The 72,089-nt window shown below is 44.4% G+C and overlaps 1 protein-coding gene across 3 annotated transcripts; it reads right to left on the reverse strand.

The window, feature by feature from the left end:
* Positions 1 to 24,175: 24,175 nt before the first annotated feature.
* On the reverse strand, positions 24,176 to 29,537 carry LOC123087514 (F-box/FBD/LRR-repeat protein At1g13570). Of its 3 annotated transcripts, XM_044509545.1 has the most exons (7): positions 29,295 to 29,496; positions 28,567 to 28,921; positions 27,587 to 28,447; positions 27,358 to 27,501; positions 26,026 to 26,949; positions 24,484 to 25,568; positions 24,176 to 24,343 (listed from the first exon to the last, which is right to left on the reverse strand). In XM_044509545.1, exons 2-5 carry the CDS (start codon positions 28,918 to 28,920, stop codon positions 26,635 to 26,637), a joined length of 1,674 nt encoding a protein of 557 aa, XP_044365480.1. In that variant the 5' UTR covers position 28,921; positions 29,295 to 29,496; the 3' UTR covers positions 24,176 to 24,343; positions 24,484 to 25,568; positions 26,026 to 26,634. The 3 variants fall into 3 exon arrangements, with proteins under 3 accessions (XP_044365480.1, XP_044365479.1, XP_044365478.1); XM_044509544.1 differs by lacking the exon at positions 24,176 to 24,343 and having other exon boundaries at positions 24,377 to 25,568; XM_044509543.1 differs by lacking the exon at positions 24,176 to 24,343 and having other exon boundaries at positions 24,378 to 25,568; positions 28,567 to 28,926; positions 29,295 to 29,537.
* Between the last annotated feature and the right edge of the window lie 42,552 nt (positions 29,538 to 72,089).

A 72,089-nucleotide genomic window follows, 5' to 3' on the forward strand; every position in this document is an offset into this window, starting at 1 on the left:
CTGTCCTGCTCGAGACAGAGCATCTCCAACAGAGTTCTCTGAACCTATGTGATATTTGAATTGAAACTGCAGTCCAACCATCTTTGCCATAGCCTTGTGTTGCAACTCTGATGTTAGATGTTGATCTTGTAGGTGACAAAAGATGTTTTGATCAGTGATGATAGCAAAAGGTCCTGCGTAAATACTGCTTCCACTTATGAACATCATACACTGGAAGTTTCTGACTGGCTATTCCCAGGGATAGGCAAGAGGATGGTTGTGTGAGATAGAAAAGCATCAGTTTCAGTTTCAGTTGCCAATAGCTGGCCCAAGTGAGGAAGAGCAAAGACTTGACTCGTACTGGGCTGAACTATTGGCTCTGTTGAGATAGCTAATAGGATGATTGTGTGAGATAGAATAGCACCAATACTAGTATCCTGCATCAGTTTCAGTTGCCAGTGGCTGGCTGAAGTCAGGAAGAGCCAAGACTGGACTCATACTAGGCTGAACTATACCTGCGGCGACCATCTCCGCGACTTGCCGCTCAATTTCATCCTTTTGCTGAGTCGAGTGGTGGTAAGGTCTGTAATTGGGTGGTTTATGTCCTATTTATAGAGAAAGTCACATGATCATACGTGTGATGAGGCGACAGTCCTGCAAGTGTACCGAAAGCATCCTGAAACTCTGTTAGAAGTGCAGAGAGGTCGGCTGGTGTTGATGTGGGGGCGAACAAAGTAATGCTAGATGCAAGATCAACGAAAGCCAGACATCGTTACAAGTAGTGTCTTCTCTAATTGCTCCGTTGAAATGGCCTGCAGAAATAGTTTGATGGTTGGTGTCTGGGCTCCTTTCAGAGTAATTATTGTCTTATTGTCATGCAGAAATCATGTCAACTTCCCGAGGCAGTCACAAGTCATTTGGACTATGTTGCTCAAGCCAATCCATCCCGAGCACAACATCATAAGCTCCCAACTAGTACAATACTACACGCCTGGCTGTATTACAACTTTACAAGTGTGGCCCACCACTGCAGGCTCTGAACTCGGAACTGAGATTGCATGCATTGCCCATATGATGCGGCAGTCCAGTCACCTGAACAGGAGGACCGGCAGGCAGAGAAAGTTTAGCACGATGAACAAAATATTTCATCTACGAAGTTGTGGCTACTGCCTAAGTCAACTAGAGCCATCATCACTTGGTTTGCAACTAGTAGTGCGCATATGTGAGTGAATGGTTCATGGTTGGATTATTTGCAGCTCCAGAGACTGCATTCGTTCAGAGAAATTAGACAAACACTCCAGCCGTGCAGGTTTCAGTTAATGCTTCCAGAGCTTGGACGTCGTCTTGAGTTAGAAGACTTTCACCATGCATTGCTGCCCCAGTTGAATGGTCAGCGGTTGCGAATCACTGTGAATTCAGACAAGGATCCGGCGCTGTCTCAAATGCAGACTAGTGTAGTACTCTGTCACTGTGACATGTTGTTTCAGCTGCACAAGAGTTGACCCAAGATCAACAGACTCCGCCGCGGCCAGGCCGAGCACGGCCAGCGCCCGGCCGTTCTCGCGCGAGTAGGAGGCGTGCGTCATCGCGCGGCGGAGCAGGTCCGGGGACCGGAACGCGTAGCCCATCCGGCCCTGCAGCGCCGCCGCGTCGAACGGCGAGGAGGAGGAGGCCGCGCCCAAGCCCCAAGGGGGAGGACAGCTTTTTTTTTTTTTTTTTTTTTTTTGAGGATTAGGCGATTCTCTAGTTGGCGAGGTGGAGTCGGTCAGAGCCCTCGGGCTGTCTATGGACCAGGTTGGGCTCAGTACTCTGGCGCCTGTGGGCTCCATGACCCATTGACACAAAAGCATGGCGAAATAGATGTGGAGCTCCTCCGCCTAAGAGCATCTACAGCCGAGCTCTCGGCCATACCCTACTACTAGGGTTTACTTCCTCTCGGCGGCGGCGATCTTGATCGCACCACCGTTGAGACCGATCTCCCCTCGCCTCTTCCCTCGCCGACGTCGCTCGGCGGGTAGAGGAGGCCAGCTAGGGTTACCCCGCCCGCGGATCATCTGTTTCACGGGCAAGAGGTCAATGGACGAGACTGCTTCAGGGTCGGGCACGACGGCCTCCGACCTAGAAGCCATGATGGAGGAGCTTGGACTGAAAGAGGACGAGCTTGAGGATGTAGTGGTGGAAGATGACGAGTTGCCAGCGGAGGCGACGCGATGGATGACCATTGCTAGGGTTCACACCGAGAAAAGCTACAGCCAGTACTGGTTCTATCGAGGTATGAGGGTTGCTTGGGATCTAGCGAAGGAAGTCAAGATCAAACCGCTTGAAGAGAATCTGTACACCATGCAATTTGGTTGCTTGGGTGACTGGGAACGGGTCATGGAGGAGGGACCCTAGGCGTACAAAGGTAAAGCGGTGGTGTTGGCACATTATGATGGTTTCACTAAGCCGTCCACGATAGAGCTAAACAAAATTGACATATGGATCCAGATCCATGATTTTCCATAAGGCTATTTCCCCAAGATCAAGGCTCTGTCATCGACAGTCGGCGAATTTATCTACGCTGAACCAAAATCACAGGATTTTGAAGGCAATTTTGTTCGTGTCAGGGTAAGGATTGATGTTACCAAACCGCTAAAGAACGCTGTATCGCTAGTGATCAAAAAGAAGGATGCTGTCCAGCGAGTAATTTTCAAAGTGAAGTACGAGCGGCTTCCTGATTGGTGTGCGGTCTACGGATATTTGGGGCATCTCTTCAAGGAGTGTGGGGACGGAGTTTGAAGGAAATATGCCCTAGAGGCAATAATAAAGTTATTATTTATTTCCTTATTTCATGATAAATGTTTATTATTCATGCTAGAATTGTATTAACCGGAAACATAATACATGTGTGAATACATAGACAAACATAGTGTCACTAGTATGCCTCTACTTGACTAGCTCGTTTATCAAAGATGGTTATGTTTCCTAGCCATGGACAAAAAGAGGTGTCATTTGATTAATGGGATCACATCATTAGGAGAATGATGTGATTGACATGACCGATTCCGTTAGCCTAGCACTTGATCGTTTAGTATGTTGCTATTGCTTTCTTCATGACTTATACATGTTCCTGTAACTATGAGAATTATGCAACTCCCATTTACCGGAGGAACACTTTGGGTACTACCAAACGTCACAACGTAACTGGGTGATTATAAAGGAGTACTACAGGTGTCTCCGAAGGTACATGTTGAGTTGGCGTATTTCGAGATTAGGTTTTGTCACTCCGATTGTCGGAGAGGTATCTCTGGGCCCTCTCGGTAATGCACATCACTATAAGCCTTGCAAGCATTGCAACTAATGAGTTAGTTGTGAGATGATGTATTACGTAACGAGTAAAGAGACTTGCCGGTAACGAGATTGAACTAGGTATTGGATACCGACGATCGAATCTCGGGCAAGTAGCATACCGATGACAAAGGGAACAACGTATGTTGTTATGCGGTTTGACCGATAAAGATCTTCGTAGAATATGTAGGAACCAATATGGGCATCCAGGTTCCGCTATTGGTTATTGACCAAGAATAGTTCTAGGTCATGTCTACATAGTTCTCGAACCCGTAGGGTCCGCACGCTTAAGGTTTCGATGACAGTTATATTATGAGTTTATGGGTTTTGATGTACCGAAGGAGTTCGGAGTCCCGAATGAGATCGGGGACATGACGAGGAGTCTCGAAATGGTCGAGACGTAAAGATCGATATATTGGACGACTATATTCGGAGTTCGGAAAGGTTCCGAGTGATTCGGGTATTTATCGGAGTACCGGAGAGTTACGGGAATTCGCCGGGGAGAAGTATTGGGCCTTATTGGGCCATACGGGAAAGAGAGAGGGGCTGCCTAGGGCAGGCCGCGCGCCCCCCAAGGCCTAGTCCGAATTGGACTAGGGGGAGGGGCCGCACCCCCTCCTTCCTTCCTTCTCTCTTCCCCTTCCTTCTCTCCTACTCCTACTAGGAAAGGAGGAGTCCTACTCACGGTGGGAGTAGGACTCCCCCCTTGGGCGCGCCTCCTCCTCCTTGGCCGGCCCTCCCCTTGCTCCTTTATATACGGGGGCAGGGGGGCACCCCATGACACACAAGTTGATCTACGGATCGTTCTTAGCCGTGTGCGGTGCCCCCTTCCACCATATTCCACCTCGGTCATATCGTCGCGGAGTTTAGGCGAAGCCCTGCGCCGGTAGAGCATCATCATCGTCACCACGCCGTCGTGCTGACGGAACTCATCCCCGAAGCTTTGCTGGATCGGAGCCCGGGGATCGTCATCGAGCTGAACGTGTGCTGAACTCGGAGGTGCCGTACGTTCGGTGCTTGGATCGGTCGGATCGTGAAGACGTACGACTACATCAACCGCGTTGTCATAACGCTTCCGCTTACGGTCTACGAGGGTACGTGGACGAACACTCTCCCCTCTTGTTGCTATGCCATCACCATGATCTTGCGTGTACGTAGGAATTTTTTTGAAATTACTACGTTCCCCAACAGTGGCATCCGAGCCTAGGTTTTATGCGTTGATGTTATATGCACGAGTAGAACACAAGTGAGTTGTGGGCGATATAAGTCATACTGCTTACCAGCATGTCATACTTTGGTTCAGCGGTATTGTGAGATGAAGCGGCCCGGACCGACATTACGCGTACGCTTACGCGAGACTGGTTTCACCGCTACGAGCACTCGTTGCTTAAAGGTGACCGGCGGGTGTCTGTCTCTCTCACTTTAGTTGAACCGAGTGTGGCTACGCCCGGTCCTTGCGAAGGTTAAAACAGCACCAACTTGACAAACTATCGTTGTGGTTTTGATGCGTAGGTAAGAACGGTTCTTGCTAAGCCCGTAGCAGCCACGTAAAATTTGCAACAACAAAGTAGAGGACGTCTAACTTGTTTTTGCAGGGCATGTTGTGATGTGATATGGTCAAGACGTGATGCTATATTTTATTGTATGAGATGATCATGTTTTGTAACCGAAGTTATCGGCAACTGGCAGGAGCCATATGGTTGTCGCTTTATTGTATGAAATGCAAACGCCCTGTAATTGCTTTACTTTATCACTAAGCGGTAGCGATAGTCGTAGAAGCAATAGATGGCGTAACGACAACGATGCTACGATGGAGATCAAGGTGTCGCGCCGGTGACGATGGTGATCACGACGGTGCTTCGAAGATGGAGATCACAAGCACAAGATGATGATGGCCATATCATATCACTTATATTGATTGCATGTGATGTTTATCCTTTATGCATCTTATCTTGCTTTGATTGACGGTAGCATTTTAAGATGATCTCTCACTAATTATCAAGAAGTGTTCTCCCTGAGTATGCACCGTTGCGAAAGTTCTTCGTGCTGAGACACCACGTGATGATCGGGTGTGATAGGCTCTACGTTCAAATACAACGGGTGCAAAACAGTTGCACACGCGGAATACTCAGGTTAAACTTGACGAGCCTAGCATATACAGATATGGCCTCGGAACACGGAGACCGAAAGGTCGAGCGTGAATCATATAGTAGATATGATCAACATATGATGTTCACCATTGAAACTACTCCATCTCACGTGATGATCGGACATGGTTTAGTTGATTTGGATCACGTGATCACTTAGATGACTAGAGAGATGTCTATCTAAGTGGGAGTTCTTAAGTAATATGATTAATTGAACTTAAATTTATCATGAACTTAGTCCTGGTAGTATTTTGCAAATTATGTTGTAGATCAATAGCTTGCGTTGTTGCTTTCATATGTTTATTTTGATATGTTCCTAGAGAAAATTGTGTTGAAAGATGTTAGTAGCAATGATGCGGATTGGATCCGTGATCTGAGGTTTATCCTCATTGCTGCACAGAAGAATTATGTCCTTAATGCACCGCTAGGTGATAGACCTATTGCAGGAGCAGATACATACGTTATGAACGTTTGGCTAGCTCAATATGATGACTACTTAATAGTTTAGTGCACCATGCTTAACGGCTTAGAATCGGGACTTCAAAGACGTTTTGAACGTCATGGACCATATGAGATGTTCCAGGAGTTGAAGCTAATATTTCAAGAAAATACCCGAGTTGAGAGATATGAAGTCTCCAACAAGTTCTATGGCTAAAAGATGGAGGAGAATCGCTCAACTAGTGAGCATGTGCTCAGATTGTCTGGGTACTTCAATCACTTGAATCAAGTGGGAGTTAATCTTCCAGATAAGATAGTGATTGACAGAATTCTCTAGTCACCACCACCAAGTTAGTAGAACTTCGTGATGAACTATAATGCAAGGGATGACGAAAACGATTCCTGAGCTCTTCGTGATACTGAAATCGACGAAGGTAGAAATCAAGAAAGAGCATCAAGTGTTGATGATTGACAAGACCACTAGTTTCAAGAAAAGGGCAAAGGGAAAGAAAGGGAACTTCAAGTAGAATGACAAGCAAGTTGTCAGTCCCGCGAAGAAGCCCAAAGCTGGACCAAAGCCTGAAACTGAGTGATTATACTGCAAAGGAAATGGTCACTAGAAGCGGAAATGCCTTGAATATTTGGTGGATAAGAAGGATGGCAAAGTGAACAAGGGTATATTTGATATACATGTTATTGATGTGTACCTTACTAGTGTTTATAGTAACCCCTGAGTATTTGATACTTGTTCGGTTGCTAAGATTAGTAACTCGAAACAGGAGTTACAGAATAAACAGAAACTAGTTGAGGGTGAAGTGACGATGTGTGTTGGAAGTGGTTCCAAGATTGATATGATCATCATCGCACACTCCCTATACTTTCGGGATTAGTGTTGAACCTAAATAAATGTTATTTGGTGTTTGCGTTGAGCATGAATATGATTTGATCATGTTTATTGCAATACGGTTATTCATTTAAAGTCAGAGAATAATTGTTGTTCTGTTTACATGAATAAGACCTTCGATGGTCATACACCCAATGAAAATAGTTTGTTGGATCTCGATCGTAGTGATACACATATTCATAATATTGATGCCAAAAGATGCAAAGTTAATAATGATAGTGCAACTTATTTGTGGCACTGCCGTTTGGGTCATATCGGTGTAAAGCGCATGAAGAAACTCCATAAAGATGGATTTTCGGAATCACTTGGTTATGAATCATTTGATGCTTGCGAACCGTGCCTTTTGGGCAAGATGACTAAAAACTCCGTTCTCCGGAACAATGGAACAAGCTACTGACTTATTGGAAATAATACATACCGATGTATGCGATCCAATGAGTGTTGATGCTCGTGGCAAGTATCGTTATTTTCTGACCTTCACAAAATGATTTGAGCAGATATGGGTATATCTACTTGATGAAACATAAGTCTGAAATAATTGAAAGGTTCAAAGAATTTCAGAGTGAAGTGGAAAAATCATCGTAACAAGAAAATAAAGTTTCTACGATCTGATCGCGGAGACGAATATTTGAGTTACGAGTTTGGTCTTCAGTTAAAACAATGTGGAATAGTTTCACAGCTCACGCCACCTGGAACACCACAACGTTATGGTGTGTCCGAACGTCGTAACACACTTTATTGGATATGGTGCAATCTATGATGTCTCTTATCGGTTTTACCACTATCGTTTTGGGGTTGTGCATTAGAGACAGCTGCATTCACGTTTAAAAGGGCACCATCTAAATTCGTTGAGATGACACCGTATGAACTATGGTTTAGCAGTAAACCTAAGCTGTCATTTCTTAAAGTTTGGAGTTGCGATGCTTATATGAAAAAGGTTTTCAACTTGATAAGCTCGAACCCAAATCGGAGAAGTGCGTCTTCATAGAATACCCAAAGGAAACTGTTGGGTACACCTTCTATCACAGATCCGAAGGCAAAACATTCGTTGCCAAGAATGGATCCTTTCTAGAGAAGAAGTTTCTCTCGAAAGAAGTGAGTGGGAGGAAAGTAGAACTTGATGAGGTAACTGTACCTGCTCCCTTATTGGAAAGTAGTTCATCACAAAAATCTGTTCCTGTGACTACTACACCAATTAGTGAGGAAGTTAATGATGATGATCATGAAACTTCAGATTAAGTTACTACAGAACCTCGTAGGTCTTCCAGAGTAAGATCCGCACCAGAGTGGTACGGTAATCCTGTTCTGGAAGTCATGTTACTAGACCATGATGAACCTACGAACTATGAGGAAGCGATGATGAGCCCAGATTCCACGAAATGGCTTGAGGCCATAAAATCTGAGATATGATCCATGTATGAGAACAAAGTATGGACTTTGATTGACTTGCTCGATGATCAGCAAGCCATGTTAAATAAATGGATCTTCAAGAGGAAGACGAACATTGATAGTAGTGTTACTATCTACTAAGCTCGACTTGTTGCGAAATGTTTTCAACAAGTTCAAGGTGTTGAATACGATGAGATTTTCTCACTCGTATCGAAGCTTAAGTCTGTCTGAATCATGTTAGCAATTGCCACATTTTATGAAATCTGGCAAATGGATGTCAAAAAAACTGCATTCCTTAATGATTTATTAAAGAAGAGTTGTATATGATGCAACCAGAAAGATTTTGTCAATCCTAAAGGTGCTAACAAAATGTGCAAGCTCCGGCGATCCATCAATGGACTGGTGCAAGCATCTCGGAGTTGGAATATATGCTTTGATGAGTTGATCAAAGCATATGGTTTTATACAGACTTTTGAAGAAGCCTGTATTTACAAGAAAGTGAGTGGGAGCTCTGTAGCATTTCTAATATTATATGTGGATGACATATTGTTAATTGGAAATGATATGGAAATTTTGGATAGCATGAAAGGATACTTGAATAAGAGTTTTTCAAAAAAAGACCTCGGTGAAGCTGCTTACACATTGAGCATCAAGATCTATATAGATAGATCAAGACGCTTGATAAGATTTTTCAATGAGTACATACTTTGATAAATTTTTGAAATAGTTCAAAATGGAACAGTCAAAGAAGGAGTTCTTGCCTGTGTTACAAGGTGTGAAGTTGAGTAAGACTCAAGACCCGACCATTGCAGAAAATAGAAAGAGAATGAAAAGTCATTCCCTATGCCTCAGTCATAGGTTCTATAAAGTATGCTATGCTGTGAACCAGACCTATTGTATACCTTGCTCTGTGTTTGGCAAAGGAATACAATTTTGATCTAATAAGTAGATCACTGGACATGGGTCAAGAATATCCTTAGTGAGGACTAAGGAGATGTTTCTCGATTATGGAGGTGATAAAAGAGCCCGTCGTAAAAGTTACAACGATGCAAGCTTTTACACCAATCCAGATGACTCTAAGTCTCAATCTGGATACATATTGAAAGTGGGAGCAATTAGCTAGAGTAGCTCCGTGCAGAGCATTGTGGACATAGAATATTTGTGAAATACATACGACTCTGAATATGACAGACCCGTTGACTAAGCTTCTCTCACGAGCAAAACATGATCATACCTTAGTACTCTTTTGGGTGTTAATCACATAGCGATGTGAACTAGATTATTAACTCTAGTAAACCCTTTGGGTGTTGATCACATGATGATGTGAACTATGGGTATTAATCACATGCAGATGTGAATATTGGTGTTAAATCACATAGCGATGTGAACTAGATTATTGACTCTAGTGCAAGTGGGAGACTGAAGGAAATATGCCCTAGAGGCAATAATAAAGTTATTATTTATTTCCTTATTTCATGATAAATGTTTATTATTCATGCTAGAATTGTATTAACCGGAAACATAATACATGTGTGAATACATAGACAAACATAGTGTCACTAGTATGCCTCTACTTGACTAGCTCGTTTATCAAAGATGGTTATGTTTCCTAGCCATGGACAAAAAGAGTTGTCATTTGATTAATGGGATCACATCATTAGGAGAATGATGTGATTGACATGACCCATTCCGTTAGCCTAGCACTTGATCGTTTAGTATGTTGCTATTGCTTTCTTCATGACTTATACATGTTCCTGTAACTATGAGAATTATGCAACTCCCGTTTACCGGAGGAACACTTTGGGTACTACCAAACGTCACAACGTAACTGGGTGATTATAAAGGAGTACTACAGGTGTCTCCAAGGTACATGTTGAGTTGGCGTATTTCGAGATTAGGTTTTGTCACTCCGATTGTCGGAGAGGTATCTCTGGGCCCTCTCGGTAATGCACATCACTATAAGCCTTGCAAGCATTGCAACTAATGAGTTAGTTGTGAGATGATGTATTACGTAACGAGTAAAGAGACTTGCCGGTAATGAGATTGAACTAGGTATTAGATACCGACGATCGAATCTCGGGCAAGTAACATACCGATGACAAAGGGAACAACGTATGTTGTTATGTGGTTTGACCGATAAAGATCTTCGTAGAATATGTAGGAACCAATATGGGCATCCAGGTTCCGCTATTGGTTATTGACCAAGAATAGTTCTAGGTCATGTCTACATAGTTCTCGAACCCGTAGGGTCTGCACGCTTAAGGTTTTGATGACAGTTATATTATGAGTTTATGGGTTTTGATGTACCAAAGGAGTTCGGAGTCCCGGATGTGATCGGGGACATGACGAGGAGTCTCGAAATGGTAGAGACGTAAAGATCGATATATTGGACGACTATATTCGGAGTTCGGAAAGGTTCCGAGTGATTCGGGTATTTATCGGAGTACCAGAGAGTTACGGGAATTCGCCGGGGAGAAGTACTGGGCCTTATTGGGCCATACGGGAAAGAGAGAGGGGCTGCCTAGGGCAGGCCGCGCCCCCCTCAAGGCCTAGTCCGAATTGGACTAGGGGGAGGGGCCGCAACCCCTCCTTCCTTCCCTTCTCTCTTCCCCTTCCTTCTCTCCTACTCCTACTAGGAAAGGAGGAGTCCTACTCCCGGTGGGAGTAGGACTCCCCCCTTGGGCGCGCCTCCTCCTCCTTGGCCAGCCCTCCTCTTGCTCCTTTATATACGGGGGCAGGGGGGCACCCCATGACACACAAGTTGATCTACGGATTGTTCCTTAGCCGTGTGCGGTGCCCCCTCCACCATATTCCACCTCGGTCATATCGTCGCGGAGTTTAGGCGAAGCCCTGCGCCGGTAGAGCATCATCATCGTCACCATGCCGTCGTGTTGACGGAACTCATCCCCGAAGCTTTGCTGGATTGGAGCCCGGGGATCGTCATCGAGCTGAACGTGTGCTGAACTCGGAGGTGTCGTACGTTCGGTGCTTGGATCGGTCAGATCGTAAAGACGTACGACTACATCAACCGCGTTGTCATAACGCTTCCGCTTACGGTCTACGAGGGTACATGGACGGACACTCTCCCCTCTCGTTACTATGCCATCACCATGATCTTGCGTGTACGTAGGAATTTTTTTGAAATTACTACGTTCCCCAACAGAGTTCATCCTCCCAAAGCACTAGTTTTCAAAGAACTGCGGGCAACATGGTTCAGGGGTCCTAGAAGAGGCCCGGGTGAAGGTAAATCTCAAGCGGGAGGCAGCAATACAAGGGGAGGCCGAGGGAGAGGCCGCAATGCAGGGGGCCGGGGCCAAGGACAATCAGACCAGAGTAACCATGACGATGAGGAAGAGCATGACACTGTCCCCAACGGTGTGGAAATCACTATGCAGGAGGCGGATGGAAACAGAAAGAGAGGGGCACTAGCTGAAGCTTACTTGACGCAAGTGGCGCCCAAAGAGAAGACAGACAAATTGTTGTTGTTGCCAGGTCCAGTTGTTCCTCCAAGCCCTTCTTCAGTACAGGAGCCTAAAAGGAACAAACTCAATTCGACACCCCATGATAGCAACGAAGGGAAGAGTACACTCTCAACCAAAAATCTTGATGCGCGTTTGGCGGGCCTCCCTGGGGGGTCGCGCCGAGCGCAATGAGTCTTCTTTGTTGGAACTGTCGTGGTGCTGGCAAACCTGCGACAGTTCGAGAGCTTCGTGATCTAACGAGGCAGTTTGCCCCCTCTGTGTTATGCATCCTTGAAACTCAAATAGAGGGTTCAAGAGTTGAGAGTATGGCTGGTTCTTTAGGCTATAATAAAAGTTTTGCTGTCAGTCGTTCGGGAAGAAGTGGTGGATTATGTATTTTCTGGAACAATGAAATAAAGCTTGAAGTTGTTGGTTACTCCCGTTATCATATTGATGCTGTGATAGATGAACTTGTTGATGTCCGAACAAGAGTGACCTTTATCTATGGAGAAGCTCAGGTAAACGAGCGATATAAAACATGGGATACGCTAAGAGGAATAGTTGGGGAAAATGACATACCCTGGTTAGTTCTTGGAGATTTTAACGAGGTGATTCAAGCACATGAACACGACGGTGTGGGGAATAGGAGCCAGGCTCAGATGGAGGCTTTCAGAGATGCGCTTGATACATGGGCAACAACTGGACCTTTGATAAAAAGGTTGCCGGAGGCACATACACCAGAGTAAGGCTGGATAGGGCGGTAGCGAATCCAGCGTGGATGATAGCATTCCCAGCAGCGAGTCTAGAGCATAAAACAGCGGCCACCAGCGATCACGTACCAATCTTTCTCAGGTACGTGCATGGGGCTGCATGCAGGCGGCCCCACGCTCTTTTAAGTACGAAGTTGCTTGGGAGAGGGACTCGGGACTTGTGCCGGTGGTGGAACATGCATGGGCGCGGAGCGGAGGAGAAACTGTCGTTGAGATACGCGACAAGCTAACGTCGCTGTCTTCTGATCTATCTGCTTGGGACCGAACGCACTTTGGCAATGTGAGACAAGAGATTCAGAGGTTGCAGCGACAGCTACAGGAGATGCGCGCGATCCAAAACAGATCTGGACCGATTCATACAGAAATAAAAATAGTCGAGAGACTAACAGAACTTTACCACAGGGAAGAGATTTTGTGGAGACAACGTGCAAGACTTGAGTGGCTCATGCATGGTGATAAAAACACATATTTTTTCCATCTCAGGGCCAGCCACCGGAGGAGGAAGAATCAAATTAAGGCACTGCAAAAGTTGAATGGCGAATTGACAGATAACGTTTTGTAGATGGAAAACATGGCCACCTCTTTCTAGCAAGAGCTATACACGTCAGAGGGAGTTCATAATATGGAGCACGTAATTGATACGGTTCCAACCAAAGTGACTCAGGCTATGAACGATATGCTGAACGCCCCCATACAGCCAAAAAGAGGTGAAAACAGCCCTCTTCCAGATGTTCCCGATTAAGGCCCCGGGGCCCGATGGTTACCCAACACATTTCTTCCAACATCACTGGGAAACTTGTGGCGATGATGTTACAAGAGTGGTTTTAAAAATAGTTGAAGGAACCGAATCAGCAGAGTGCATCAACTCAACAATTCTGGTTCTAATACCCAAGGTAAAAAAACCCACGCTACTCAGCCAATTCCGGCCAATCAGCCTCTGTAACATTCTATACAAGATTGCTTCGAAAGTTATTTCTAACAGATTAAAGCTAGTCTTACCTGATATTATCTCAGAGGAGCAATCAGCTTTTGTTCCAGGAAGGTTGATCACGGATAACATCATCACAGCATATGAGTGCTTGCACTTTATGAAGAGGAACAAGGCAAAGAAAAATCAATCATGTGCCCTCAAGATCGACATGATGAAGGCATATGACAGGGTTGAATGGTGTTATCTAAAGGCTATAATGCTTAAGTTGGGGTTTACAGAGAAGTGGGTTGACATTGTTATGGGGCTTGTTACCACAGTTGAGTTCTCAGTTCTCTTTAACGGGAAAAAGTTACATAGTTTCAAACCTTCACGAGGAATCAGACAAGGGGACCCGATATCTCCATACTTGTTCTTGCTAGCAGCAGAGGGCCTGTCGTGCCTTTTAAAATCAAAGAGTGAGTCATCCAATCTGCATGGTCTACAGGTAGCACCTACGGCGCCGCCAGTGAACCATCTTCTTTTTGCTGATGACAGCCTGCTGTTTTTCAAGGCAAATGGTGTGGGAGCTAACGAGGTGTACCATGTGCTGGATACTTATTGTCAGGTGACGGGGCAGCGCATCAACTACTCAAAATCTTCAATTTATTTCAGTAAGGGGGTGCCGGACACTGTGAGACAGGATATAAAGGACATTTTAAATGTCCCGAATGAAACGTTAAACAAAAAGTACTTGGGTATGCCATCAGACATTGGTAGCTCGAAGAATGGTGCTTTCAAGTACTTGAAGGACCGGCTATGGAGCAAGGTCCAAGGATGGATAGAGAGTACCCTATCATCGGCGGGCAAGGAGGTGTTAGTGAAATCAGTCGCTCAAGCTGTGCCAGTTTTCTCTATGTCGTGCTTCAAGTTGCCAAGAGGGTTGTGTGAACACTTGAATATGCTTATCAGAAAGTTCTGGTGGGGGAGCAAGGAGGGTAAACGAAAACCACACTGGGTGTCTTGGAAATCCATGACACAACCAAAGGGATTGGGGGGACTCGGTTTCAAAGATTTTGAGTTGTTCAACTTGGCCATGCTGGCCAGGCAGGCCTGGCGCATACTACAGAACCCAGGGACTTTAAGTGCTCGCTTGTTGTAAAGCATCTACTTCCCAGCCATTGATTTCCTTTCAATAGAATTGGGGAATCACCCTAGCCAAGTATGGAGAGCAATCATTGAAGGACGTGACACTCTTAAGCAAGGATTGATCAAACGAATTGGCAACGGGACATCTACAAACATATGGGAACACAATTGTCTACCACGTGATGCAATGCTTCGACCATACGGTTGCTTAACAACCCATCGCCCCATCATGGTCTCGGAACTTATAGAACCCACAACAGCAGCTTGGAACAAGGAACTTGTCACGGCGACGTTTATGCCAATGGATGCACAAGTAATACTTGGAATCCCGCTATGCACACGTAATATGCCAGATTTTTGGGCCTGGCACTATGACAAAAAAGGGAACTTCTCTGTTAAATCTGCTTACAACATGCTGGTAGCAACAAGACAGAGGCGGGAGGCTTGGTTAGAAGGAACGGCAGGTCCGTCAAGTTCTAGAGCAGCGGAGGGGTCATGGAAATCTCTTTGGAAAACTAACGTCCCGGGTAAGATTCGCATGTTTTTATGGAGACTCTCCAAACAGTCTTTGCCAACGAACGATGTCCGTGCACATCGGCACATGACAGATTCGGGACAGTGTGGACTGTGTGGAAGTCAAGATTCGTGGCGCCACTCGCTGTTGGAGTGCTCATCCTCACGGAGTATATGGGCTTTGACAGATGAAGAGTAACACATAAAATCACAGCTACAACAGAGCCCAATGCGAAGAATTGGTTATTCACCTTGATGGACTTACTCTCCCACGACGAGTTCATACTCATGACGGTCACTTTATGGTCAATATGGCATGCTCGCCGAAAGGCTATTCATGAAGGAATTTTCCAAAGCCCCCAAGCGACACACATGTTCGTCCACCGCTTTATCGATGAGCTAGGAGTACTAAGCAACAAGCAACAAAGGCCCAGGATAGCCACCGGAACCCCGGCGGGGCAACAACAAAGACCAAAACGGCCACCACCAGGATTTTGCAAAATCCACGTCGATGCTGCAGTTCGATCACGTGGGGGTTCGGCGGCGGCGGTCTGCAGGGATGAGAATGGTAAGTATGTTGGAGGCTCGGCTCTGGTCATCGAAGGAACCCTCGATCCAGCCACTCTGGAAACGATCGCATGTCGCGAGGCAATGGCGCTAGCGGAGGACCTCAATATCAGAGAGTTTGTTATCGCATCAGACTGCCGACGGGTAATCCAGGACATCAACATGGGTACACGAGGAGGATATGCGTCAATTATAAACGAGATAAACCATAGAGCTACTACCTTTCATTGTATTTTTACTTTCGAGAGTCGTGCTGCAAACTATGAAGCACATAACTTAGCTAAGTTTGCTTTGTCAAAAGGTCTGGGACGCCATGTGTGGTTTGGCCAGCCCTATGACCAGAGACGTATCCCACTGCATGTGGATTTTGATGAATAAAGTGTGTTTTACCCCTCAAAAAAAAATCTACAGCCGAGTTCCCCTAAAAAAATCTACAGCCGGGCCTGCGAACGACTCCATCACTGCCCGATCAAAAAACCCGACCCAGACGGACACCTCAAACGCATGGGCTGACCGACACCCTTCTCATATCTGGGTGGATATGAGGAGGCCCGGACGTGACCAGGTGCGTCCGCCATGTCGGATTGACGTGAGGGTCCCCCCGGAAAAAACTCCGAAACACGATGGTCCGAAGCTCGTCTTCTTCAACGGATCGATGGCGCCCGGCCCCTAGCCGGGCTATTTAAGACGGACGCCGGCACCGAAACCTTACCCGTCCACATTTCCTCCTCTCTCGTTCACAACCGCCACTTTCCAATCGCCGTCCACCTCCACATTTCAATTCGAGTTCAAAGTTTTCCATCTCTTATGAAACTTTTGTGTGGTGGCTCATTGCTATCTTTGGCAAAAATGCAGAATTTTCGTGGAATTTGTTCTTGAGACAGTTGGGAAGCTCAACAGTTATAACTCTGTGTTAACTATGAGAGAAACAACTTTAGAAATAACTGTTGTGATGTTATTTTGTAACTGAACCAAAGACCTCGGAAACACATTTTTTGGCGAGAACATCACGGCTTTCACATTGGAGCATCACAAGCATGCACATGAACTGTACAACAACTACTCCTCTGAAGTACAAAAAAATCGCATACCATTTTTTGGCAAGTGTACATTATTGCTTACATGGTGCCAAAAACCCCAGAGCTTGAGACAATCTGGACCGGCACATGGGAGAAGACAGGGCAGGATAGGACAGCAATTCCGCTGCACTTCAAGGTCCGTTTTGCAAAAAGTACCAGCAGCTCCCCTTGCGCCTCGTCATGTCTGTCTTTTTCATAGAAGGGTTGTTGTTCCATCTGAGCATCTGGTGCTCGAGTCGCTCGGTTACACGGAATACATTCTCCTGGTGGCTGGTGGATGGAGGCATGGCTCCGGTCCTACGGATCGGTTTTTGGGGTCCTTCTACATGGATCTGGCCTCCTGTGATGGTGGTGGTGAGGAGCATGGTGACGTGATACTATGGGCATGTTCGGTAATCCATCTGCTCCGTGAAATTCGAGGATCAACGAAGCACCTGTTCCCCCGCTCCGCAATTTTTAATTTCAACTCCGCCAGCTTCGGGGCCGAGAGTGTGGAGCGGTGGGATGCCGAACATGCCTTAAATACAGTAGATGAATCTCAAGCTGAGTTTAATTGCAATCATTTAGAAGAATAAAGAAAATTACTGCATTTTATAACTGATTTTTATCTCTCTTTTTGTTTTGTTTCTTTTTTATTTATACCTTTCTTTATCTTTAGTTTTATCTAATTAATTGATAGTATCTACCGGCTTGAACTTGAATTTGATTGCCTTCCATACTTCACAAGTTGCGGCTAGTTCAAAACTCCATTTGAGCATGATCGCGCCCTTCTTACGAGCGTGTACACAGGCTTTTAAAGCCACTCGATTAGCTGTTGCACCAGGTGCATTTCCTCCCAGTAGGATGGAGCACGTGTTCAGAAGTTCCGTAAGGGATCACACACGGGGAATTTATTCAAGTTGGGGCTCTCGACATGAAGGTAATACCCTTCTCTTGCTTTTCCTTTGATTGATTATGGGAAAACGCCTCACGTGATTCATGGGGATGTTGCTACCGAGAGTATGACTAGATGTTAGATGCCTCAAACTACTGTGTGGCCTCACCTTATAAAGGGGGACGAGACCTAGGGTTACACATCTTACTAACCGACTTGGAGTTTTAATCTGATGAGGAGCCCCTGACTTGTACACCAAAGTAAATTCCTTCTAGAAGGAGAGCTCCCTACGCGGCTAAAGGCCTTGGGAACACCTAGGGCTATTGGGCCCTGAGGCCAACCTATAATCTAGATTCCTGACCAACGCCCCCCCCCCCCCCCCCCAGTGCTATACACCATTTGTAGCCGAACAATGAAATCTTGATGAGCTCCCTTTCTATCTTTTGTACCTAGTTGTAGCACCCAAACATTTCTCCCGTAGTCCATTGAATGATCTGGCCTCTGTAACTCTGATTCAAATGAGTCGGACACTTTTTTTCTTGAGAAACTAAACAAGCCGAACACTGATAAGGGTTCCGATGATCAAGTTACCCAGCCGTCTGGGCCATGTCATAGTCTTGTCCTAACTAGGCATCTGTACTCAAGAATATCTAGTCCCACCAAAGGCATTGTTCTGTCGCTATCGCTGGGCCTCGCTTCATGTGCCCATGATCCGCGCAATAGCTTGCAGTATACCCAAGTATCCTTCCTGTCTGCCTTAGGAGGTGTGAAAGCACCATAGCAAGACCCTAAAGATCCCATGCTAGAGGCTGAAGGAGAGCGAACCAGACATGGGTCATATTCATCTCCTCCGGGTGAGTCCATCCTTGCATATGATCTGTCACTACGATTAGGGTAGCGGCGAGAGAGGGGGCATCAGTTATGACGGCGGAAGATTGGGCGGAGATTTTGAATTTTCGGGATTCTGTGTGGGGTTTGAGGGGTTAATATAGTAATTAGATTAGAGTGAAATGAGGTGGTTGCTTTCCCAAATACAACTCCATTTGTTCAAGACTCATCCCAAATTCATCCAAAAAATTCATTGTTCTGTCTAAAATTCAGAATTCAAAACCAGGGAGACAAGTTTAATTCCAACATTTATTAAGCAACGCCTACCGCTGCTCTACATTTTCCCCTAATTTCCTTTCGCCGACACACCCATGTCCGTGATCCTCAAACCACTTTCTTCGCTCCGACACGGCCAACTTGCCGCTAAACCGTGTCAAGCTACGATGCCTCTCTCTCAGAGCTAGTCAGGCGTGTGCTTCTGCAATGTTGTCCTCATCAAGTCCTAGATCTGGAAGGACGCTGCCAGGCTCCTCTCTATGCAGATGAAGCATTCGTCCTCTGCATGCAAAAATCAAAATGGTCAAGAACTGAATAGCAGATAGTTTCTTTTTTCTTTTTTTGCAAGTGAATGGCAGATCGTTTCTAGAAGAACAATGGATGTCCAAGACGCATCATCGACACATAACCATACCAGACATCACCCATGGGTCAAAGAAGTTATCAAGCCGCGTTCAGAATGCCCACCCTTTTGGGTCTGGTGGCACTAAAAGTAAACTCCAAAAATGTTTTTGTGGTGTGGAAGTACTCAAATGGTTATTTTGATCCTGAAGAGAAATATGTCTCTTGCAGGTGCTTTATTTATCTCGCTAACATTATACAAAATTGTAACTTAGCTAGTCTAGCCCACCATCTTTTCCGCTCTTCAAAAGGCTTGATTTATTTAGGTGACTATCCTTTTTAATTAATTTTCAAATCATAATACCAAGATGTAAGTCCAAACACAAACAAGCCTTTTCCTTCTTGTCAACAAGGATATTGATGGACCTCGCACAAAGGAAAAACAAGAATATCCATGGGGACATGTACAGGGTCTCATCGCCATTCGGACATTTTAGGCGCAAGGAAACGGTGCCGTTACGCTTCCCCAAGGAACAACACCAACAACAACACACCCCAAGGCAACACACTCAAGGGTTATGAGGCTGAATTCGCCCAGGTTTTCAAGCTCATCTGAGCCAATAGTGGCAGATGATTGCCTCAAGTTCTTTTTTCTTTTTGAAACACATATCTACTCTTTTATTAATGCACACGATACATTTTTCATATACTTATGGAAGACTTTTTTGATACGGGTTGAAATTTTTTCAAATACATAGTGAACATTCATCTAAATACATGCTTTGAACCCTTCTTCGAGTACATATTCAAAAAAATCAAATACACGTTAAGCATTTTTTTTACATTGTATTTGTATATACATTTTCAAAAATATACGAACATATTTTAAAATGCATGAACATTTTTGTAAATTTTACACACATTGTTTTTGAATGTTACAAATTTTTTAAACTACACAGACATTTTTCTCATATTGTATAAACACTTTTCAAATATTTCATAAGCAAATTTTGGAAATGCTTGAACATTTAAAAAAAAGTCACATAGATGTTTTAATAGTATCAACATTTTTAAAAGTTGCACGACCATTTTTATGCATTGTGATAACATTTTTAAATGTGTGATGGATGTTTTCAGTAAATTATTTCTTGAAATTTATATTCAAAATGTAAACAAAGGAAAAAAATAAGAAAAAAATGAACCTAACACTATAGGGCCGGCCCACTTACACTCACTTGAAGCGATGCTATTCTCCATATGGCCACAAGCGATATATAGGATTGCCCGAGTAGCACAACAGCCTTGCTGGATGTCATGGGACATTATGACGCTTCCAAAAAATGGGAGGCCTTGGTTTTTGTGGTATGGAGATTTTTAATTTGGCACTTTCTCTCTCGCCAAGCATGTCGGATGTTGCAAGAAACTTTTTCTCTTAGTGCTAGAATCCTAAAAGTAGCATATTTCCCAAAAGCATCGCTATTTGAGGCGGAATTGGGCTCACATCCCTCTCAGATCTTGAGATTAATTTCAGATGGGAGAGACATTTTGGCCGAAGGAGTACAAGGATTGGAGACGGAGCACCGACAAACATTGGGCCACAAAACTACATTCGCAGGGACAACATAATGAGGTCGTTATCTTCTTTGATTTAACACCCGCTGCAACTTGTATTGAAACTCATCGACGACACCTCAGCTACTTGGCGATAGGAGTTGGTCTGGTCAGTTTTTCTTCCCTTTGATGATGAAGCTATCTTACAAATCCCCTTGTGCACACGACATGTAAACGATTTCTAGGCTTGGAGTGCAAACCAAAAGGGCTTATTTCGATGAGTTTGGCATATAATATGACAGTTAAGGTAAAGATAAGAGATGAGAATTGGCTCAATGTACGGGAAAGATCATTAGATAGTGCGACATAGCCCAGCGGGTGGTCGTCCCTTAGGAATATCATGATCCCAGCCAAAATTAAGGTGTTCCTGTGGTATCTGGCTCAACACTCCTTGCTGACGAGATAGCTTCTTCACCATAGAACACATGGCGACGACCATCTGCTCATTCTGCAGCATGGAGGATACATGGAGGCATGCATTGTTGAGTTTTAATATGGCCAGGAGTATATGGGCACTTTATTGAGAACTCATGGTTAAGCATATATTTCCGAAAACATGAAAAAAAACAAAGAACTGGTTGTTTAGTATGCCCGAGTCTTTGTCGCGGGAAGAGTTCACGTGGATGGTGGTCAAGCTGTAGGGCAGTTTGAAGTTTACGAGGAAAGTTATCTATGTGAAAATATGCCCAATGAATGGGGAGATTTTTAGACATTCATCAAACTCTAAAGAAAGTCTTCAGTTCAAATTCTTCAGAATGTAGATCACAGATTTTCCAGCAACAGAATAATAGAAAGTACATGCTTGAGGAATTTAAAACCAGGTAGGCTCGGTGATGACATGATAATTTGGTAGACCAGTTTCAGTTGTTGTATCAACTGTACGTCTGATTGAGGCGGCTGAGATTGAACTTCGAAGACACTAAGTCTTCACCATATTCCTCTTGAGCTAAGGTCACAACAGACTTTGCCCAATCACTCGTGATAAGTCTTTAAGGTAGACTTCCAAAACCTTCACAGACTTGATCACCAACACGTCACAATTACTCTTGGGTCTCAGAACATGACGCCTAACTGCCTGGAAGAATGACAGTCTTCAAAGGTAATAGGCGTCGGATCACACAGATCAAACCCTTCAGTGATGCTCAATCACTTTGGCTCTGGTTTTGTTTTTTTCCTTATTTAAGTGTGCGTAGAGTTGTATCGATGGTCGATAGAACTTGAGGGAATATTAATTCAATCTTTAGCTCTTCATTGAGTTTGACACTGTTATTCATCAAAAGAGCTACAACTGATCTCTACACTTGTGGGCTATCAGAATCTTACCCAATTTGCAGTGGAAGTGGGAGGGGTGCTTCTGAAAAGACCACCAACGGATCACGGTACAAGCTCGCAGCAGGGGCTTGTTGTCTGGGATGCAACAGGGCCAGAGGGACTTCGTAGAGCCGGTGCTGTTGCTGTCTGCGTAGGGCCGTCCCCCACTCCCGTCCCGGGGCGCTAAGGGGTTTTGTTTTAGCTTCGAGGCAAGGCGGAGGCGAGTATATCTCTGACGATATGGCTGCGAGGATTCGAGGGTGAGGAGGCATGGTGTTGCCGGATGTTGCGGCGGTGGCTTTGCGGCGGCGGACTGAAGCCGAACGACTGAGACGTGGTCTGTGGTGGTGCCGCGTTGCGACACGTTCTCCGTTGCATTGCGGGCGACCGTCCGTGCGTGGCTCAAGTGGCATGTCGATCCTACGAACGAGATGCGACCGATCGGACGGCTCTCAAGGCGGCTTAATTCTGGATCAAATCAACCGGCCGATTTGCGTAGCTACTAGCAACCGTCCGGTAGGAAAGAGCAGGTCGAGCCGAATCAGGCCGCGCGAATCTCAAAGCTCCCTGCCGAGGACAAAACCTCGGTACCAAGTCAAACGACTCGCCAACGGGCTCCCCCAAAAATCCCCAAATCACAATTCCGTAACCGCTCGCCAACCAACGGCCAACGCAACTCCGGCCACAGCCATGGCGCAGCGCTCTCTGCTGCTCTTCCTCCGCGGCGTGCTCCGCCTGCTTCACCGCCGCCGCCGCCGCCTCGCCCAGCCGCCGGCGGGCCTCCGCGAGCTCGCGCGCCTTCTCCTCCCGCTCCTCCCGCGTCCGCGCGCCGCCACGGCCAGCACCAGCATCGCCGCGCTGCTCCTCTCCGCGGGGATCCGGCGCCTCCCGCGCGACCTTCTGCTCGCCGTCGACGGGGCGGAGGGCCGCGGCGACCTGGAGACGAGGCCGCCCGGCAGCTGGTACTAGGCGTCGTGCTCGCCAGACTTCGCGCAGGGCGCGCTCCGGTCCACGCGGAAGCGGCGGGCGGAGAAGCCGCGCTGGCACCGCCGGCCAACCCCATCGACGACATCTACCACGACGCGGGGGCGGGGGCCATCCTTGTCTTCGTCCACGCCCTCCTCCGCCTCGCGCCACCGCCAGCGGGCCCGGCCGAGCAGGTCGCGTCCGAGGCCGCCACGGCCACCTGCAGCATCATCGCGCTGCTCCTCGCCGTCGACGGGGTCCTCGATGATGCCCCGCAGAACGCCAACGAGGACCCCGATGATGCCCTGCAGAACGCCGACGAGGACCCCGATGATGCCCCGCAGAACGCCGACCAGGACCCGGTTGCAGCTGACAAGTCCGACGAGGAGGAGAAGACAGTGACCGTCGTTGTGTCGACTATCCAGGAGGCCCTAGAGGCTGTACTCCTGTGGGACAAGGGCGGCAGCATCATGGTGGACGTGCCGGCCCACCTCCAGCGCCAGGACGCCATCGACATTGATGAGTACCTCAGCTCACGAGGTGCGACACCTGCTGCCATGCGACGAGGTCCCGTCCTCAACCTCATCCTCACTGGCGCCGGTGGGCAATAGAGGTGCCGATTCTTGCATGCTTAGTTGCAATTTCATATTGAGCTGCTGCAGAACCTGAACCAAGATGACTTGTTGTTGCTTAGTTGCAATTTCATATTGAGCTGCTGTAGAAACTTGTTTTGCTCTGTTGCCTGCCTGGTTGCAGTTTCAGGTGCAGAAACTGAACCAAAGCTGGTGTGTTGCTTAGTTTCAGACTCAGTTTCATATTGCTGCATGCAGAAACTGAACCAAAGCTGGTGTGTTGCGGCTTGGTGTCGAATCATGTTGCTGCAAGCATAAACTCAACTGAATCAAATTGGTCTGTTGCTTACTTTCGATCCGACTGAACTGGACCAAATTGGTTGTTGCTTTTAGTTTCAAAATCTGTCGTTGTGATCACGGGTCTTTGTTATGCGTCATTTTGTTTCTCGGAACCGTATGAGATCTTTATGTCAAAAGCACTGTCCTTATGATTGTTGTTTTGCGTTTCTTGAAACAGTATTATATCTTTGTGTCGAAAACAAGTACAAAACCACTCTAGGTATACAACAGTCCTGAATCATGCCCTGCCGATTCCGTTTTCAGTACTTAGCCTCCATCAAAAGAAACATGGTATTCTTTCATATGCTGGAAACTGGATACCTTGATGTCCATTAAAAGCACTTTTGCATTCAGGTAGATCATACACAGAACAACGCACATCCAATCAAGTGGAACATAATATAAGTCATCGTCTATTTCACGGTGAGCAGCGAGCTATCAAATATCGACTGTCAAGTTAATGGAAGGCTCCTCAAACACCCCGCTCAACCTCATTCGACAACGTGTGACTGCTGCACGGAATCGGAGTACAGAATTGTTAAGTCCATACAACGTGTGACCTCATTCTCAGCCGCCTTCTTTTCCATGCAAGTCCTGATAACAGGAGGCCGAGAAATGTTAAGCCGCTTAGTGTACAATATCATCACTTCCCTTATTATGATGGTGTACATGTTATTAAAATAGCAAAAACCTGACATAATTCGATAACAGCATTACATGTTAATTTTCCTCACCTTCAGCATGTTCCATGTCTTACAACCTACTCCCTCTGTACCGTAATAGTTGTCGCCGGGGGGATTCTCCGACCAGGTGAAAAGCTAGGAAAGTACAGAACTACCCCTAATCTGAAATCATCGTCTTCCTCCATCAACCCCTCCGCTAGGCCCCTCCTTGTCGCCCCTGCTCCACCCCTCCGCCAGGCTCCTCGTCGCCCCTGCTGCTCCTCGTCGCCCATCCATCACCTGCCCCAAGCGCTACCAGATCCATCACCACGTTGAGCAGCAGATCATCAGCACGCCCCGGGAGAAGCAGCAGCACCTTGTTGAGCAGCAGATCATCAGCATCATCTCCGGCTGGATCAGTGCAGCAGAGCATCAGGTCGTCGCTATGAATTGACCAGCAACATCTCCGGTTGATCATCAGATCTTGCAGCGAGCATGAGCATGTGTTAACAGGATCATAGACATGTGTATGAGTAAAATGACAGAGGATAAGCGTGTGTAATAGAATCTACAGAAGATGTCACAGTAGATGTACTGAAAAATGAGTACAGTAGATGTCACCATTTGTAACTACAGTACTTCTTTCATTTGTTTGAAATTTTCAGTAGATGTCACAGTAGCATGATGAAATTTTCAGTTAAAACCATTTGTTTGAAAAAGGAGTACAGAATTTGTTTGTAACCATTGACAGAGGAGTAGTTTCAGAAAAACTTAACTGAAAACACTAGCATTTGTTAGCATTATCATTTGATCATTACAAACACTAGCATTTGTAAGGTTCCAAGTAGAACTCCAAGCTAAATACAAGAAAACCCATTAGAAACGACGCAAGTTCATCAAATTATTGCTAATGCTACTAGACTAGTACTCCAGCCATGTGTACTAGACTAGTACTTCTGCAAGCAATGACAGGCAGCAATTTCCATGCATGAAAAGGGAAAGAAGTACTCCTACATTGAGAGAGAGAGAGAGAGAGAGAGAGAGAGCTCACCAGCCCTTGCAGGGACAGCAGTCCAGCAGCCAAGGCCATGCTTGAGGATGTAGTCCCTCAGTCTCTAGTCCCTCAGGATACCATAGCCCCTTCCTGAAAAAGTTAACTGGAAACACTAGCATTTGTTAGCATTATCATTTCAGTTAACTTTAATTGAAAATTACTGCAAGGGATTCATTAACTGAAAACATTTGTCAGCGTTATCATTTGATCATATTCAGTTAAAGTTAACTGAATATTTTCATTTAACTGTTTTTTTTTCAGTTAACTTTAACTGAAACTGAAAATTTTCAGTTAAAGTTACTCCAAGCAAAAGTCCTACACTAAATTACTCCAAGCTACTCCATTTTAAGCACAGAATCAAGTGCACAGAGTTAAGCAATATTACTCTGCATCAGTTAACAAGTTTCAGTTAACTCCACATCAGCAACTCAAGTTTCAGTTAACAAGACCAATATTACTATCTTGTATTTCTATGACATGAAAATAATACAAAATGCATCAGTTTAAGATTCAATTCAACGGATACACTAGGAAAAATGATGAGGTAAATTTAAAATTACCTTAAGTCCAGGAGCAGCACGCAGCTGCAGAGCTGAGCTGCTTGCCTGAGTAGGTCAGCAGCGAGCTCGACCAGCGGAGGCAGCTGCTGGCGCCCGATGAGAGCACAACCGGTAACCAGAGGAACAACAGCCGGTAAACCAAGAGGAATAAAAATAGAAGAATTATACAGAAGCAAGCAGTTACTGGTTAGGCGGGAATGCTTTGGACGATCGGATAACACCCAACGCCACACCTGATAGCATGGGGGAGACGGCGAGGTGAAAAAAAAACTAAAACAACTAGGGCTGCGTGCCTGCTAAAAAAGAGAAGGCCCCATGTGTCCATACATGTCATGCAGGGAGGAAGCATATACATCATCTAAAATGGGGTGAAAACGTGGAACTCCGAGGTTAATAGAGTTGTACGCAACGAGTACTGTAGTGGAGGGCAAACAGCGGATTTATGCAAAGGGAAGCATGTTCATTTCATCAATATTATAATGGACCGTGCAAAACCAAATCACAATGCACATAGTAGTGACCAATGCAGACATGTTTAAAGATGCCACCGCATCGGATTTTCAATCCCTAGATAGAGATACAATGTACATCCCTATACCAACAAATCCCTTAAAGTAATATTAGGGTGCACTTGGACGAAATCTTCCCTTCGAGATACCTTCTAGCAGTTCTATGGACTACGTCAACAACCGTTTTCGTGTCTCTTTCATGGCCTTCTAGGGGATATTTGTCTGAATGATCTATACTTAAAATCTCCAGTGCAGGGGAATTTTCCACCATGTGTGAAAGGAACTCAACTTGACCGATGCATGCTTTAAATCCTGTAACATACAAACTCTTTAAGTTGTTGAACAGACGCTCCGGTAGCTTCCTGATAGGTTCATCAGATTCTTGTATCGAATGCACATAACTAGGGAAACGAAACTGCAAGTTTAAACCAAAAACCATGGTCAAAAAAAAAAGTTTGAACAAAAAATGAAGTATGATGCGAAGGATTGTGACTATTACTGAAAGTCAAGAACATAATGTGAGTACGTGAGCAAGTCTCAAACAGACTTTTGTCAAATTGCCATTTTATTTCATGAAAGATTCATATTGAACAAAAAACTAGTGCCTTCCAAACAAAGAGAGTGGTAAAACGAACAAGTATAGCAGCCTATATCCATCCATCAGTTCCAGGACAGCATATGCAATAAAAGAAACGGTCCAGCACAGTACTTCTCATCACATTATACTCGAACGTGCCCAAGTTGACAGCATGATAGTTGGCATGGTCCAAAAACGAGACATCCAATGCGTTGAAAGAAGCTGTAATGCAATATGAGTACTTACGTGCAGCTCTAACTTCCGGATGAAAGGAGCAGACCTCACAAAAGAGACCAAAGATAATATATTGAATTCTTCGATATAAACCAACCTCAATTGTAAATACGTCATCTGAGAAAACTTGCATCGGTAATGCATCAAACAGGGAATCTGAAAGATAGATAACCAAAGGTCATGATCAGTCATGTGATATTATAGGATAATTCATGACTTAAAGGATGGTGTAAGAGCGAACCTTTGGAGGTTCACAGGCTGTATCGAGGGTCAGATGTTGCACATTTATAAGCACATTAGCAAGAACAGTAATAGTGTGCTCGAGCGTGTCTCTATAATACCATATGTTTGCACATTTCAGTTCCAATGAATTACTGAGGTCAATAGGCACCGCTTCTCCTCTGTATTCGAAGGTTGCAAGGTTCTCGGCAAGGAATTCTATATTTGTTATATTGCAGGAAGCAATTTTCAAGTATAGCAGGTGAGGCAGAGGGCCGTTAACCTTTAGTTCCCCATTGAGATGGCATCTAACAATACTCAGCCACTCTAGGTTACAGCAGTTTGACAACATATGTTGAATATCCTTCCCACTGACATTCACTAAGTTCAGATCAAGCTTCCTTAGGTTAGGGAAACCACTAAAATGAATTGGTGGCTGGAAATCTACAAAGCTAAGATGAAGTTTCTGTAGACGGCATATACTGTCGTCGTCTAAAAGCTCAAATGGAAATTTGTACCGATCATCACGACCTGGAGGTTGACGCTGTTCTGGTGCTAAATCAAAAACTAGTGCCTTTGTCTGTGATGATACAACAAAACGAACCCAGTTATCAAGATGTTCAACCAACATCCAGTTGAACTCAATTTTGATTGCAAGCTCTTCCACCAACTTGCCACGGTACTGTTCCAAGACCCTATTAACAATGCGAGTGAACATTAGAGTATACACTCTTTTCTCATAATTGTTTTTGCCACATACTGTATTTCCATCGAAACTCAATTTAGAACAAAGCATCCACAAGTATCTCCATTTCCTTGATACGGCACTGGTTCTTACAGCCTCTTCCAGAGGCAACTTTGAAAAAATTGTGCATAGCACGTCCTGCAGAATAGAAAATATATCGTAGAAATTAGTAATCTGCAATCAACAAACGAGCTGGAGCACAAGATTTTAGCGCAGTAATCAACAGGCGAGTTGGAGCACAAGATTTAGCGCAGTACCTCTGGAAGGTCTCCAAACAGATCAATCGCCGATTCCTTTGCATCAATTGGTCCGTGATGGATGTAGTCAGATATAACTCCACAGATGAGAATGCAGCACAGTTTACATCGAACTTCCCCAGTTATTCCCTTGGCATGGATTAGTCCGCAAAGCAGAATGCTCAGCAGTTGAAACTGGCTGTTGGCTATAGGCGTTTGACGGAACACTTCATTCTGTTGAATGTGCTCGGATAAAGCTCTGAAAGCCAGAATGCTCAACGCTTCGAGCTGATGGCCTACTATTCTGCCGCTGCCTCGGTGGAGTTGCGTTGGATGGAATTGATTGGGCACTGTGAAGTTGAGCATGATCCCCATTCTGAACTGCAATGGGGCATGGAAAACCCAATTAAACCGGGCTCCTGCATGCAGGTTGCTCGGAAAAAAATAATTAAATTCATGGTAGCACTAGTATTATGGTAACAGAGCAAGTGGAGTGGAGCATCAGTATTCATAAGAAATTAGTTGCACACAAGTAGAAACTAGTATTCATAAGAAATATCGACATAGTACCTTTGGAAGGTCTCCAAATAAATTTTCTCTAACAAATATTCATCAGAAATCAAGCCCCTACCACCACCAAAAAAAAAAACTGTTTCCTTTGGTGGGGAGGGACATGTGCAGATCCAGATGTTGTGCGCCCAGAATATCTCGAGGGCAGCAATCATGGATGGATGGGAGCGTGCTCATACCTCAGAAACCAACCGGTGGCCGGAACGGCGGCCCGTGAAAGGAGGAGGGGTTGGGCTGGTCGCCGTGGAAGAGGAGAAGAGGTGGGGCACCGGCAGCGGCAGCGGCAGGTCGAGCCGCCGTGGGTCGCTCGGACTGAGGACTCGGGAAGGACGGCCGGCGATGGGATTTCTTTTCCGCTTATTTTTAGCAGCGTATTATTGGTGTGGAATTAGCCACAATTCGAAAAGAAGTCCAAATTTGTGTCCAGCTTGATTTCAAAGTCCTCCTCTTCTCGGGAGCTTCCTATATCTCTACTCCTAATGGACGAATTGGTTGAATAGTTCCCCCCATTTTTAACCGGTTTATTTTCAACCGGTTTATTTTCAACCGGTTTTTTTTCAACGGTTTTTCTTCGTCCCACCTCCCACCACCCCCCTCCCACCGGTTTTTCTCTTTCTCGTCTGGCCGACAATACCCAACGTATATCTCTACTCCTAATGGACGAATTGGTTGAATAGTCCCCCCACTTTCAACCGGTTTATTTCAACCGGTTTTTTTTCAACCGGTTTTTCTTCGTCCCACCTCCCACCACCCCCTCCCACCGGTTTTTCTCTTTCTCGTCTGGCCGACAATACCCAACGTATTTATGGTAATCAATCACAATTAATCCACGTATGGTAAGGCTATAAACTTAGAAATCTCAAATATGATAATTATAGTAATAAATCAATCCATGTATGGTAAGGCTATAACTAAGGAAATTTCGAATATGGTAATTATCACCAGAATCAAAGCTTTCCAAAAAAGTTCTTCTTGCCATACCCTTCAATCGCGCCCTGCTCCATTCCGATCTCCTTCCCTCAATCGCTCCAGCTGATTTACTCTTTCCAAACCTAACCCCTGCCTGATCTAGATAAAGAGGCTCTCTCCTGCCCGTCTCATCCCTCCCTTGTGCCAACCATGGAAGAGAGGAGGGAGAGCACAGAGGAGTGCGCCGGCGATGCGCCGATGCTCGCTGGTTGAGGCATGGTCGGCGTGTGAGTCAAGAGGATCCCTGCATCTGTGGTGGTAGGCGATCCAAGGAAGAGTAGTCGAACATGAAAGCGATGGGAGGGACAACACCCTGCTGCCGGGCTCGTCCGCCTCTTCACGGCCGACGACCGCGTTGGATGTGGCCGAGGGCGGCGATGATGGAGGGAGCCGCTGGCGCTGGCCAGGCTCCCGACCGAGTCGCTGCTCCTCAGTGCCAGCCCTTTCCGCCGCGGCGGATCGCTTGTCATCTTGGGAGGGAGCTTCCTATATCTCTACTCCTAATGGACGAATTGGTTGAATAGTTCCCCCCACTTTCAACCGGTTTATTTTCAACCGGTTTATTTTCAACGGTTTTTCTTCGTCCCACCTCCCACCACCCCCCTCGCACCGGTTTTTCTCTTTCTCGTCTGGCCGACAATACCCAACGTATATCTCTACTCCTAATGGACGAATTGGTTGAATAGTTCCCCCCACTTTCAACCGGTTTATTTTCAACCGGTTTTTTTTCAACCGGTTTTTCTTCGTCCCACCTCCCACCACCCCCTCCCACCGGTTTTTCTCTTTCTCGTCTGGCCGACAATACCCAACGTATTTATGGTAATCAATCACAATTAATCCACGTATGGTAAGGCTATAAACTTAGAAATCTTAAATATGATAATTATAGTAATAAATCAATCCATGTATGGTAAGGCTATAACTAAGGAAATTTCGAATATGGTAATTATCACCAGAATCAAAGCTTTCCAAAAAAGTTCTTCTTGCCATACCCTTCAATCGCGCCCTGCTCCATTCCGATCTCCTTCCCTCAATCGCTCCAGCTGATTTACTCTTTCCAAACCTAACCCCTGCCTGATCTAGATAAAGAGGCTCTCTCCTGCCCGTCTCATCCCTCCCTTGTGCCAACCATGGAAGAGAGGAGGGAGAGCACAGAGGAGCGCGCCGGCGATGCGCCGATGCTCGCTGGTTGAGGCATGGTCGGCGTGTGAGTCAAGAGGATCCCTGCATCTGTGGTGGTAGGCGATCCAAGGAAGAGTAGTCGAACATGAAAGCGATGGGAGGGACAACACCCTGCTGCCGGGCTCGTCCGCCTCTTCGTGGCCGACGACCGCGTTGGATGTGGCCGAGGGCGGCGATGATGGAGGGAGCCGCTGGCGCTGGCCAGGCTCCCGACCGAGTCGCTGCTCCTCAGTGCCAGCCCTTTCCGCCGCGCCGGATCGCTCGTCATCTTGGGGACCCCGAAGGGATGCTGCCGGTGTGGGAGGCGCCCACGACAGTGCGGGCTTGGGACCGAGCGGCGGGGGACGTTACGGGTTCCGTTCTAGGGCTAGGTCGGGAAGTCTATCGTGTTTCTGTCGGAAAATCTTGTGATCAATGGGTTTACTAAATTAATTTTGGGTCTATATTAAGGGGCACCGTCTATTCTTGTCATTCGAATTTGCATTCTTGCATCAGAAGTTCAAGAGAACTGTCATGAATAGCACAATGCCTTTCAGTTTGTAGACTGATAACTGAACATCACATCTTTTGATTTCTGTTTGGCCTCCTGGGAACGTAGACTAATTTAACACGTCATTTTTCGGTTTATTGTTCAAAATTGTTTCACTTCACATGATCGTGAACATACATGATGTGTATGTATTTTTTAATTTTGTGTCTGGTGACCTCAATTTTTATGCCTTCTACAGGTGAGTTGCTAACAAAATTCTAAATGTACATGCTCCAGGTAAATTTCTGGACATATATATTATATCTATATGTCCTTTCTACGAGGACATAAAATGCATCCCTATTTTCTATCTACCATTTTGTAACCCTTTGCAGAATGGTCTGGGGAGGTTCGCAACATTGTCTACTCATCTGATCGGAAATCTGTATATGTTGTCGATCGTGTGACTCTATGGAACTGATGGGGAGGTACCCTTCTTTGCCTGGGAGTTATATTTGGTTTAGTTCGCTGAATCTGGTTTGGGTTTGCACTAATCTTGCGTACTAAGTTTTTAGTGTATAATCTGTTTGTAGGTCCCACTATTTGATTAGTGGACGCAACTGATGGGGGCATGGAGATGATGGCAAGGCATCACGCTGTGGTGGTGGCGAGGGGGCCATCGATGAAGGCGGCGATGACAGGGGCTGCCTACAAAAGCGGTGCATGGATGGGGGAGGTGAAGTGGCGAGGGCTGGGAAGGTGGAGAACGACAATCGGGGGAGATGGAGTGGTGGCAAGATTGGACGAGCTCACCTCCGGAGTGTGTGGGCAAGATTTCCTTTTCGGGTCGGCCGGCTTTTTTTAAAGCATGTGCATGCATGAGTTGGGGCTTATTTCCAGCGGTGAACATGCATGGGTAAAACCGTTTTCTTTTGCGAAAGGGGAGGGGAGACAAAAAACGGAGGTGGGAGGGGGAGCCGTACATGGTGGGAGGGGTGGAAACCCTGGAAGCTGGGCCTGGGATGATCAGGCTGTCATGAACTGAAGTTATTTGTTTATAGTGTCACAAGTGTGTATTGTATAATTGTTTATATATTTGTCGTATATTTTATTGAATTTAGGTGTGTGTGCAAGGTTTTCATACCTTGAAATTATGAATATTGTGAAGTGCGAGCCTCTCTCTTCTAGAAAATCATGGAATTGGCTGACACACCATTAAATAATTTGATGCCACATGCTTATTTTAAATGGCTAGAAAGCACAAGTGAAAGCTTCTTTTGATTTGGTTCCTTCATTGCATGGTTTGATCACAATTTCTCAACAATTGAGAGATAGAATGATACTCAAATTATTCAAATTCTTACTCTACAAACTAAAAGAGAATAGAACCAAACAATGGTATATTTGTGTCCATGAAGATAGCTATCCAGTTCTAGCGCATGGGTTGACATGGGTTGCAGACTGCATTTGGCATCATCTTTACCTAGGTTTTCTTTGACCCCATCCTATAACCGACCTCCTTTCGATTAACTCATCCTATCGCCCAAGTCAACACCGACCTATGAATCCTACATATATTTATAACTCCATGGCAACCTCCATATATTTTTAGAACTCCGTGGCAATGCACGGGCATTTAGCTATGAGTCACGAGTGTATTGTTGTTGCATTTCACAAAACCATCGTATATATGAAGGTTTGGTTCAATTATTTTCCTACATATAATATTTTGTTGTTGAATTTCAATTCATGAGTCCCAAGTTAAATTTGGCACGCTGCTGATCTCTATATATCATCAACTACTTGAATCTTGTGTGTAACTATGAATTCAATCTTTTTATCAAAAGATATATATTCAGTGTTTGGGATTAATATCAATTGCATATAATGCTTGGTAGTGGTAATATCAAATTTGTCCATCAAATAAATCTTAAATCCTGTGTTTTTTTGCCTATCAGTTTGATAAAGTCAGAAACGTGTATGTGGTTGAACGGTATATAATAGCCAGTTGCATGGAAGATATGTATGTAATTGCTAAATGTTTAATGTATATCATATAATGTGGGTAGCTCTATCAAGAATCGCACATCAGAGTTACCAGTGCATTCTTATTTGAGAAATAGCATGCGAAGTACTCGGACATCCATGATGGTGCAAGTGTCGCTTTTTTCGGGAAACTTACTAAGGACATAGAGTTCCAGCTGTTTATAAGGAATGTATTTGGCCCTTCTTAGAAGGGAAACTAGCTTGCAAACTTTATGGTCCAACTATCATTGAAATACCAACTGATATGTTACGAAATCTTCAACTTATATTCTTTAGGAACTTCATTTAAGTTGTACTGACCTCATGAGATTCCAATCTATGTTTCATAGTTTATACTCCTCACTATCATAAATTCATAGACTCAAAAGTTTGTTGTATATGTTTATTACTCGAGCATTGCAATACACTGCACTCGGATGATTTTGTCCACAGAAAATTTGAAGCTCCATGATTCGGCAAGAGGATTTGTGCAAGAAATCATGTACATCTTAAAGTTTTGCATCTCAAATTTGGTACCTGTGTTGAACAGGAGGAAGCCTAGAATTCGCTTCACAGACGGAACTCGTCAATATAGAAGAGTAACACCTAGATAGAATCAAATCTGGTCAGAGAAGCCAATTGTGCCTTCTTCCCGAGTGCCAAATGTAGATGACTAATGCTGATGACACCACTCGCTTCCTTGTTTTTAAATATCACATGTGCAACACAATGATGCAAAGCGAATTTCATGGAGGGGGGATAAGACGTATTTGTGTGGTTGAAGGAGCACATGTAAGTACATATTTTGGTGAGGGTGGAAATTGAAATGCATGCTTGGAGAAACATAGTCATAAGCATGTGATGTACAAACTCCATATAATGATATTATGATATGTGTTTTCATAGATAATTTTATTTTTCAGGGCAACGCACGGTCATTCAACTAGATTTAGCTTCCTTGGATTAGGAATAGATCTAGAAGAAGGTGACGTGGTAGGGTTTTTTTGTACCGTCCGAGACAACAAAACAATGACATGGAAGCTACATGCAAAATTAAGGGGCAATAGATTGAGAGGGTGAATGATGTATGGACAGAGAAGGTGATGAACGGCAAGTTTAATGGGAAAGGGCGGCTAGAGGGGTGTGTCATGTTTGTAAGAATAGAGAGAAGAATATGCTTGCATTTGTGTTGTGGTTGAACATTGCGTGCAATATGCTCGTTTCTGGGGAGGAAAATGAGCATTGTTTACACAATTTCATTTGTTGGCCCGTGGCAACGCACGGGCATTCTACTAGTAACACTAATTGCCGAACGCTCACTAAGAAGCAACCCCCAGCGAACTCCCTCACGGTCGTTTGATTTGATTGAGATCAAATAATGGCAGTTTTCTAAAAAGACCGACTCCTCTAGAAAAGAATTGCCATGAGAAATTTTCACCTCTACAACTAAAATTGCCGTAGAAGACATTCACAATAACCACCCTCCCAGTGAACGTTCGCCTGATAAGAAGGTCCATTGTTTAAAGTTAATCACATCTTTTCCAAAAGAAGGCATCTACTAAATCTTTATTATATAGGACAAAATGTAACTCCACAAAAACAACGTTTCCGCCGCTTGCACCGGCCTCCTCTCACAAGCATAGCAATGGTTCCTCGCTCCTATCTTTTGATGATTAATACACCGCCGCCGACGTTACGATCTACAAGAAGTCGTGTAAAGACAATAGAGGGAAGGTTGATGCCTCAAGGGATCTCAATAGCGATGATGATGACGTAGTGGGTTTACCTTAGATGAGTAAAAGGCATACATCATGCCTTGGAGTTCTAATCAATCGAATGATTACAATGAGGTGGAACCAATCTACTGAGATCAAAGGTATGGGCCTTAAATCAGATATCATCTGACGGAGGGTCGCCTGCCCTTTGTATAGGTTAACATGTGTCGGTAATTGACATGGATGATTGTGGAGGTGGTCGTTATTGGAAGTGTTTTGACACTTTCATTTCAAGCATGTAGTGTTTTGGGATAGTGGACTGATGGAGGTTAGCATCCATGTCTGCTCTTTAAAAATATGTTTGCCACCTTCTAGTGATGTCCAAGAATTCTTGATCTCGTTGTAGACGAAGTGGTTTTATCTTCACTAGGCGCCCTCGGTACGGTTGAACCGCATCTCCGAGGGAGACTGACCAACGATGTGGGACTGTTGGACATTCACCTCCGTCTCATCGTGACAAGACCAAGAGTTGGCTAGCGACATAGGAATCCTAGACACAAAGGGTATATGTGCCATTATTTGGTCATTTTCGAACTTGGAGGTTCAAATCAAAATAAAAGAGCAGGAAATTAAACAGAGAACTAAATCATCGAGCAGGTGAAACAAAGATGATATGTGATGCTAGGAGTGCATGTGTTGCACTAAAATGGCAGTTGGAGCGTCGGATAGGTGGTGCTGAAAGATACAAGCGTGGGCCATGGAATGGCTAAGAAATGTAGAGCCTCGTAAGCATAAGAAATGTTGCCTTTGAGGCCATGATGAGACTTCCTATGATCTCAGGATGATCATAAGGAGATATTGAAATATTATTCAATCTCTTTATCTGCATGTTATTTATGCCTTGGTAATTAGAATTGTCATGTTTATATTTATGCCATATATTCCTTCGCTTACTGCTATATGTTATTTTTGGTTATCTTGTGAGTACTTATTAAGCACTCACTAGCTCGCTGTTGTGGCCGAAGAGAGGATTGATCTTCCTTCGGCTAGAAGGAACTGATCGAGAGCAATGCTAGGGAACAGTGATCCAACCAGATCCCTTTCAAATGGATTCCAACCCAACCCTTGGTGCTATAGTTTGAGAGGGAGAATTCGGCGAAAAGATAAGACCCTCACTAAGAATTGAAAGGAGGACAAACACGTGTACTTATATACTAAGAAGTCGAAGGGATGTGTTGTTCTGAATATAATTCAACGGTTAGATAAGGATATGTCTGTTGAGTTTGTTGAACATGTGGCACTCAATCACTTTGCTATTAGGCTCTGGGTTTTCCTCACCTAGGATTCAGTCAATTTCGCCAGGGGGAGGGTTTCTCATACAATACTTCTCCTGAATAACGCAGAGTAGCCAGCATGCTATTGGAAAAGACGCGTCCACCAACATGTTGCCACCAGCTATCATAACGACTGGAATTTTGAAATTTCAAATTCTTCAATGTAGAATAACCTTACAACAGGTTTCCTAACTCCTCAGCGAAGAATTCAAACTTACGTGTTCTAAAGAATCACCTTCAACATGCAAGCCTGAAGACTCTGCAAAGGAGATTTCCAAAGTCTTCAACTTCAAAGAAATAGGTTCGATTGAGCACAACTGGAGACACACCATTGTCTTAGTAACACACGAACACCCCCCACCCCCCTAGCAATACGTTTTGCCATGTTGGCTCAAAGAATAACAAAAGGAACTATTAAAGAGGTAAGTCTTCACGGTCCAAATCTTCAGCTAAGTCTTCGACGGGCGCACCAAAATCTTCAATGTCTTCACATCACTTTTAACTAACAGTGGTTAAACCAAATGCTCAGGGACTATACTCACAAACACATTAGTCCCTTAACAACTTTTTTCATAAATCATCCACAATCTACAAAGGAGGCACTAGATGCACTTATACATTGGCTATTATGAGCTCATTTTAGCAATCCATTCTTGTATAGATCAACATTTTGACATGGATGTTGTAGATGAAGAAAGTCAAGGGAGTCAAAGCAAATTGGGATAGTGAGGCTCACATCATTTTATGGATGTGTGCATAGATGAAGCGCAAGCAAATAATCATCATGGTTCCTTCTTGTCCGAAAGAGGGTATGATAATTTGATTAGGAAGTTCAATGAGCGCACAATGAGAAATTTTTCGCGTCGGCAATTAAAAAACAGGTGTGATGCATGTAGAATTGATTATAGCATATGGAATACATTGCTTCAAAACGCATCTAGCATAGGAAGAGATCATTTTAGAAAGACCATTGATGCTATCAATGATTAGTGAGCATTTAATTTAAAGGTATCATTGTTGTCATGTAATTTTTCCATGTAGTGTAATGTTGCAGGTATCATTTCGTTTAACGTGTATCTGTGCTATTTGATTGCAAGCATGTCTGCAAGCTGCCAAGTTTCGGTTTGCTCCACGAGCAGAGGAGGATCAAATGAGAGAGATGTGTGTGATGCTTGTTGTGTCACGAATGAGCATGTGATGGTGCCAAACCCCACATATCAAGGTGGTCCCTGTCAAGTCCATTTGGAATATGATTCTGGCTAAACCTCTCATGATTTGTGTAATCCTTATTCGCCAAGTCCTAAGGTTAATGAAAAGATGGCAAGCAAGAATGCTAAAAATGAGGCATCGATGCATATTGTCGAAGTATTTGATGCAAGGAAAAGAGAGTGCAAAATCAGAGCGCAAACGAGATTGTGGATCCAACAAGACAGGAGATTCATGAGATGATAGCCATGATGCTTCCCAGAACACCTCCGAAGGGGAAACATGAGACATTCAACCATTTCATTCTTCATTGCGAAACATCATCAAAAAATCATTTAGTGTTCCCAGGATGAAATGGCGAGTTCTCCTAAGCATACCGTGGTATAAACTGGAGACCCAAAAGATGGTTGTCAATGCATGCATGTGTCTCCACAACTGCAATTTTGATATCAAGTTACATGAGCATGGAACCTGGAGTAGAGAGACAAGGGATGTTCGGTAACAAAATGTGGCACCCCAGCTCAGAGAAACCAGAATGCCCCGTATTCCAGCCCAGAGATCGAGGATAAGTCTTCTGGAATACGACACTGCTTAGCATAGAACAAACCAGCTTTCTATTAATTACATGAATATGAATACAAGGTCTCCGACATTACAATGAATAACATCGGCACGGCGACATTACGCCATCCTCAGTTGCTCTATGCAAGCAGCAGAACAACTCGAAGCAGCGGGATAACTCTAGAAGCGGAACAACGAAGACGGTGGTGAACTCCACTCCGCAGGGACTCTGGCTGGAACGCTTATCCTAGCTCGCACGAATGGAAACCACGACAAGCAAGCAATCAAATACGGCATGACCTGCAAGCTGGCATGACACGCCAGGTCAATACATTGAATGTACTTGCAAGCTCACAATAAACCAGAAGCATTCAAGACAGACAATAGCATGGCAATTACAGGTTAAACAGGAATTATCATGATAACATCAGCATAACATGGCATGACCAACATAAACATGATACAGCTATCTCAACATGAACATATTAATCCGACAATACTAGCATGCAACATGATGACACCATATGCACTACTTATCTTGCTCGGGTTACCTCGTAACCAACACATGCATCACTTACCAACCTCGGACGTCACACGATCATCTCAGGATCAAATCAAGCTTGGTATAATCAATACCGTAGTAATCAGTAAATGACCACAAGGAGCTTGACCTTTACCCACGACTCTCGTACAACATCACGAATATACAACAACTCGGTATCCTCGATACCACCGTGATCCTTACGACGATCACAACCATGACCAACACTAGGTCCCAAACTGTGATCCTTACGGCGATCACAACCCGACCACTAAATGGCCCGTGATCCTTACGACGATCACAACCCGACCAACACTTGTCCAACTTATCTCACTGTTGTTAAGCACATTATTCTTATTACCGTTGACTCATGGTGTGACCTTCTCTCGACCTGGGCCCTTATCCGCGGGCGCGGCTATCGATATATTTGATATACACTCTGCAGAGGTTAGTACACTGTACCCACACTACGGAACCCATGGCCTCACACTCCCATTCGGGTGGACCAACGACGTTCCGATAAAACGGATCTACTGCCATGACACTCTCCCGGCCACTCCGACTCACTCCTCACTGAGCTAAGTCATGGGTGGCCCCATGCCTACCTCCAGACACAACGACCACCGTCGTGGCCCCAAACATAAACAATCCCACACGGGGATTCACCGACTATAATAACTACGGGCACACAAGGTTATGCTCCGCCTACCTGATCAGGGTAGCACGCGCCCATAACCTTCCCTCATTGGAGGCACCGGCGAGAGGCACGACAATAGACCCAGTTAGGACCGTCCCTTACTGGTAAGCATGGTTGCACTGGTCAGCATCAATTCAGCGGCACCATGACTCAGCCAACAGTTGTTCAAGTTCAATTTAATCTGGTTAAACTTGAATGCAAATATGCTGAGCCATGATAAAATGCATGAACATGATATCAACATCACCATGAGAGTATCACATAACTTTCCACCATATCAACAATAAATCATATCCACTGAGCATCGCATACTGACTAGCATGACCATCTCCAACATCAACATGTACTACTAACCAGCATAATCATATGAAAGGTAATACTAACAGGTATAACATGATCACAGAGTATAAGACAACATAGCACAAAAGTGAACATGCAACTCTAAACATCACCGGAACAACGATAACCATCATTTAAACAAGCAAACTTTTAATTAAGATTCAAGTTGAAAACCATGGCTACTGCATGACTATCATGCAATTGGGTATTGTGGCTTGCTTGGGGATGAAGAAGTTGTTGGGGAACGTTGAAGAAAATAAAATTTTTCCTACGGTTTCACCAAGATCCATCTATGAGTTCATCTAAGCAACGAGTGATAGGAGTGCATCTACATACCTTTGTAGATCACGAGCGGAAGCGTTCAAGAGAACGGGGATGATGGAGTCGTACTCGCCATGATCCAAATCACCGATGACCAAGTGCCGAACGGACAGCACCTCCGCGTTCAACACACGTACGGAGCGGATGACGTCGCCTGCACCTTGATCCAGCAAGGAGGAGGGAGAGGTTGAGGAAGAAGGCTCCAACAGCAGCACGACGGCGTGGTGGTGATGGAGTGGCAGATCTCCGGCAGGGCTTCGCCAAGCTCACGCGGAGGAGGAGATGTGTTGGGGAGGGGAGGGGCTGCGCCTTGGATGTTCTATGCAGCCCTCCCCACACCCCTCTATTTATAGGGGAAGGGGGAAGGGGGCCGGCCCCCTCTAGATGAGATCTAGAGGGGGGGGCGGCCAAGGGAGGGGGCTTGCCCCCCAAGCAAGGGGGCGCCCCCACTAGGGTTTCCCCCCAACCCTAGGCGCATGGGCCCAAGGGGGGGCGCCCAGCCCTCCAGGGGCTGGTTCCCGTCCCCCTTACGGCCCATGAGGCCCTCCAAGAGAGGTGGCCCCTCCCGGTGGACCCCCGGAACCTCTCCGGTGGCCCCGGTACAATACCGATATGCCCTCGAAACTTTCCGGTGACCGTATGACAACTTCCCATATATAAATCTTCACCTCCGGACCATTCCAGAACTCCTCGTGATGTCCGAGATCTCATCCGGGACTCCGAACAACATTCGGTAATCACATACAAGTCTTCCTAATAACCCTAGTGTCACCGAACCTTAAGTGTGTAGACCCTACGGGTTCGGGAGACACGCAGACATGACCGAGACGGCTCTCCGGTCAATAACCAACAGCGGGATCTGGATACCCATGTTGGCTCCCACATGCTCCTCGATGATCTCATCGGATGAACCATGATGTCGAGGATTCAATCAACCCCGTATTCAATTCCCTTTGTCAATCGGTATGTTACTTGCCCGAGACTCGATCGTCGGTATCCCAATACCTCGTTCAGTCTGGTTACCGGCAAGTCACTTTACTTGTACCGTAATGCATGATACAAACACTTGGTCACTTTGAGCTCATTATGATGATGCATTACTGAGTGGGCCCAGAGATACCTCTCCGTCATACGGAGTGACAAATCCCAGTCTCGATCCGTGTCAACCCAACAGACACTGTCGGAGATACCTGTAGTGCACCTTTATAGTCACCCAGTTACGTTGTGACGTTTGGTACACCCAAAGCACCCCTACGGTATCCGGGAGTTACACGATCTCATGGTCTAAGGAAAAGATACTTTACATTGGAAAAGCTCTAGCAAAACGAACTACACGATCTTGTGCTAAGCTTAGGATTGGGTCTTGTCCATCACATCATTCTCCTAATGATGTGATCCCGTTATCAACGACATCTAATGTCCATAGTCAGGAAACCATGACTATCTGTTGATCAACGAGCTAGTCAACTAGAGGCTTACTAGGGACATATTATGGTTTATGTATTCACACGTGTATTACGATTTCCGGATAATACAATTATAGCATGAATAAAGAAAATTATCATGAACAAGGAAATATAATAATAATCCTTTTATTATTGCCTCTAGGGCATATTTCCAACAGTCTCCCACTTGCACTAGAGTCAATAATCTAGTTACATTGTGATAAATCGAACACCCATAGAGTTCTGGTGTTGATCATGTTTTGCTCGCGAAAGAGGTTTAGTCAACGGATCTGCAACATTTAGATCCGTATGTACTTTGCAAATATCTATGTCTCCATGTTGAACATTTTCACGGATGGAGTTGAAACGACGCTTGATGTGCCTGGTCTTCTTGTGAAACCTGGGCTCCTTGGCAAGGGCAATAGCTCCAGTGTTGTCACAGAAGAGTTTGATCGGTCCCGACGCATTAGGTATGACTCCTAGGTCGGTGATGAACTCATTCACCCAAATTGCTTCATGCGCTGCCTCCGAGGCTGCCATGTACTCCGCTTCACATGTAGATCCTGCCACGACGCTTTGCTTGCAGCTGCACTAGCTTACTGCTCCACCATTCAACATATACACGTATCCGGTTTGTGACTTAGAGTCATCCACACTTAAGGAAATGTGGAATCGTTTCACAACTCACGCCGTCTGGAACACTTCAGCGTAACGGTGTGTCCGAACGTCGCAATTGCACTCTATTGGATATGGTGCGATCTATGATGTCTCTTACCGATTTACCGCTATCATTTTGGGGATACGCTCTAGAGACAGCTACATTCACTTTAAATAGGGCTCCATCTAAATCCGTTGAGACGACACCGTATGAATTATGGTTTGGGAAGAAACCTAAGCTGTCGTTTCTAAAAGTTTGGGGATGCGATGCTTATGTCAAGAAACTTCAACCTGAAAAGCTCGAACCCAAGTCGGAAAAATGCGTCTTCATAGGATGCCCTAAAGAAACCATTGGGTATACCTTCTACTTAAGATCCAAGGGCAAGATCTTTGTTGCCAAGAACGGATCCTTTCTGGAAAAAGAGTTTCTCTCGAAAGAAGTAAGTGGGAGGAAAGTAGAACTTGATGAAGTACTACCTCTTGAACCGGAAAGTAGTGCAGCTCAAGAAAATGTTCCTGTGGTGCCTACATCAACTGGAGAGGAAATTAATGATGATGATCAAGGTACTTCGGATCAAGATGCTACTGAACCTCGTAGGTCCACAAGGACACGTTCCACACTAGAGTGGTATGGCAACCCTGTCTTGGAAATCATGTTGTTAGACAACGGTGAACCTTCGAACTATGAAGAAGCGATGGCGGGCCCAGATTCCAACAAATGGCTTGAAGCCATGCAATCCGAGATAGAATCCATGTATGAAAACAAAGTATGGACTTTGACAGACTTGCCCGATGATCGGCGAGCGATAGAAAACAAATGGATCTTTAAGAAGAAGACGGACGCGGATGGTAATATTACCATATATAAAGCTCGACTTGTCGCTAAGGGTTATCGACAAGTTCAAGGGGTTGACTACGATGAGACATTCTCTCCCGTAGCGAAGCTGAAGTCCGTCCGAATCATGTTAGCAATTGTCGCATACTATGATTATGAGATATGGCAGATGGACGTCAAAACGGCATTCCTTAACGGACATCTTAAGGAAGAACTGTATATGATGCAGCCGGAGGGTTTTGTCGATCCTAAGAACGCTAACAAAGTATGCAAGCTCCAGCGATCCATTTATGGGATGGTGCAAGCATCTCGGAGTTGGAACATTCGCTTTGATGAGATGATCAAAGCGTTTGAGTTTATGCAGACTTATGGAGAAGCCTGCATTTACAAGAAAGTGAGTGGGAGCTCTGTAGCATTTCTCATATTATATGTAGATGACATACTTTTGATGGGAAATGATATAGAACTTTTGGACAGCATTAAGGCCTACTTGAATAAGTGTTTTTCAATGAAGGGCCTTGGAGAAGCTGCTTACATATTAGGCATCAAGATCTATAGGGATAGATCGAGACGCCTCATAGGTCTTTCACAAAGCACATACGTTGATAAGATTTTGAAGAAGTTCAAAATGGATCAGTCCAAGAAAGGGTTCTTGCCTGTATTGCAAGGTGTGAGATTGAGCTCGGCTCAATGCCTGACCACGGCAAAAGATAAAGAAGAGATGAGTGTCATCCCCTATGCTTCAGCCATAGGATCTATTATGTATGCCATGCTGTGTACCAGACCTGATGTAAACCTTGCCGTAAGTTTGGTAGGAAGGTACCAAAGTAATCCCGGCAAGGAACACTGGACAGTGGTCAAGAATTCTCCTCCACGATCTGATCGTAGGAACTTTATCTTTCGGTCACGTTGATTCTCTACCTCATTCTGAAATTCCTTGAACTTTTCAAAGGTCTCAGACTTGTGCTTCATCAAGTAGACATACCCATATCTACTCAAGTCATCAGTGAGAGTGAGAACATAACGATATCCTCCGCGAGCCTCAACGCTCATTGGACCGCACACATCGGTATGTATGATTTCCAATAAGTTGGTTGCTCGCTCCATTGTTTCGGAGAACGGAGTCTTGGTCATTTTGCCCATGAGGCATGGTTCGCATGTGTCAAATGATTCATAATCGAGAGACTCTAAAAGTCCATCAGCATGGAGCTTCTTCATGCGCTTGACACCAATGTGACCAAGGCGGCAGTGCCACAAGTATGTGGGACTATCGTTATCAACTTTACATCTTTTGGTATTCACACTATGAATATGTGTAACATTACGTTCGAGATTCATTAAGAATAAACCATTGACCATCGGGGCATGACCATAAAACATATCTCTCATATAAATGAACAACCATTATTCTCGGATTTAAATGAGTAGCCATCTCGTATTAAACGAGATCCAGATACAATGTTCATGCTCAAACTTGGCACTAAATAACAATTATTGAGGTTCATAACTAATCCCGTGGGTAAATGTAGAGGTAGCGTGCCGACGGCGATCACATCGTCCTTGGAACCATTCCCGACGCGCATTGTCACCTCGTCCTTCGCCAGTCTCCGCTTATTCCGCAGCTCCTGCTGTGAGTTACAAATGTGAGCAACGGCACCGGCATCAAATACCCAGGAGTTACTACGAGTACTGGTAAGGTACACATCAATTACATGTATATCACATATACCTTTACTGTTGCCGGCCTTCTTGTCTGCTAAGTATTTGGGGCAGTTCCGCTTCCAGTGACCCTTCCCTTTGCAATAAAAGCACTCAGTCTCAGGCTTGGGTCCATTCTTTGACTTCTTCCCGGCAACTGGCTTACCGGGCGCGGCAACATCTTTGCCATCCTTTTTGAAGTTCTTCTTACCCTTGCCCTTCTTGAACTTAATGGTCTTATTGACCATCAACACTTGATGTTCTTTCTTGATTTCAACCTCTGCTGACTTCAGCATTGAAAATACTTCAGGAATGGTCTTCACCATCCCCTGCATATTGTAGTTCATCACAAAGCTCTTATAGCTCGGTGGGAGCGACTGAAGGATTCTGTCAATGACCGCCTCGTCCGGGAGGTTGATCTCCAGCTGGGACATGCGGTTGTGCAACCTAGACATTTTGAGTATGTGCTCACTGACAGAACTGTTTTCCTCCATCTTACAACTATAGAACTTGTCGGAGACTTCATATCTCTCGACCCGGGCATGAGCTTGAAAAACCATTTTTAGCTCCTCGAACATCTCATATGCTCCGTGTTGCTCAAAACACTTTTGGAGCCCCGGTTCTAAGCTGTAAAGCATGCCGCACTGAATGAGGGAGTAATCGTCAGCACATGACTGCCAAGCGTTCATAACGTCTTGGTTCTCTGGGATGGGTGCTTCACCTAGCGGTCCTTCTAGGACATATTCTTTCTTGGCTGCTATGAGGATGATCCTCAGGTTCTGGACCCAGTCCGAATAGTTGCTGCCATCATCTTTCAGCTTGGTTTTCTGTAGGAACGCGTTGAAGTTCATGTTGACATGAGCGTTGGCCATTTGATCTACAAGACATATTTGCAAAGGTTTTAGACTAAGTTCATGATAATTAAGTTCATCTAATCAAATTATTTAATGAACTCCCACTCAGAATGACATCCCTCTAGTCATCTAAGTGTTACACGATCCGAGTCGACTAGGCCGTGTCCGATCATCACGTGAGACGGACTAGTCATCATCGGTGAACATCTCCATGTTGATCGTATCTTCCATACGACTCATGTTCGACCTTTCGGTCTCTTGTGTTCCGAGGCCATGTCTGTACATGCTAGGCTCGTCAAGTTAACCCTAAGTGTTTTGCATGTGTAAAACTGTCTTACACCCATTGTATGTGAACGTAAGGATCTATCACAGCCGATCATCATGTGGTGCTTAGAAACGACGAACTTTAGCAACGGTGCACAGTTAGGGGGAACACTTTCTTGAAATTATTATAAGGGATCATCTTATTTACTACCGCCGTTCTAAGTAAACAAGATGCATAAAACATAATAAACATCACATGCAATTATATAAAGTAGTGACATGATATGGACAATATCATATAGCTCCTTCGGTCTCCATCTTCGGGGCTCCATGATCATCTTCGTCACCGACATGACACCATGATCTCCATCATCATGATCTCCATCATCGTGTCTTCATGAAGTTGTCACGCCAACGACTACTTCTACTTCTATGGCTAACGCGTTTAGCAATTAAGTAAAGTAATTTACATGGCGTTCTTCAATGTCACGCAGGTCATACAAAAATAAAGACAACTCCTATGGCTCCTGCCGGTTGTCATACTCATCGACATGCAAGTCGTGATTCCTATTACAAGAACATGATCTCATACATCACAATATATCATTCATCATTCATCACAACTTCTGGCCATATCACATCACATGACAATTGCTGCAAAAACAAGTTAGATGTCCTCTAATTGTTGTTGCATCTTTTACGTGGCTGCAATTGGGTTCTAGCAAGAACGTTTTCTTACCTACGAATAACCACAACGTGATTTTGTCAACTTCTATTTACCCTTCATAAGGACCCTTTTCATCGAATCCGCTCCGACTAAAGTAGGAGAGACAGACACCCGCTAGCCATTTTATGCAACTAGTGCATGTCAGTCGGTGGAACCTGTCTCACGTAAGCATACGTGTAAGGTCGGTCCGGGCTGCTTCATCCCACAATACCGCTGAAGCAAGAAAAGACTAGTAGTGGCAAGCAAGTTGACAAGATCTACGCCCACAATAGATTTGTGTTCTACTCGTGCAATAGAGAACTACGCATAGACCTAGCTTATGATGCCACTGTTGGGGAACGTTGCAGAAAATAAAATTTTTCCTACGGTTTCACCAAGATCCATCTATGAGTTCATATAAGCAACGAGTGATAGGGGTGCATCTACATACCTTTGTAGATCGCGAGCGGAAGCGTTCAAGAGAACGGGGATGATGGAGTCGGACTCACCGTGATCCAAATCACCGATGACCAAGTGCCGAACGGACAACACCTCCGCGTTCAACACACGTACGGAGCGGATGACGTCTCCTACACCTTGATCCAGCAAAGAGGAGGGAGAGGTTGAGGAAGAAGGCTCCAATAGTAGCACGACGGCGTGGTGGTGATGGAGTGGCAGATCTCCGGCAGGGCTTCGCCAAGCTCACGCGGAGGAGGAGATGTGTTGGGGAGGGGAGGGGCTGCGCCTTGGATGATCTGTGCAGCCCTCCCCTCGCCCCTCTATTTATAGGGGAAGGGGGAAGGGGGCCGGCCCCCTCTAGATGAGATCTAGAGGGGGGGGCAAGGAAGGGGGCTTGCCCCCCAAGCAAGGGGGGCACCCCCACTAGGGTTTCCCCCCAACCCTAGGCGCATGGGCCTAAGGGGTGGGGGGCGCCCAGCCCTCCAGGGGCTGGTTCCCTGCCCCCTTACGGCCCATGAGGCCCTCCGAGAGAGGTGGCCCCTCCCGGTGGACCCCCGGAACCCCTCCGGTGGCCCCGGTACAATACCGATATGCCCCCAAAACTTTCCGGTGACCGTATGACAACTTCCCATATATAAATCTTCACCTCCGGACCATTCCGGAACTCCTCGTGATGTCCGGGATCTCATTCGAGACTCCGAACAACATTCGGTAATAACATACAAGTCTTCCTAATAACCCTAGCGTCACCGAACCTTAAGTGTGTAGACCCTACGGGTTCGGGAGACACGCAGACATGACCGAGACGGCTCTCCGGTCAATAACCAACAGCGGGATGTGGATACCCATGTTGGCTCCCACATGCTCCTCGATGATCTCATCGGATGAACCACGATGTCGAGGATTCAATCAACCTCGTATTCTATTCCCTTTGTCAATCGGTACGTTACTTGCCCGAGACTCGATCGTCGATATCCCAATACCTCGTTCAGTCTCGTTACCGGCAAGTCACTTTGCTCGTACCGTAATGCATGATCCCGTGACCAAACACTTGGTCACTTTGAGCTCATTATGATGATGCATTACCGAGTGGGCCCAGAGATACCTCTCCGTCATACGGAGTGACAAATCCCAGTCTCGATCCGTGTCAACCCAACAGACACTTTCAGAGATACCTGTAGTGCACCTTTATAGTCACCCAGTTACGTTGTGACGTTTGGTACACCCAAAGCACCCCTACGGTATCCAGGAGTTACACAATCTCATGGTCTAAGGAAAAGATACTTGACATTGGAAAAGCTCTAGCAAAACAAACTACACGATCTTGTGCTATGCTTAGGATTGGGTCTTGTCCATCACATCATTCTCCTAATGATGTGATCCCGTTATCAACGACATCTAATGTCCATAGTCAGGAAACCATGACTATCTATTGATCAACGAGCTAGTCAACTAGAGGCTTACTAGGACATATTATGGTCTATGTATTCACACGTGTATTACGATTTCCGGATAATACAATTATAGCATGAATAAAGACAATTATCATGAACAAGGAAATATAATGATAATACTTTTATTATTGCCTCTAGGGCATATTTCCAACAGAAGGCACCAAGGAGAAGTGCGGTGAAGCCGCGGAACGAAATGCCGGAAAACGTTCTCTCTCGGAGGGGGCTGATTAAGGGCAGGGGCAAAATGGTCATTTTCAGTATGCCAAAACATAATGGAAGTGACACTAGTAGAAAGGGCTCGACGAAAGAAAGAAGTGAGCGTTGGTTTCACCTCATTTGGAGTTACGGTTAAAAAGATATAAAGGTTTTACTGCCAGGGACCCATGTGTAATGAAAAACTTTTCAACAAGGGGCCTGAACAGAAAACGTGAAAGCGCATTTGACGAAACACGTCTCCAGTTACGCTGACGTGGCGTGGACCGGTCAAAAGGGCAGATGCAGGGCCGGGGCTGGTCAACGCCTGAGGGGCTGACGGGTGGGTCCCACCTTATCGACTCCCTCTCTCTCCTCCCTTCTCTTCTTCCTCTCTCCTTCTCCCGACCAGAACAGGCAGAGGCGAGGCTGCGCGCGTCACCGGCAACGGGCTCCGGCGCCACAGGCCATCTCCGGCCAAACGGAGGACAACGGTGGCCTCGGGGTGGCGCGCCGCCTCCATCCCAGGGCAAAGGGAGCGCCGGGGAGGGGCGTGGCCGCGGCACCGTGCGGTGGCAGGAGCTACAGACGGCGGCGGCTACGGTTGGGGGCGGCCGCAACAGAGGCTCCGGTGACGAGCGAATCGGTTAGGGAGGCCCTACGGGAGGTGGGGAGGCCAATGGTGGTGGCTATAGGTGGAGGGGGGGCTCGGCTTCGGCCGAATTTAAGCCGGAGGGGGCGGCGGCCATGGCGGCTATGGGAGGGCAGGAGAGCTCCTGGAGCTCGGGCAAATGCATGGGAGGGCTCCTGGGGAAGTGGTGATGCGAGAGGCGAGCTCTAGAGGGCTCGGGGATGGCCATTTATAGGCGGGGCAAGGGGGCCGAGCTGGCACCGCCGGTGACGCGTGTCCGGCGCCGCGGACGCGTGTGCTCACGCATGGACTCGGGGGAAGGCGACGGCGACGCACAGGGACGAGCTCACGGGGTAGAAGGGGCCAAGGGGTGCAGGGAGGAAGACGATGGCGACAAATGGATCCAGAACTCCACTGTGCTCTCGTGTTCACGCGACGGTGAGCATCGGTGAGCTAGCTTCCGGAGGGGGGAGGGGTCCAGGAGAACGGCGACGACGAGAGGAAGCCAACGGACATGCTCATGGGCTCTAAGATGACGAGAGGAGGAGGGGGTCCAGCACAAACAGTGCTCTGGACGCGGCCACTGCACACAGAGCGCGCCAACAGGCATGCCAGCTGCATGGTCACCACAAGACATGGCACATTAAATTCTCTACAGCACCCAAAACAGTGTCTAGTGGTAAGTCCTTCGAAGATGGGTTTGCATTGAGGTGGTAACTAGGTGAAAGAGGCTCTGGTTAAATAGTTAGTGAGCTCTGAAGTTTATTGCAGTAAACTTCATCAGCTCAATGAGGTCAACATGGAATTACTTGAAGCCAAAGAAGTTGTCTGGGATGTTTAGCTATGGAAGGACTATGATCCTGGGGATTTTGAGGGTAAGAGGATCAAGATTTACTGCAGTTGCTTCACAACTGCATACTTGGTCCTGAAATGAAGATCAGCAAGATGCACTCACATGAGGTGTCCACTTGAGCTCAAATTGGTCAAGGCTTAGTCATTTGGTCATATTATGATGCTGTAAAAAGCTCATGCCAAATGGACAAACCAAAATGGCACTTGCTTCACAAACACCTCTGCTGAACAGAAACTTGAAATAATTATGGTGGTCAAATGGCTCAATGAAATGATGCCAAAATGGGTGGAGAGATGTTTTATGGGTATAAGAATGATCTGGTAATTTATCAGGATTTTTGAAGCAATATAAAATATAGTTGCTTCACAACCTAAAAATATTGCCAAAAACAAAGATTTGCTCCCGTGCTCACATAGATAATTGGATGGGGCTTCAAATGGGTGTAAGGGGTTAATACTCCCTCTGTTTCTTTTTAGTCTGCATATAAGATTGGGTCAAAGTCAAACTTTTTAAAATTTGACCAACTTTATAGAAAAAAATATTAAGATCTACAATACTAAAGCTATATGATATAAAAATTGATTTCATGATGCATCTAACAATATTGATTTCATATTGTGAATCTTGATATTTTTCCCTATAAACTTAGTCAAAGTTAACGAAATTTGACTTTGACCAAATCTTATATGCAGACTAAAAAGAAACGGAGGGAGTATGAGCACATTAAGGAGTGTGCAAAAGTTCAACTCATTTGGGTACTCCTAGCTAGTACTTCCTTCACAAAGCCTTCTGTTTGACAGAAACTTTGGAAATCCACTGAGGAAGATTGGCTAGGCAAATAAATTTGAACTTGTGCATGGGGCAATTATTTGGACATATAAACATGCCAAAAAAGGTTGGGAGTCAATAGGAGAAATATAAATGACACTTCCTTCACAAAGTGCCATTCAGGGCAGAATAGGAAATGAATTATTGGGGAATTATTTTTGAACATGGCAATGAAAAGTTTTGCCATATTTGATCAAGATATGACCCAAACAATTTATGAGAACTATTTGGGAATTTCAGGAGTGAGGGAGATATAGGTTGCTTCACAACCTAAGGCAATTGGAGTTATTCCTTTAATAGAAAAGGAATATTCCCAATAAAAAGAATATTGGGATTTGGGCTAGGATGGAAATGACAGGGGCTAGGGAAGGATTTGGGAATGGCAAGCCACTTTGGAAACAAAGAAGAGGGCATCTTCTTCAGTTTCTAGACCACTAAGACACGGAAAAAGAAAACTTAGGCAAAAACCTCGGAAAAACAAAAGAAAAAGAAAGGGCCAAAAATCAGGCTGTCACACAAAACTTTACGGTATTCGTAAATCATTTTGGTGATCATATTCAAATGATAAATTGTTCGAAACAACCAAGTGTTAGCAATTCAACACATGGTTTAAATCTAAGGGCATCATAGACTCTTTTACATACAAAGGGATGAAAATGGAGTGGAAAGTTTCCGCTTTTCCGGACCAAAAATGGAAACAGAGAGGAAATATGAAAATAAAAATGGAAATTTGCAAAACGGAAATGGAAATGGAATTTTTTATGCAGAAACGGAAACAAAAACAGAACGGTGTTTGCCGGTGGAATACAAGTGGAAACGAAACTTTCTATTTCCGTAAATATGGAATTTTCGTTTCTACTATAGGTGGCCCAACTACCAAAGAACACACAATGACACAATGGGTAGAATGAGCAGAATTGATCATTTGAGGACCAACTTTTACTACCACACAAGTACTCAACTAGACCCTATACGGGATTTTCATGTACTACTACAATACTATCCTATGTTGCTAACATAACCATATTATTTTGTAGTCATGTTAACAATTCCATAAATTTATTTGTTTTTTTATATTTCTCTACGATTGAAGGAGGTTTTAAGTTCTGGTCAACAAACCGTTTTGTTACCGTGTCCACTCTGTATTCGCTCCGCGTCGGTTTCCGGTAGTATTTGTTTTCATATTTGTTTCCGGGGTTTCTGTATTCGTTTCCGCTTCTGCAAAAAAATGAAAACAAATATGGTAGCACCCAGTTCCGTCCATTTCCACGCTATTTTCATCCCTACAACTCATACTATAATATCTTAAGTGAACCGGATGGTTGATTCTATGGGTAGTTTCCCATAATCTAACTCTCGACAATCTGCAACCGAAAAGAATCGGCCCCTTTAGTTGGTCACCTAGATACTTCAGCAGGTGATAACCCACAAGTATAGGGGATCGCAATAGTTTTTGAGGGTAGAGTATTCAACCCAAATTTATTGATTTGACACAAGGGGAGCCAAAGAATATTCTCAAGTATTAGCAGTTGAGTTGTCAATTCAACCACACCTGAAAGACTTAATATCTGCAGCAAAGTATTTAGTAGCAAAATAGTATGAAAGTAACGGTAACGGTGGCAAAAGTAATAGTAGCAGTTTTGTAGCAATCGTAACAGTGGCAACGGAAAAGTAACTTAGCAAAGATCAATATGAAACGAGCTCATAAGCAATGGATCAATGATGGATAATTATGTCAGATGGCATTCATCATGCAACAGTTATAACATAGGGTGACATAGAACTACCTCCAATTCATCAATATAACATGTATTCTGAATATAGTCATACATGCTTATGGAAAAGAACTTGCATGCCATCTTTTGTCCTACCCTCCCGTGGTAGCAGGGTCCTAATGGAAACTAAGGGATATTAAGGCCTCCTTTTAATAGAGAACCGGAACAAACATTAGCACTTAGAGAATACATGAACTCCTCAAAGTACGGTCATCAACGGGAAGTGTCCCGACTATTGTCACTCCGGGGTTGCCGGATCATAACACGTAGTAGGTGACTATACCTTGCAAGATAGGATCAAGAACTCACATATATTCATGAAAACATAATAGGTTCAGATATGAGATCATGGCACTCTGGCCCTAGTGACAAGCATTAAGCATGGCAAAGTCATAGCAACATCAATCTTAGAACATAATGGACACTAGGGATCAAACCCTAACAAAACTAACTCAATTACATGGTAAATCTCATCCAACCCATCACTGTCCAGCAAGCCTATGATGCGATTACTCATGCACGGCGGTGAGCATCATGAAATTGGTGATGGGGGATGGTTGATGATGATGATGGCGACGGATTCCCCTCTCCGGAGCCCCAAACGAACTCCATATCTACCCTCCCGAGGAAGAACAGGTCTTGGCGGCGGCTCCATATCGTAAAACGCGATGAATCCTTCTCTCTCCTTTTTTCTCACCGAACGTGAATATATGGAGTTGGAGTTGAGGTCAGTGGAGGTCCAAGGGGCCCACAAGACAGGGGGCGCGCCCAGGCGGTAGGGAGCGCCCCCACCCTTGTGGATAGGGTGTGGGTCCCCTTCGGTTGATTCTTTCGCCAATATTTTTTATTTATTCCAAAAGTTATCTCCATGAAGTTTCAGGTCATTCTGAGAACTTTTATTTCTGCACAAAAATAACACCATGGCAGTTCTGCTGAAAACAACATCAGTCCGGGTTAGTTCCATTCAAATCATGTAAATTAGAGTCCAAAACATGGGCAAAAGAGTTTGGAAAAGTAGATACGATGGAGATGTATCAACTCCCCCAAGCTTAACCCATTGCTTGTTCTGAAGCAATTCAGTTGAAAAACTGAAAGTGATAAAGAAAAACCTTTACAAACTCTGTTTGATCTTGTTGTTGCAAATATGTAAAGACAACATTCAAGTTTTTAGCAAAGATTATGAACTAACCATATTTAAAATAACATTTAGGTCTCACGTTTACTCATATCAATGTCATAATCAACTAGAGAGTAATAATAATAAATCTTGGATGACAACACTTTCTCAAAACAATCATGATATGATATAACAAGATGGTATCTCGCTAGCTCTTTCCGAGACCGCAAAACATAAATGCAGAGCACCCCTGAAGATCAAGGACTGACTAGACATTGTAATTTATGGCAAAAGAGATCTAGTCACAGTCATACTCAGTATCAATTAATAACAATGCATACAAATGAGAGTGTTGTTCTCTAATTGGTGCTTTTTATAAGAGGATAATGACTCAGCATCAGAAATAGAAATATCATTAGGGTTCTCAGGTGTGTCAATAACAGGTTCACTAGAAGCATGCAAAGTCCTATCAGTATTCTTTTTCTTTTTATTAGTAGGACTAGGTGTATCAGTATTAACTCTCTAAGAATCTTGCTCAGCTCTCTTAGGACGACCCTCAGGATACAAAGGTTGTTGGGTCATTTTACCACCTTTAGTCATAATCCTAACAGCATTATCATTGTTCTTATTATTTAACTCATTAAGAAAATCGTCTTGTGCCTTAAGTACTTGTTCTACTTGAGTTGTAACCATGGAAGCATGTTTACTAATAAGCTTAAAATCACTTTTAACTCTAGACATATAATCACTCAAGTGTTCAACCATATAGCATTATGTTTCAATTGTCTACCAACATAAGCATTGAAATTTTCTTGTTTAACAATAAAATTATCAAACTCATCCAAGCATTGACTAGCAGACTTATTATGAGGAATATCACCTTCATCAAATCTATAGAGAGAATTTACCCTTACTACCTGTGTCGGGTTATCAAGACCATGTATTTCTTCAACAGGCGGTAAATTCTTAACACCTTCAGCTTTAATACCTTTTTCTTTCATAGATTTCTTTGCCTCTTGCATATCTTCATAACTGAGAAACAAAATACCCCTTTTCTTCGGAGTTGGCTTAGGAGTTGGTTCAGGAAGTGTACAATCATTATCATTACTCAATATATTATTCAATAGCAATTCAGCTTGCTCAACAGTTCTTTCCCTGAAAGCACAACCAGCACAACTATCCATGTGGTCTCTCGAAGCATCAGTTAGTCCATTATAAAAGATATCAAGTATTTCATTTATCCTGAGAGGATGATCAGGCAAGGCATTAAGTAATTGTATAATCCTCCCCCAATCTTTTGGGAGACTCTCTTCTTCAATTTGCACAAAGTTAAATATTTCCCTTAAGGCAGCTTGTTTCTTATGAGTAGGAAAATATTTTGCAGAGAAGTAGTAAATCATATCCCGGGGACTACGCATACAACCAGGAGCAAGAGAATTAAACCATATCTTAGCATCACCCTTTAATGAGAAAGGAAACAATTTAATAATGTAGTAATAGCGAATTTTTTCCTCATGAGTAAATTAGGGTGGCTATATCATTCAGTTTAGTAAGATGTGCCACAAAAGTGTCAGATTCATAACCATGGAAATGATCAGATTCAACCAAAGTAATTAACTCAGGATCAACAGAGAATTCATAATCCTTATCAGTAACACAGATAGGTGAAGTAGCAGACGCAGGATCATATTGCATTCTAGCATTCAAAGACATTTCTTTCAGCTTAGCTAAAAGTTTCTTAAGATCATATCTATCATTGCAAGCAAAAAAAGTCTCTAGCTGTTTCTTCATCCATAATATAACCTTCAGGTACAATAGGAAATTCATATCTAGGGGGGGATCTTCATTATCAGATTCAATGATATCATTAGTTTCAGTAATTTCATTCTCTCTAACCCTAGCAAGTTGTTCATCAAGAAATTCACCTAGTGGCACAGTATTATCAAGCAGAGAAGTAGTATCATCATAAGCATCATGAATAGAAGAAGTGGCATCATTAATAACATGCGACATATCGGAATCAATAGCAGGTGTAGGTGTCGCAAGTCTACTCAAAACAGAAGGTGAATCAAGTGCAGAGCTAGATGGCAGTTCCTTACCTCCCCTCGTAGTTGAGGGAAAAATCTTGGTTCTTTGATCTTTCAAATTCCTCATAGTGAGCAACAGATATAAATCTCAAGTGACTCAGAGAATAGAGCTATATTCCCCAGCAACGGCACCAGAAAAAGGTCTTGATAACCCACACGTATAGGGGATCGCAACGGTTTTCGAGGCTAGAGTATTCAACCCAAATTTATTGACTCAACACAAGGGGAGCCAAAGAATATTCTCAAGTATTAGCAGCTGAGTTGTCAATTCAACCACACCTGAAAGACTTAATATCTGCAGCAAAGTGTTTAGTAGCAAAGTAGTATGAAAGTAACGGTAACGGTGGCAAAAGTAACATTAGCAGTTTTATAGCAATCGTAATAGTGGTGGATAATTATGTCGGATGCCATTTATCATGCAATAGTTATAACATAGGGTGACACAGAACTAGCTCCAATTCCTCAATATAATGTAGGCATGCATTCCGAATATAGTCATACATGCTTATGGAAAAGAACTTGCATGACATATTTTGTCCTACCCTCCCGTGGCAGCGGGGTCCTAATGGAAACTAAGGGATATTAAGGCCTCCTTTTAATAGAGAACCGGAACAAAGCATTAGCACTTAGTGAATACATGAACTCCTCAAACTATGGTCATCACCGGGAAGTGTCCTGACTATTGTCACTCCGGGGTTGCCGGATCATAACACGTAGTAGGTGACTATAACTTGCAAGATAGGATCAAGAACTCACATATATTCATTAAAACATAATAGGTTCATATCTGAGATCATGGCACTCAGGCCCTAGTGACAAGCATTAAGCATGGCAAAGTCATAGCAACATCAATCTTAGAACATAATGGATACTAGGGATCAAACCCTAACAAAACTAACTCGATTACATGGTAAATATCATCCAACCCATCACCTTCCAGCAAGCCTACGATGGGATTACTCACGCACGGCGGTGAGCATCATGAAATTGGTGATGGAGGATGGTTGATGATGACGATGGCGACGGATTCCCCTCTCCGGAGCCCCGAGCGGACTCCAGATCTGCCCTCCCGAGGAAGAACAGGGCTTGGTGGCGGCTCCGTATCGTAAAACACGATGAATCCTTCTCTCTCCTTTTTTTCTCCCCGAACGTGAATATATGGATTTGGAGTTGAGGTCAGTGGAGGTCCAGGGGGCCCACAAGACAGGGGGCGCGCCCAGGGGGGCCGCGACAGGGGGCGCGCCCCCACCCTTGTGGAGGGTGTGAGTCCCCTTCGATTGATTCTTTCGCCAATATTTTTTATTTATTCCAAAAGTTATCTCCGTGAAGTTTCAGGTCATTCCGAGAACTTTTTTTCTGCACAAAAATAACACCATGGCAGTTCTGCTGAAAACAATGTTAGTCTGGGTTAGTTCCATTCAAATAATGCAAATTAGAGTCCAAAACAAGGGCAAAAGAGTTTGGGAAAGTAGATATGATGGAGACGTATCAGCATGCATACCTGATTCTAAATGAGTAATGACCACTATTGCGAATACGAGCCCAGCACAACGTCTTGGCAGAAGATGTGCACGCATGGGAGGACATAAATGCAATAACATCGTCATTATTAATTTTATTCTTAAAACTTTAAACGGTTTTATCTGTCACTCTTTAATCTAATTTATGATTTGTTTCCATGATCAGCTTGTCTATAGGTCCTTATCGATGCTTCTTCTTCGGGGGTGGCGATTTGCTTTGCAGATCGTGGCTGCCGACGTCTATTAGTCTACATCGATGACTTCCCAGGTGCTTCTACAAACTCCTGGGTTTAAAAAAGTTTACCCCACTGAGGTGGAGGCCGAGAGGCAGCATCGAGCTATGGTCATGGCGCGCTGCCAGTGGATGTGGTAGGAAGAAGACTTTGGCACCCCAAAAAAACTTTAAATGTATGTTTATCTTTCATGTGTGTGTGTGTGTGTGTGTGTGTGTGTGTGTGTGTTTGTAAAGACGTGTGATACTTAATATATGACCTTGAGCCCTTTGCAAAAAAGCATGGATTGACAACTTCAGGGCCCTTTTTTTTAAGCAAAACACATCAAAATGAGATCTAGGTAACCTTGGGGAATATGAAGACAACGGTAAAACAGTATTGGATTACTGCGTTACATGTATATTTGAATTCCCAATATTTTGTGAGCATTGCAAATCTAATAACCACATGAGCTTCAGTTTTTTTAGAATAAATGTTGCCGCTTTTTTACTTAAATGTAAACAGAAATATCGTCCGAAATAATGTCCAGAATGCAATATGGAGGAACAGAGAGCTAGACTTTACAAAGTTCTTCCCCCATTCCAACCTTAGCTAATCTATCAGCAACACCATTTGCACTACGACTAACCCATGTCACTTTATACTGCTGAAAGCTCTTGAACATTCCCTTAATATCCTCCACTTGTGGATCATGGTGTACATTCACAGAGGATCCATCCCCAATGCGCTAAATATACCCAGCCCGCAGCAGATCATGTCCATGTAGATACTTCTGAAAGTGTACGAACCTCCAGCCGGACAAGTGGCATTCATGATCGAACCTTCACTAAAATATCTCGCGTTGAGGACTCTAGCACATAATGAGGATGGTACCTGTAGGAATCTCCATGCTTGTTTGGCAAGAAGGGCTTGATTAAACGTTTCCGGGTCATGGAAGCCCATTCGTCCATTACGTTTGGGCTGACACATCTTATCCCACGCAATTCAGTGCACCTTGCGTTCACCATTCATTGCACCCCACCAGAATTTAGAGTAGATTGAAATTAGGTTCCAACACATCTTCTTTGTAAGGTGAAAACAACTCATAGTGAATGTCGGTGTAGCTTAGAGTACGGACTTAACAAGTACTTCTCTAGCTGCTTTGGAGAGACCCTGTCCCTTCCAACCAGTCACCTTTACTTTGGAACACTCCATTATAGATCTGAAGGTACCATCTTTGCATCTACCAAACACCATAGGGAGGCCCAAGTATCTCTCACTAAGGGCTTCCGAATCAATCCCAATGGCTTGTTTCAACACTTCTTTTTTCTCCTGTGGACAGCCCTTCCCAAAGAAAATGGAGGAATTTTGTAAGTTTACTTTTTTTCCAGATGCCTCCTCATACCTTACAAAAATATTTTTGAGCACATGAAAATTATCCTAGGAGCCCTGCAAGGAAACCATACTGTCATCTGTAAACAAGAGGTGTGTAACTTGGCGGCCGGTGCTCCCAAAAGATACCCCCTTGATGATATTTTCATCTTGCGCCTTCTTCAGTAATGCTGAAAATCCCTCTACACAGAACAAAAATAAGTATGGAGACAATGGATGTAACACGCCAAGATCGATGCGCCAGGTGTCTTCCAGTTATTCGCCATCGTTGCCATGTCATTTGCTTGCGTGTTGCATCTTGCCATGTTATCATATGCATTTCATCTACATGTTTTTCAAAACTTGCATCCGGTCTCTTTCTTCGTTGTCCGTTTCGTCATCCGACACTCGCACGCGCCCGTTGCACCCCTCAAATGTCGTTTTGGGAGCCGCGGAAAATCATTCTCGGAATGGGCCGAGAGTTGACGATTGGCCTTGGTATATCACCGGTAGACCACCTATCAAACATCGTTCCATTTGGAGGTTGTTTGATGCCCCAATGGTTAACCGTTTTAACCGCCGGACCCCTTCTCTTTGCAGCCCAGCACCCCTCCACACAGCCCCCTAGCCCATCTAACCCCCTCCATGCTATTCGTCATTGGATCACGATCGTGTGGGCGAAAACCACACCTCGTTTGGACTCTCGTAGCTCCCTCTATCTATATATAGGCCCTCTCCCCCGAAATTCGCGGATGAAACCACCCTAACCCTAGCCCCCTTCCTCCTCGCGCCGCCGGACAAATCTTCCCCCGCGCCGAACTTGTCCAGCCGCCGCCCTCCGGCCAACCCACTGCTGCCATGTCGCCTCTCCGCCTCCGCGCCGCCACGCGGCCCTCCCAGCTCGGTCGCCGCCACCGCCAGCCCCTCCCCCACGCATCCCGCAGCTCCTCCACGCCTCTCGGCCGGATCAGCCCCGCCACTGAGCCGCTACCCCTCCGCCGCCGCGCGCCGCCCCTCTTCCATCGAGCTGCCGCCCCAACGCCGAGCCGCCTCATCTCCTTGCCGCCCCGCCCTGCTGAGGGAGTCCTGGATTAGGGGGTATCCGGAGAGCCAGACTATACACTTTGGCCGAACTGTTGGGCCGTGAAGATACAAGACTCAAGACTTCGTCCCATGTCCGGGTGGGACTCTCCTTTGCGTGGAAGACAAGCTTGGCGATTCGGATGTTAGATCTCCTTCTTTGTAACCGACTCTGTGTAACCCTAGCCTCCTCCGGTGTCTATATAAACCGGAGGGTTTTAGTTCTAGCCTCTACGATCTCGTGGTGGATCTACTCTTGTAATACTCATATCATCAAGATCAATCAAGCAGGAAGTAGGGTATTACCTCCATCGAGAGGGCCCGAACCTGGGTAAAACATTGTGTCCCCTGCCTCCTGTTACCATTAGCCTTAGAGGCACAGATCGGGACCCCCTACCCGAGATCTGCCAGTTTTGACACCGACATTGGTACTTTCATTGAGAGTTCATCTGTGTCGTTGCAGCAAGGCTCGATGGCTCCTTCAATCATCAACAACAACGCGATACGGGGTGAGACTTTTCTCCCCGGATAGATCTTCGTGTTCGGCGGCTTCGCACTGCGGGCCAATTCGCTTGGCCATCTGGAGCAGATCGACAGCTACGCCCCTGGCCATCAGGTCAGGTTCGGAAACTTGAACTACACGACCGATATCCGCGGAGACTTGATCTTTGACGGATTCTGGCCTACGCCAGGAGCGCCGAACAGTCACGACGATCACGGCTTAGACCTGCTGTCGGACGATACTCGGGATGTTGCACCTGCAAGAACCCCGGACCTAAATCCAGGGCAGATCGCGTCGTCCGAGGACGGGTGGACGGACCCCGCCCCGGAGGCTGCATTCTCATCGGCGGTAGAGCCGAACACGGACTCCATCCCCAAGGAAGTCTGTGTCACTGGACCCCCGGACTTGTATCCGGCTATAGGTTCCATTCCGCGCACCCCCGAGCCCGCCGAATCTGGTTGGGCTTCGGTAATGGAGTTCACCGCTGCGGATATCTTCCAGCACTCGCCTTTTGGCGACATGCTGAATTCATTAAAGTCTCTCTCTTTGCCAGGAGACTCTTGGCCGAACTATGTCCGGCTCGAGTGGGAAGCAGGCGACGAAGAAATTAGTTGCCCACCCACCACCCACCTCATAGCCACTATTGATGACGTAACAGACATGCTTTACTTCGACTCCGATGACACCAACGGTATGGACGTCGGCGCAGGGGACGATTTGGAACCACCTCCCATGGGGCGCTGGACAGCCACCTCATCATATGATATATACATGGTGGACACACCTAAGGAGGACGGTGGCGACAAAAAGGACACACCGGAGGATAAAACCTCCGGACAAAAGCCAAAACGATGGCGTAGACGCCGCTCTAAGTCCCAGCCACAGTAAAAATAGCGATAACAGCGCTAGAAAAATCGACACCCCAGTCAACTCCAAAGGCAACAACGACAATATGGACCCAGCGATGGAGCAGGAAGAGCCAGGTCACGCCAAACACAGTCCGGAGCAGACGCCCGATCACAGCGATCCCGAGGGCCGAACTCATCAACCTGCCTCGGGAGAAGAGCATAGTCCAGACGATGATGCATTCATCATCCCGGAAAAACGTCTGGAACGAGATAACCTCCACAGAAGGCTTATGGCCACTGCGAGAAGCCTAAAGAAGCAGAAGCAAAGGCTTAAGGCTACACAGGAAACGCTCAATTGCAGATGGAATAAAGTGCTAGACACTGAAGAAAGATATGGCGACGATCGCCACACGAAGAACTACCCAAAGCGCAAGCTGCTGCCAGAATTCGACGATGAGGCCATTCCACCGAAGAACAATACGACCAGTAGGCCGGACCAACCACTCCATTACCGTAATAGAGCAGCTACTGACGCTGCACATGATTTACGTGAGCTCCTGGACAAAAAGGCCGACACGACCAGGTCCATCTATGGATCTAGAGGACATGCTCCGGCGCAGGATTATGGTCACCAAAACGATCAGACTGATCGAATACCAGTTTGGAATCAACACCGGACACAACAACAGTCAACAGCATGCCACAACATGTCCAGATACAGAGGGGCTGTGCACCCTCTGTGCTTCACCGAAGAGGTACTGGATCATGAATTTCCACAGGGATTCAAACTCGTGAACATAGAGGCATACGACGGAACGACAAACCCCGGGGTCTGGATTGAGGATTTTATACTTCATATCCACATGGCTCGTGGGGACGACCTCCACGCCATCAAATACCTTCCCCTCGAGTTGAAGGGACTAGCTCGGCACTGGTTGAAAAGCCTCCGCGAAAATCCAATCGGAAGTTGGGAGGAACTTGAGGACGCTTTCAGGGCCAATTTTCAAGGGACCTATGTCCGACCTCCGGACGCTAACGTTTTAAGTCACATAATTCAACAGCCCGAAGAGTCCGCCCGCAAGCTTTGGAATAGATTCCTCACTAAGAAGAATAAAATTGTCGATTGTCCGGATGCCGAGGCCCTAGCGGCCTTCAAGCACAGTGTCCGAGATGAGTGGCTCGCCAGATGATAACCCACAAGTGTAGGGGATCGCAACAGCTTTCAAGGGTAAAGTATTCAACCCAAATTTATTGATTCGACACAAGGGGAGCCAAAGAATATTCTTGAGTATTAGCAGTTGAGTTGTCAATTCAACCACACCTGGATAACTTAGTATCTGCAGCAAAGTATTTAGTAGCAAAGTAGTATGATAATAAAGGTAACGGTAGCAAAAGCAATATTTTTGGGTTTTGTAGTAGTTGTGACAGTAGCAACGGAAAAGTAAATAAGCGAAGAACAATATGTGAAAAGCTCGTAGGCAATGGATCAGTGATGGATAATTATGTCGGATGCGATTCCTCATGTAATAGTTATAACATAGGGTGGCACAGAACTAGCTCCAGTTCATCAATGTAATGTAGGCATGTATTCCGTAAATAGTCATACGTGCTTATGGAAAAGAACTTGCATGACATCTTCTGTCCTACCCTCCCGTGGCAGCGGGGTCCTAGCGGAAACTAAGGGATATTAAGGCCTCCTTTTAATAGAGAACCGAAACAAAGCATTAGCACATAGTGAATACATGAACTCGTCAAACTATGGTCATCACTGAGAAGTATCCCGATTATTGTCACTTCAGGGTTGTCGGATCATAACACATAATAGGTGATTATAGACTTGCAAGATAGGATCAAGAACACACATATATTCATGAAAACATAATAGGTTCGGATCTGAAATCATGGCACTCGGGCCCTAGTGACAAGCATTAAGCATAGCAAAGTCATAGCAACATCAATCTCAGAACATAGTGGATACTAGGGATCAAACCCTAACAAAACTAACTTGGTTACATGGTAAATCTCATCCAACCCGTCACCGTCCAGCAAGTCTACGATGGAATTACTCACGCACGGCGGTGAGCATCATGAAATTGGTGATGGAGGATGGTTGATGATGATGACGGCAACGAATCCCCCTCTTCGGAGCTCCGAACAGACTCCAGATCAGCCCTCCCGAGAGAGATTAGGGCTTGGCGGCGGCTCCATGTCGTAAAACATGATGAAACTTTCTCTCTGATTTTTTCTCCACGAACGTGAATATATGGAGTTGGAGTTGAGGTCGGTGGAGGTCCAGGGGGCCCACGAGACAGGGGGGGCGCGCCCAGGGGGAGGGGGCGTGCGCCCCACCCTCGTGGACAGGGTGTGGCCCCCCTGGTCTTGATTCTTTCGCCAGTATTTTTATAGTTTCCAAAAAGTCCCTCTGTGGATTTTCAGGACATTCCGAGAACTTTTTCTTTCTACACATAAAACAACATCATGGCAGTTCTGCTGAAAACAGCGTCAGTCCGGGTTAGTTTCATTCAAATCATGCAAGTCAGAGTCCAAAACAAGGGCAAAAGTGTTTGGAAAAGTAGATACGTTGGAGACGTATCAACTCCCCCAAGCTTAAACCTTTGCTTGTCCTCAAGCAATTCAGTTGATAAACTGAAAGTGATAAAGAAAACTTTTACAAACTCTATTTGCTCTTGTTGTTGTAAACATGCAAAGCCAGCATTCAGGTTTCAAAAAATATTATGAAATAACCATACTCACAATAACACTTAGGTCTCACAATTACTCATATCGATAGCATAATCAGCTAGCGAGCCATAATAATAAAACTTGAATGACAACACTTTCTCAAAACAATCATAACATGATATAACAAAATGGTATCTCGCTAGCCCTTTCTGAGACCGCAAAACATAAATGCGGAGAACCTTTAAAGATCAAGGACTGACTAAACATTGTAATTCATGGTAAAAGAGATCCAGTCAAGTCATACCCAATATAAAGCAATAGTAATGAATGCAAATGACAGTTTGCTCTCCAGCGGGTGCTTTTTAATAAGAAGGATGATGACTCAACATAAAAGTAAATAGAGCTGGCAGAGCTCGATTTTAAAATAGAGATTGAATAACATTTTGAGCGGCATACTTTTGCTGTCAACACAACAACTATGAGATGGCTGTATCTTCTATACTACATGCATTATAGGAAGTTCCCAAACAGAATGTAAAGGTTTATACTCCCCCAACCACCAACAAGCATCAATCCATGGCTTGATCGAAACAACGAGTGCCTCCAACTAACAACAACCCTGATGGAGTTTTGTTTAATTATTTTGATTTGCTTTGATCTTTTTGGATCATGGGACTGGGCATCCCAGTTACCGGCCCTTTCTCGTGAATGAGGAGCGGAGTCCACTCCTCTTGAGAATAACCCACCTAGCATGGAAGATATAGGCAACCCTAGTTGAAACATGAGCTGCTCGAGCATACAAAGCAGAATTTTATTTGAAGGGTTGGAGTATGGCACATACAAATTTACTTGGAACGGCAGGTAAATACCGCATATAGGTAGGTATGGTGGACTCATATGGAACAACTTTGGGGTTTAAGGAGTTTGGATGCACAAGCAGTATCCCCGCTTAGTACATGTGAAGGCTAGAAAAAGACTGGGAAGCGACCAACTGAGAGAGCGACAACAGTCATAAACATGCATTAAAATTAATTTACATCGAGTACAAGCATGAGTAGGATATAATCTACCATGAACATAAATATCATGAAGGCTATGTTGATTTGTTTCAACTACATGTGTGAACATGTGCCAAGTCGAGTCACTCAATACATTCAAAGGAGGATACCATCCCATCATACCACATCATAATCATTCTAATAGCATGTTGGCACGCAAGGTAAACCATTATAACTCATAGCTAATCAAGCATGTCACAAGCAACTATAATCTCTAAATGTCATTGCAAATATGTTTACCTCATAATAAGCTGAATCAGAAACGATGAACTCATCATATTTACAAAAAACAAGAGAGGTCGAGTTCATACCAGCTTTTCTCATCTCAATAAGTCCATCATATATCGTCATTATTGCCTTTCACTTGCACGACCGAACGATGTGTATAATAATAAGAGTGCACATGCATATGACTAAGCTGGAATATGCAAGCATTCAACTCAAGAGAGAAGACAAGTAATATGGGCTCTAAGTTAAATAAACAATCATGCATATGAGAGCCACTAAACATTTTCAATATAGTCTTCTACTCTCGACCCCCAAAGGAAAGAAAAGAAAATAAAACTATTTACACGGGACAGCTCCCAACAAATAAGAAGAAGAAGAAGAAATCCTTTTGGGTTTTCATTTTAATTCTACTACAAGCATGAAAAATTAAACTAACTAATTTTTTTGGTTTTTCTCAAGGTTTATCAAATAACAAGAAGAAAGCTAGAAAAAGAAAATTAAACTAGCATGGATAATACAATGAAAGAGTGTGAGCACCGACGACTAGTGTGTGAACATGAATGTAAAGTCGGTGAGAAATACATACTCCCCCAAGCTTAGGCTTTTGGCCAAGTTGGTCTAGTACCAAGGACCGCCTGGCTGATATCCGTAGTTGCAACTGGGGTCGTACTGAGATGCAGCGGCAACCGCCTCCTGAGCTGTGGCATGTTGGCGAGCTGCCTTCGCTCTCCCCTCGTGTTCAGCTGCTTCCTCTCTGGTGACAACATATCTTCCTTTTGCCTGATAATCAAAAAGGTGGGGAGCAGGAAGAGTAACATGGACGACGTTGCATCTGTCATAGATTAGTCGATAATGGAGGAATTGTTCATTCCTGCTAAGAAATTGATGATTGACCATAGCGTCATAATCTAAATAAGTAGGAGGTATCATCATATCCCCGTTTCGTGGGGCTATACCAAGATAATTAGCCACACGGGTTGCATAAATTCCTCCGAATAAATTTCCCTTTCTACTATTATTCTGCAACCTACCTGCAACTATTGCCCCCAAGTTATAACCTTTATATCCTAACACAACACTCTGGAGGACACACAGATCAGGGACACACATGTGACATGCTTCATCTTTACCGTTAATGCATCTACCAATGAAGAGAGCAAAATAATGTATAGCAAGAAAATGAATGCTCCCTATGGTAGCTTGTGCTATGTCCCTGGATTCTCCCATAGTAATACTAGCAAGGAAGTCTCTAAATTCAGATTTGTGAGGATCATTAATATTACCCCACCGCGGAAGTTTGCAAGAAGTTGTAAAATCCTCTAAGTCCATGGTAAAAGATGTATCATAAATATCAAATATGACACTAGGAGAATTACACGTACAATTATATTTAAACCTCCGCACAAAGGAATCAATCAATTGATAGTACTGAGGACACTTATCTTGTAAGAAGTCCTCCAGCTCGGCATTACGCACAAACGTGTCAAATTCCTCCTTAAAGCCTGCTTCAACCATAAAATTATCGGATGGCCACTCACAAGCTCGTACATCCGCGTCCCTCAGCAATTCAACATCTTGCTCACATATAGCAATCCTGGGCAGTTTCTTCACCGAGGAACCACCTTGGTACATTCTCCTAGACATAATTCTTTTTCTGAAATTTTAGTAACTTCAAAATAAGAGTGAATAAAACTAAACAAGATTGATAGCAACTACCCCTACAAGTGCCTAGAGCCAATATCATGCATTAGAATTGCTTGGGACCTCATAAATTTAACATGCAAGCTCAAGAACATGGTCACCTATGCAGCAAAAATTTGCAATGAATAAAGGACTAGAACAAAAACTAATTGGACCAATGGAGGAGTCACATACCACGCAACAATCTCCCAAAGCAGTTTTGTGAATGGAGCTTTCAGCAAGGAGATCGAAAATCGCAGCAAAATGAGCTAGAACTCGTGCTTGAGCTGGATGGGGATCTTTTGGGTAGAAGATGAAGTGTGTGGGTGCTGGCATAAGTGGAGGGGGGCCACCAGGGGCCCACGAGACAGGGGGCACCCAGGTGGGGTGGGCGCACCCTCCACTCTCGTGGCCTGGTGCTTGCCCCTCCTGCAGTGTTTTCAGTGCCTAAAATCCTCAAATATTCCATAAAAAATCATACTAAATTTGCAGGGCATTTGGAGCACTTTTATTTTCGGGCCATTTTTTAATGCACGGATAATTCAGAAAATAGACGGATAATACTATTTTTGCTTTATTTATTCTAAATAACAGAAAGTAAAAAGAGGGTACAGAAGGTTGTGCCTTCTAGTTTCATCCATCTCGTGATCATCAAAATGAATCCACTAACAAGGTTGATCAAGTCTTGTTAACAAACTCATTCCGAATATCACGGAACCAGAGAAATTTCGAATAACACTAAGTTACCTCAACGGGGATATGAAAATCCCCAACAATAAGAATATCATACTTTGTCTTGACAGTAGGGAGAGGAAATTCAAAAACCTCCAATAATAATAGTTGGAACTTTTCCAATAGAATTGATGCTATGAACTTGAGATTGTTTCCTCGGAAAGTGTACCGTATGCTCATTACCATTAACATGAAAAGTGACATTGCCTTTGTTGCAATCAATAACAGCCCCTGCAGTATTCAAAAAGGGTCTACCAAGGATAATCGACATACTATCGTCCTCGGGAAGATCAAGAATAACAAAGTCCGTTAAGATAGTGACATTTGCAACCACAACAGGCACATCCTCACAAATACCGATAGGTATAGCAGTTGATTTATCAGCCATTTGCAAAGATATTTTAGTAGGTGTCAACTTATTCAATTCGAGTCTACGATATAAAGAGAGAGGCATAACACTAACACCGGCTCCAAGATCACATAAAGCAGTTCTAACATAATTTCTTTTAATGGAGCATGGTATAGTTGGTACCCCCGGATCTCCAAGTTTCTTTGGTATTCCACCCTTAAAAGTGTAATTAGAAAGCATGGCGGAAATTTCAGCTTCCGGTATCTTCCTTTTATTTGTAATGATATCCTTCATATATTTAGCATAAGGATCTACTTTGAGCATATCAGTTAAGCGCATACGTAAGGAAATAGGTCTAATCATTTCAGCAAAGTGCTCAAAATCCTCATCATCCTTTGTCTTGGATGGTTTAGGAGGAAAGGTCATGGGTTTCTGAACCCATGGTTCTCTTTCTCTACCGTGCTTCCTAGCAACAAAATCTCTCTTATCATAATGTTGATTCTTTGATTGTGGGTTATCAAGATCAACAGCAGGTTCAATCTCTACTTCATTGTTTTTGCTAGGTTGAGCATCAACATGAACCTAGTGGTAATGTCAATGATAATGTTCATGTTGATGCTCAACAACAACAACAACAACAACAACAACAACAACAACAACAACAACAACAACAACAACAACAACAAAGCCTTTAGTCCCAAACAAGTTGGGGTAGGCTAGAGGTGAAACCCATGAGTTGGTTGCGAGATCTTATGGGTTTCACCTCTAGCCTACCCCAACTTGTTTGGGACTAATGGCTTTGTTGTTGTTGTTGTTGTTGTTGTTGTTGTTGTTATTGTTGAGCATCAACATGAACATTAGCATTGACATTACCACTAGGTTCATGTTCATCACCTGATTGTGTTTTAGCATCAGAGATAGAAATATCATTGTGATTCTCAAGTGTGTCTACAGTAGGTTCACTAGAAGCATGCAAAGTCCTATCGTTTTTGTTTTTCTTCTTTTTATAAGAACTAGGTGCCTCTAAATTATTTCTCTGAGAATCTTGCTCGATTCTCTTAGGGTGGCCTTCAGGATACAAAGGTTCCTGAGTCATTCTACCAGTTCTAGTAGCCACTCTAACAGCAAAGTCATTTTTATTATTTAATTCATCAAGCAAATCATTTTGAGCTTTAAGTACTTGCTCAGCTTGAGTAGCAACCATAGAAGTATATTTGCTAATGAGTTTGAGTTCACCTTTAACTCTAGCCATATTATCGCTCACGCGTCCTATTTCAAAAGCATTATTTCTTAACTCTCTACCAGCATAAGCATTAAAACTTTCTTGTCTAGCCATAAAGTCATCAAATTCATCTAAGCATGGGCTATGAAATTTAGTAGAGGGGATTTCAACTTTATCATATCTATAGAGAGAATTTACCTTTACTACCAGTGTCGGGTTATCAAGACAATGTGGTTCTTCAACAGGCGGTATATTAAGACCATGTATTTCTTCAATAGGTGGTAAATTATTAACATCTTCAGCTTTAATACCTTTTTCTTTCATTGATTTCTTTGCCTCTTGCATATCTTCAGGACTGAGAAATAAAACACCTCTCTTCTTCGAAGTGGGTTTGGGAATACGCTCAGGAGTTGGCTCAATTGGTTCAGGAATTGCCTCAGGAACTGGCTCAAGAAGAGTCCAATTATTTTCATTAGTCAACATATTATTCAATAGTAATTCAGCTTCGTCGACTGTTCTTTCCCTGAAAACACAACCAACACAACTATCCAAGTAGTCCTTGGAAGCATCAGTTAGTCCATTATAAAAGATATCAAGTATTTCATTTTTCTTAAGAGGACGGTTAGGAAAAGCATTATGTAATTGGAGAAGCCTCCCCCAAGCTTGTGGGATACTATCTTCTTTGATTTGCACAAAATTGTATATTTCCTGCAAGGCAGCTTGTTTCTTATGAGCAGGGAAATATTTAGCAGAGAAGTAATAAATCATGTCCTGGGGACTACGCACACAACCAGGAGCAAGAGAATTATACCAAGTCTTAGCATCACCCTTTTATGAGAACTTAAATATCTTAAGGATATAAAAAAGCGAGATTTATCATCATGAGTAAACAGGGTGGCTATGTCATTCAACTTGGTAAGATGTGCCACAACAGTTTCAGATTCAAGGCCATAAAAATGATCAGATTCAACTAAAGTAATAATCTCAGGATCAATAGAGAATTCATAATACTTATCAGTAACACAAATAGGTGAAGTAGCAAAAGCAGGGTCAGGTTTCATTCTAGCATTAAGAGACTGCTGCTTCCAATTAGTTAATAATTTCTTAAGATCATATCTATCATTGCAAGCAAAGATAGCTCTAGCAGCTTCTTCATTCATAACATAACCCTCGGGAACAACAGGCAATTCATAATCATTGGGAGAATTTTCATCATCACTATCATCAATAATAGCATCTTCAATAATTTCATTCCCCCTAACTCTAGCAAGTTGTTCATCAAGAAATTCACCTAATGGCAAAGTAGTATCACGCACAGATGTAGTTTCATCATAAGTATCATGCAAAGTAGAAGTGGCATCATCAATAACATCCGACATATCAGAATTCATAGCAGTAGCAGGTTTAGGTCTCGCAAGCTTACTCAAAACAGAAGGATAATCTAGTGCAGAGCTAGATGGCAGTTCCTTACCTCCCCTCGTAGTTGAGGGAAAAATCATAGTTCTGTCGTCTTTCAAGTTATTCATAGTGATCAACAGATATAAATCCCAAGTGACTCAGAGAATAGAGCTATCCTCCCCGGCAACATCACCAGAAATTAGTCTTGGTAACCTACAAGTGTATGGGATCGCAACAGCTTTCAAGGGTAAACTATTCAACCCAAATTTATTGATTCGACGAAAGGGGAGCCAAAGAATATTCTTGAGTATTATCAGTTGAGTTGTCAATTCAACCACACCTGGATAACTTAGTATGTGCAGCAAAGTATTTAGTAGCAAAGTAGTATGATAATAAAGGTAACGGTAGCAAAAGCAATTTTTTTGGGTTTTGTAGTAGTTGTAACAGTAGCAACGGGAAAGTAAATAAGCGAAGAACAATATGTGAAAAGCTCGTAGGCAATGGATCAGTGATGGATAATTATGTCGGATGCGATTCCTCATGTAATAGTTATATCATAGGGTGACACAAAACTAGCTCCAGTTCATCAATTTAATGTAGGCATGTATTCCGTAAATAGTCATATGTGCTTATGGAAAAGAACTTGCATGACATCTTTTGTCCTACCCTCCCGTGGCAGCGGGGTCCTAATGGAAACTAAGGGATATTAAGGCCTCCTTTTAATAGAGAACCGGAACAAAGCATTAGCACATAGTGAATACATGAACTCCTCAAAGTATGGTCATCACCGAGAAGTATCCCGATTATTGTCACTCCGGGGTTATCGGATCATAACACATAATAGGTGACTATAGACTTGCAAGATAGGATCAAGAACA

Source organism: Triticum aestivum, chromosome 4A (assembly GCF_018294505.1).
Source record: "Triticum aestivum cultivar Chinese Spring chromosome 4A, IWGSC CS RefSeq v2.1, whole genome shotgun sequence".
NCBI classification, from domain to species: Eukaryota; Viridiplantae; Streptophyta; class Magnoliopsida; order Poales; family Poaceae; genus Triticum; species Triticum aestivum.

Coding starts and splice junctions, on each gene's coding strand:
- LOC123087514 (XM_044509545.1), bottom strand. CDS start 28,920: ATGGGGATCATGCTCAACTTCACAGTGCCCAATCAATTCCATCCAACG. Junction 27,502..27,586: donor CAGCCTGTGAACCTCCAAAG/GTTCGCTCTTAC, acceptor TCTATCTTTCAG/ATTCCCTGTTTGATGCATTA. Junction 26,950..27,357: donor TCCGGAAGTTAGAGCTGCAC/GTAAGTACTCAT, acceptor TTAAACTTGCAG/TTTCGTTTCCCTAGTTATGT.